The sequence below is a fragment of the Cupressus sempervirens genome, chromosome 9 (genome assembly GCF_028749045.1).
Source record: "Cupressus sempervirens isolate cs-2001-9-10 chromosome 9, ASM2874904v1, whole genome shotgun sequence".
Classification (NCBI taxonomy): Eukaryota; Viridiplantae; Streptophyta; class Pinopsida; order Cupressales; family Cupressaceae; genus Cupressus; species Cupressus sempervirens.
The window spans coordinates 96,989,960-97,062,048 of NC_143126.1; positions in this window are offsets into that span (position 1 = coordinate 96,989,960).

Consider the following 72,089-nt stretch of genomic DNA (forward strand, 5'->3'; position numbering starts at 1 on the left):
ACTCATGAGCTTAGTGAGCTAAAGGCTCAGTTGGAGGAACTCTTAGAGAAGGGGCATATTTGACCTAGTGTGTCACCTTGGGGTGCACCAGTGATCTTCGTCAAGAAGAAAGATGGATCACTTAGGTTGTGTATCGATTATCAACAATTGAACAAAGTGACCATCAAGAACCGATATCCTCTTCCCAGATTCAATGATCTTTTTGATCAATTTCAGGGTGCTCGAGTATTTTCAAAGATTGACCTAAAGTCGGGTTACCATCAGTTGAGGATTGTGGATAGTGATATCCCCAAAATAGCTTTTCGTACTAGGTATGACCACTGCAAGTTCACTATGGTACCTTTTGGCCTTACAAATGCTCCAGCTGTATTCATGAGCCTCATGAATGGAGTATTCCATACTTTTTTGGATAAGTTTTTGGTTGTGTTTCTTGATGACATTTTGATTTATTCTCATGATGAGAGAGAGCATGAAGAGCACTTGAGACAGGTATTGCAGAGGCTGAGAGAGAATCAGTTGTTTGGCAGCTTGTAGAAGTGTGCATTCTTCATACTCGAGATACATTATTTGGGTCATGTCATATCAGGTGATGGTGTCTCAGTAGACCCATCAAAGATCAGGGCTATCATGGATTGGCCAGCACCCACCAGTGTTACTGAAGTGAGGAGCTTTATGGGACTAGTAGGTTATTACCGATGCTTCATTTCAGGATTCTATAGATTGGCACACCCCATCACTTCTATTTAGAGGAAGGGGAAGAATTAAGAGTGGATAGAGAAGTGTGGTAGAGCTTTTGAAGAGCTCAAGAGATCCCTCACGAGTGCACCAATTCTTGCAGTACCAGATCCTGTTGCAAATTTTGTGGTGTGCATCGATGCATCTTTAGATGGTTTAGGGGCTGTCCTTATGCAGGAAGGATGACCTATTTCCTTTGAGTCTAAAAATTTGAAGACTCATGAACTCAATTATCCTACTCATGACCTAGAACAAGTGGTAGTGGTTCATGCCTTGGTGAGATGGTGACATTTCCTTCTGGGTCATAGATTCGAGCTTCATTCTGACCACCAGAGCTTGCAGTACATATTTTCTCAGCCAAACCTTAATGCTAGGCAAAGAAGGTGGATGGAGTTCCTATGTGAGTATGATTTTGATGTACATTACATCAAGGGAAAGGAGAATGTGGTTGCAGATGCCTTAAGGAGAAGGCACCATGAGCTTTCATCTATGACTACTTGCACTGACTTGAGAGAGCAGATCTTGCAGCACTTACTAGCTGATGAGCTTTATGCAGAAGTTAGTCAGTTAGTACATTCTCAGAGACCCTTGGAAGGGAAGTTTGTAGAGTATTCTTTGGAGTTTGATGGACTTTTGCGGAATAGGGGATGTATGTATGTAACTTCCATTGGGGGTTTGCGCGAGCTCATTGTACTTGAGGCTCACAGAGCACCTTATGCAATGCACCTTGGTGTTAAGAAGTTACATGCAGATTTGAGGCAATTGTACCATTGGCTAGGCATGAGAGTGCAGATTGCTAGCATAGTTGCGAGATGCCTCGAGTGCCAGAGGGTGAAGGCGGAGCACCGTCATCCTGGCGGGCTTCTCCAACCACATGAGATTGCAGTGTGGAAATGGGACACTATATCTATGGATTTTATTGTTGGTCTTCCTATGTCATCTCGTCGCCATGATGCCATTTTGGTGATAGTTGACACATTGACCAAGCTTGCCCATTTCTCACCCGTGCATACTACATTCACAACATGAGACATAGCTCAGGTGTTCTTGCGGGACATTGTTAGACTTCATGGTGTTCCCCATAATATCATCTTTGATAGAGACTCTTTGTTCACTTCTTCATTTTGGAGAGAGTTGCAGTTAGCTTTGGGCACTAGGTTCAATTTTAGTACAGCGTACCATCCTCAGACCGATGGCCAGACTGAGCGAGTGAATCAGGTTTTGGAGGACATGCTACATATGTACGTGATGGATCATCAGGTCAAATGGGAGGAATACCTACATCTTGTCAAGTTTGCTTATAACAATGGGCATCATTTTTCCATAGGTATGCCACCTTATGAGGCCTTATATAGGAGACCGTGTAGGACACCCTTGAGTTGGGATAGGATCGAGGATCGAGTATCTATTGGTCCCCAGTTAGTAAAAGAGATGGAGCAGCAAGTGACCCTAATTAGACAGCGCCTGTGAGAGGCACAGGATAGGCAGAAGAAGTATGCAGATGCGAAGAGGACACATCGAGAGTATCAGGTTGGTGATAGAGTGTTCTTGAGGGTATGACCACACAAGAGTCTAATTCATTTCAGAAAGGGCTCTAAGTTGGCACCCCGATTTGTTGGGCCGTTCGAGATCCTTGAGAGGATAGGACGTATTTCTTACCATTTAGCTTTGCCACCTAGCCTGTCACGCATCCACGATGTGTTTCATATTTCAGTACTTAGAGGATACATTTATGATGAGTCTCATATTATAGATTGGGATGCTTTATAGGTGGAGTCAGAAGGACAGCTAGCACTGGAGCCTATCCACAGACCCTAGAACTTCGACGCCAAGAGCTGGACCAGGTTAGGGTTCAATGGGATTGTTACGATGAGGTTACAACTTCGTGGGAGGATGCAGCACAGATGTGATCTCAGTACCCATACCTTTTTGATGAACTCCAGGAGGAAGTTCATGCCTAGTGGGGGAGGATGTGAGGCCTCGCCCTGACCCATCGTAGCATAGTGATGCATTACTATTTTTTTTGATATTCACGACTCGATATGTCGAGACATTATCTGATGCTTAGAACATATTTTATTATTTCATGTTGTGTGATGTTACTTTCAGATATATTTGATGATTGTCATTTAATGTTTCATGTATATGTATGTTGATGAAATCGGTAAATGTAGGATTGAGACTTTGATTTAAGAGATTTTAAATGATTAAGAATTAAGTAGGATAAAGAAACCCTTATTGATGTATGTTTAATTTATGTGAATTTTTGAATACGTATACATTTATGTACATGTGATTTTACGGGACTACTGATATGTGCAATGAGTGTGCAGATATTTAGCCAAGAAACTCTACTGAGGAACATAACTGATCTCTATGTGTTAATTTTGGAAACATTGTTGTTCGTAATTATGTTCTTTCAGTGTCGCTTGACACTCGTAAAATATTTATGTGCTTCGGTGTGCTGATTAGGGTTAGTTGTTTAACCTTTGGACCAAGTTGGGTTAAGATAGTGGTAGTTTGCTAAGTGGGTTCTTAATCGGGGTTAGTCATCCCTAATCCGGATTAGTGCTTAATTTGCAAGTTAGAGTAGTTAGATGGACCTATTTTATTTCTAGATTTTATTTGACTCTAAACCTCTTTCCTAAGGCTTTTAAACATGTTATTATTCTAACCAAAGGGTATGGGTATGGGTTAGGAGTCTTTTCCGACCCTTAAGCCCCTTTTTTTGACTTTTGAGGCCCTTCTTGGACTTGTGGAGGTTGTTACCCAATCTCTACATTTAGAGAGGAATTCTTGAAAGTTGAAGGAAGGAAAGGGATACTCTACTCAAACTTGTTCATTGCCATTACCTCTTTGTGAAGGTAGGAAATTCTCATCTCCCTTATTTGGTTTTTATGTTTTGTTTCATGTTCATGTTACCTTGTTGTTGTTTCACTGTTGTATGGTTGTGGGTATGTTGGGAAGATTTGAAAACCATGTCATTTTGGTTGTTTTCCTTTCTTGTTTATGTTTGCAATTTTGAGTTCTTTTTCCTTGCATGGGTATTTTGGTATTACTCACCCTTGGAGAGGGCAGAAGGGACCAATTTTGGGAGAGGTCTATTTAGTTGAACTCCAACTAGTGTAGAGTCTCTTCTCAGGATGAGAAGAGGGATAAAGGGTAGGTTGTTATGGCCCCCTACCCGTCAGCACAAACCTGGTATGAGTATGGCATGTTTAAATGAAAGAACGGGAGTTCTTGGTTATTAGCCCCAATTGGGCATCTAAATTAGTGTTGTGCTTGACTTCTCCTGTTGGAAGAATCCACCTTTCGCTAGTCTTGATTCATTGTGAATCCTATTGTGTAAACCATGTATGATTATGCATGTTTGATTTTCTTTTGGTTCTGCTTGGTTGTCACCTGATCAGATATTGGTTTCCTCCATGGTTCTTGAAATGAGATTCAGAAAACATTACAAATTCCTTGATTTTGATCATGAGAAAAAAAATTTGATTTAATTGTTGAAATTTGGGATTGAGATCCTATTGTAAATTGTATTTTAAACCTTATTGTAAATGGCAACGAAGCCGGGTTTTCTTCCTGATTCTTTCCCGGCTGAGCCTTTGAATTAGGTTTGCCAATAAAATTGGTGTTTGAGTAAATTGCTTGCCATGTGATTTAATTGTAAACTTTAATCGGGATGGATGCACATCAAATAGGATGGAAAATGATGTTTCAATTAGGCAAATTTTAAGTTGTATTATATGTTGCAAACAAAAAAAAAACCTGTTATGAATGAAGGTTCAGTTTTAGTGATGGTTGAAATTAATTCAATTCTTGCATTATGATTTAAATGGGCAATTAAATCTCTTGGTTTATTTAGTTGCAAGAAGTCCTATTAAATTAATAAATAGATGAATAAATATTCCCTCTTGGTAATATATCAACTTGAAATCTATACTTAGCAAAAATGTAGACCTTTTTAAGAAAAAGAAAAAAAAAGAGATCTATCCTAGACCCAAAAAGGCCTCTGGATTTTGTATGGAGGAATGTTTTATCCTTTCCTTGCAACAGAGAATCTTTAAAGATTCTCTTAACTATACTTTTTAATACAGTTAAATAAATATGAAGAAATAAGAAAACATAAAACTAAAATCTAATATCTTTCTCTACCAAATAAACTTTAAAACATAACTCCTTAGCCCTTAACCTAGCCGTAGTAGCTGGAGGCAAAGTCAACAATGGACATCGTGGCGGGGGAGTGATGTCACCCTATCCCCATGCCACATCCCCCCTTTTTTTTCTCCTCTCAAAGTGTGCGCTCATCTTTTCCTTGGATGGGAAGTTCAGTGGTTTGTTTTAAAAAGAAATTTTTTATGCTTGCCTCACATCAACTAGGGTTTCATTATGGGAGGAGGACGAGACAAGACTGACGCAGACCGTCAGTCACGTGGATCAATGTACAGGGAAGATTGGGAGGTCGATTTGATAGGTGCGAGGGGGTAGGTGTTTTAGGATGGTTAGTAGGTAGTTAGTGGTTAGGTTAGAGGTTAATTAACTCAGTTGTTAGTATGTTAGCTAGTATTACTTTTAGTTTAGGATTAGTTAATTTAGTTTATGTTTTTTTTATAAATGTTTTAAATTAAGTAAGAATGTTAAGGGGTTAGTAGAGGTTAGTTAGATTAGTTTAGTTTAAGTAAAGTTTTGTATATATTAGTTACATCTGTAGGTTAGCTGATTAATTATTTTAAAGCTTTGTTTTGTTTTGTTTAAAAGTTATTTAAACAAAGTTATTTAATTAAATGAGAAGCCATTCCTAATTAATTAAATGAATTTATTTAATTAAATAAGAAAAGTGTCTCTAATTAATTAAATATTACTTAATTAAATAGAAAAAGTAATTATGAGAGCATATCTCAAAAAAATTTCTCTTCAGTTCAAAAAAGAAAATTTCTAGTTCATTCTTGATCAAAAATTGGTTAAATCAGTTAACTCCTTTTTCTACTCAAATTGAATCAGTTAACTCCTTATTTTACTCAAATTAAATATGTTAACTCCCTTTAATTTAGAAATATCCCTTTATGACTGAACTTCACCTTTAATCCTGACCATTGATTGAAATCAATCTCAACCGTTGATGAATTCCAGGAAAGTCTATTTAAGAGACCCTCATCTCTTCATTTTGAAAGGTTGAATGAGAATTTGCATCGAATTGTTGCTAGAATTCATACTCAAATTTGCTCATATTCACATACGCAAAGATCAAGTTTGACCAAAAGTTGACCTGATTTAACCACGGTTGACATGAGTTGAATAGTTTCAAAAAGAATTTTGAAATAATTAATCGAAATTATTTAATTAAATGGAGTACTTACATCAAATTAACTAAAAAAAGTTATTTAATTAAATGAGAAGCCAATCCTAATTAACTAAATGAAGTTATTTATTTAAATAAGAAAAGTGTCTCTAATTAATTTAAGATTACTTAATTAAATAGAAAAAGTAATTATGAGAGCATATCCCATTTTATTAAATTAAATATCTCAACAAAATCTCTCTTCAGTTCAAAAAGGGAAATTTCCAGTTCACTATTGATCCAAAATGAGTTAAATCAGTTGACTCCTTTTTCTACTCAAATTGAATCAGTTAACTCCTTATTTTATGGAAATTAAATCTGTTAACTCCCTTTAATTTGGAAATCTCCCTTTATGACTGAACCTCACCTTTAATCCTGACCGTTGATTGAAATCAATCTCAACCATTGATGAATTCCAGAAAAGTCTATTTAAGAGACTCTCATCTCTTCATTTTGAAAGGTTGAATGAGAATTTGCATCGAATTGTTGCTAGAATTCTTACTCACATTTGCTCATATATACACAAAAATCAAGTTTGACCAAAAGTTGACCAGATTTAACTACGGTTGACTTGAGTAGACTAGTTTCAAAATTTTTTTTGAAATTATTAAACAATTTTTTTTAATTAAATGGAGTAATTACTTCTAATTAATTAGACAAAGTTATTTAACTAAATGAGAAGGGATTCCTAATTAATTAAATGAAGTTATTTAATTAAATAAGAAAAGTGTCTCTAATGAATTAAAGATTACTTAATTAAATAAAAAAAGTAATTATGAGAGCATATCTCATTTTTTTAAATTAAATATCTCAACAAAATCTCTCTTCAGTTCAAAAAGGGAAATTTTCAGTTCACTATTGACCAAAAATGAGTTAAATCAGTTAACTCCTTTTTCTACTCATATTGAATCAGTTAACTCCTTATTTTACTCAAATTAAATCTGTTAACTCCCTTTAATTTGGAAATATTCCTTTATGACTGAACTTCACCTTTAATACTGACCGTTGATTGAAATTGATTTCAACCGTTGATGAATTCCAAGAAAGTCTATTTAAGAGATCCTCATCTCTTCATTTTGAAAGGTTGAATGAGAATTTGCATCAAATTGTTGTTGGAATTCATACTCACATTTGCTCATATTCACATATGCAAAGATCAGGTTTGACCAAAAGTTGACCAGATTTAACCTTGGTTGACTTGAGTTGATTAGTTTTGAAAAGAATTTTGAAATAATTAAACAAAATTATTTAATTAGATGGAGTACTTACTTCGAATTAATTAAACAAAGTTGTTTAATTAAATGAGAAGCCATTCCTAATTAAATCAATGAAGTTATTTAATTAAATAAGAAAATTGTGTCTAATTAATTAAAGATTACTTAATTAAATAGAAAAATTAATTATGAGAGCATATCTCATTTTATTAAATTAAATATCTCAACAAAATCTCTCGTCAGTTCAAAAAGAGAAATTTTCAGTTCACTATTGATCAAAAATGAGTTAAATCAGTTAACTCCTTTTTCTACTCAAATTGAATCTGTTAACTTCTTATTTTACTCAAATTAAATCTGTTAACTCCCTTTAATTTGGAAATCTCCCTTTATGATTGAACTTCACCTTTAATCCTGACTGTTGATTGAAATCGATTTTAACTGTTGATGAATTTCAGGAAAGTCTATTTAAGAGACTCTCATCTCTTCATTTTGAAAGGTTGAATGAGAATTTGCATCGAATTTTTGATGGAGTTCATACTCACATTTGCTCATATTCATATACGCAAAGATCAAGTTTGACCAAAAGATGACCAGATTTAACCACGGTTGACTTGAGTTGACTAGTTTCGAAAAGAATTTTGAAATAATTTTTAAAAATTAATTAATTAAATGGAGTACTTACTTCTAATTAATTAAACAAAGTTATTTAATTAAATTAGAAGCCATTCCTAATTAATTAAATGAAGTTATTTAATTAAATAAGAAAAGTGTCTCTAATTAATTAAAGATTACTTAATTAAATATAAAAAGTAATTATGAGAGCATATCTCATTTTATTAAATTAAATATCTTAACAAAATCTCTCTTCAGTTCAAAAAGAGAAATTTCGAGATCACTATTGATCAAAAATGAGTTAAATCAGTTAACTCCTTTTTCTACTCAAATTGAATCAGTTAACTCCTTATTTTACTCAAATTAAATCTGTTAATTCCCTTTAATTTAAAAATCTCTCTTTATGACTGGACTTCACCTTTATTCCCGACCCTTGATTGAAATTGATCTCAACCGTTGATGAATTCCAAGAAAGTCTATTTAAGAGACCCTCATCTCTTCATTTTGAAAGGTTGAATGAGAATTTGCATCGAATTGTTGCTGGAATTCATACTCACATTTGCTCATATTCACATACGCAAAGATCAAGTTTGACCAAAAGTAGACCAGATTTAACTACGGTTGACTTGAGTTGACTAGTTTCAAATTTTTTTTTGAAATAATTAAACGAAACTATTTTGTTAAATGGAGTACTTACTTTTAATTAACTAAATAAAGTTATTTAATTAAATGAGAAGCCATTTCTGATTAATTAAATAAAATGAGATATTTAATTTAATAAAATGAGATATGCTCTCATAATTACTTTTTCTATTTAATTAAATAATATTTAATAAATTAGAGACTCTATTCTTATTTAATTAAATAACATCATTTAATTAATTAGGAATAAATTCTCATTTAATTAAAGAACTTTGTTTAATTAATTAGAAGTACTCCATTTAATTAAACAATTTCGTTTAATTATTTCAAAATTCTTTTCGAAACTAGTTAACTCAAGTCAACTGTGGTTAAATCTGCTCAACTTTTGGTCAAACTTGATCTTTGTGTATGTGAATATGAGAAAATTTGAGTATGAATTCCAAAACCAATTCAATGCAAATTCTCATTCAACCTTTCAAAATGAAGAGATGAGTCTCTGTTAAATAGACTTTCTTGGAATTCATCAACGGTTGAGATCGATTTCAATCAACGGTTAGGATTAAAGGTGAAATTCAGTCATAAAGGGAGATTCCAAATTAAAGGGAGTTAACGGATTTAGTTTGAGTAAAATAAGGAGTTAACTAATTCAATTTGAGTAGAAAAAGGAGTTAACTGATTTAACTCATTTTTGATCAACAGTGAACTAAAAATTTCCTTTTTTGAACTGAAGAGAGACTTTGTTGAGATATTTAATTTAATAAAATGAGATATGCTCTCATAATTACTTTTTCTATTTAATTAAATAACTTCTTTTAATTAATTACCGATGGCTTCCCATTTAATTAAATAAATTTGATTAATTAATTAAAAGTAGGTACTCCCTTTAATTAAATAATTTCGTTTAATTATTTCAAAATTCTTTTCAAAACTAGTCAATATAAGTCAATCGTGGTTAAATCTGATCATCTTTTGGTCAAACTTGATCTTTGCGTATGTGAATATGAGCAAATGTGAGTATTAATTTCAGCAACAATTTGATGCAAATTCTCATTTAACCTTTCAAAATGAAGAGATGAGCATCTCTTAAATAGACTTTCCAGGAATTCATCAATGGTTGAGATCGATTTCAATCGACGCTCAGGATTAAAGGTGAAGTTCAGTCATAAAGGGAGATTTTCAAATTAAAGCAAGTTAACAGATTTAATTTGAGTAAAATAAGGAGTTAACTAATTCAATTTGAGTAGAAAAAGGAGTTAACTGATTTAACACCTTTTTTATCAATAGTGAACTAGAAAATTCTCTTTTTGACCTGAAGAGAGATTTTGTTGAGATATTTAATTTAATAAAATGAGATATGCTCTCATAATTACTTTTTCTATTTAATTAAATAATCTTTAATTAATTAGAGACACTTTTCTTATTTAATTAAATAATTTCATTTAATTAACTAGGAATGGCTTCTCATTTAATTAAATAACTTTGTTTAATTAATTAGAAGTAAGTACTCCATTTAATTAAATAATTTCATTTAATTATTTCAAAATTCTTTTCAAAACTAGTCAACTCAAGTCAACCATGGTTAAATTTGGTCAATTTTTGGTCAAACTTGATCTTTGCGTATGTGAATATGAGGAAATGTGAGTATGAATTTCAGCAACAATTCGATGCAGATCCTCATTCATCCTTTCAAAATGAAAAGATGAGGGTCTCTTAAATAGACATTCCTTGAATTCATCAACGGTTGAGATCGATTTCAATCAACGGTCAGGATTAAAGGTGAAGTTCAGTCATAAAGGGAGATTACCTAATTAAAAGGAGCTAACAGATTTAATTTGAGTAAAATGAGTTAACTGATTCAATTTGAGTAGAAAAAGGAGTGAACTGATTTAACTCATTTTTGATCAATAGTGAACTGGAAATTTCCCTTTTTGAACTGAAGAGAGATTTTGTTGATATATTTAATTTAATAAAATGAGATATGCTCTCATAATTACTTTTTCTATTTAATTATATAATCATTAATTAATTAGAGGCACTTTACTTATTTAATTAAATAACTCCATTTAATTAATTAGGAATGGATTCTCATTTAGTTAAATAACTTTGTCTAATTAATTAGAAGTATGTACTCCATTTAATTAAATAATTTCGTTTAAAGATTTAAAAGTTCTCTTCAAAACTAGTCAACTCAAGTCAACTATGGTTAAATCTGGTCAACTTTTTGTCAAACTTGATCTTTGCGTATGTGAATATGAGGAAATGTGAGTATGAATTCTAGCAACAATTCGATGCAAATTCTCATTCAACTTTTCAAAATGAAGAGATGAGGGTCTCTTAAATAGACTTTCCTGGAATTCATCAACGGTTGAGATCGATTTCAATCAACGGTCAGGATTAAAGGTGAAGTTTAGTCATAAAGGGATATTTCCAAATTTAAGAGAGTTAGCAGATTTAATTTGAGTAAAATAAGGAGATAACTGATTCAATTTGAGTAGAAAAAGGAGTTAACTGATTTAACTCATTTTTGATCAATAGTGAATTAAAAATTTCCCTTTTTGAACTGAAGAGAGATTTTGGTGAGATATTTAATTTAATAAAATGAGATATGCTCTCATAATTACTTTTTCTATTTAATTAAATAATCTTTAATTAATCAGATGCACTTTTCTTATTTAATTAAATAACTTCATTTAATTAATTAGGAATGGGTTCTCATTTAGTTAAATAACTTTGTTTAATTAATTTGAAGTAAGTACTGCATTTAATGAAATAATTTTGTTTAATTATTTCAAAATTATTTTTGAAACTATTAAACTCAAGTCAACCGTGGTTAAATCTAGTCAACTTTTGGTCAAACTTAATCTTTGCGTGTGTGAATATGAGCAAATGTTAGTATGAATTTCACCAACAATTCGATGGAAATTCTCATTCAACCTTTTAAAATGAAGAGAAAAGGGTCTCTTAAATAGACTTTCCTGGAATTCATCAATAGTTGAGATCGATTTCAATCAACGGTCAGGATGAAAGGTGACGTTGAGTCACAAAGTGAGATTTCCAAATTAAAAGGAGTTAACAGATTTAATTTGAGTAAAATAAGGAGTTAGTTGATTCAATTTGAGTAGAAAAAGTAGTTAAATGATTTAACTTATTTTTGATAAATAATGAACTGGAAATTTCCCTTTTTGAAGTGAAGAGAGATTTTGTTGAGATATTTAATTTAATAAAATGAGATATGCTCTCATAATTACTTTTTCTATTTAATTAAATAATCTTTAATTAATTAGAGACACTTTTCTTATTTAATTAAATAACTTCATTTAATTAATTAGAAATGGCTTCATTTTGTTTCATTATTTCAAAATTTTTATCGAAACTAGTCAACTCATGTCAACTGTGGTTAAATCAGGTCAACCTTTTGTCAAACTTGATTTTTGCGTATGTGAATATGGGCAGATGTGAGTATGAATTCCAACAACAAATCGATGCAAACTCTCATTCAACCTTTCAAAATGAAGAGATGAGGTACTCTTAAATAGACTTTCTTGAAATTCATCAAAGGATGAGATCGATTTCAATCAATGGTCAGAATTAAAGGTGAAGTTCAGTCATAAAGGGAGATTTTCAAATTAAAGGGAGTTAAAAGATTTAATTTGAGTAAAATAAGGAGTTAACTGATTCAATTTGAGTAAAAAAAGGAGTTAACTGATTTAAGTTATTTTCGATTACTAGTGAACTGGAAATTTCCCTTTTTGAACTGAAAAGAGATTTTGTTGAGATATTTAATTTCATAAAATGAGATATGCTCTCATAATTACTTTTTCTATTTAATTAAATAATCTTTAATTAATTAGTCACTTTTCTTATTTAATTAAATAACTACATTAAATTAATTAGAAATGGCTTCTCATTTAATTAGATAACATTGTATAATTAATTAGAAGTAAGTAATCCATTTAATTAAATAATTTTGTTTAATTATATAAAAAAATTTATCGAAACTAGTCAACTCAAGTCAACTGCGGTTAAATCAGGTCAACTAATGGTCAAACATGATCTTTGCATATGTGAATATGGGCAAATGTAAGTATGAATTCTAGCAACAATTCGATGAAATTTCTCATTCAACCTTTCAAAATGAAGAGATGAGGGTCTCTTAAATAGACTTTCCTAGAATTCATCAATGGTTCAGATCGATTTCAATAAACGGTCAAGATTAAAGTTGAAGTTCAGTCATAAAGGGAGATTTCCAAATTAAAGGGAGTTCACAGATTTAATTTGAGTAAAATAAGGAGTTAACTGATTCAATTTGAGTAGAAAAATGAGTTAACTAATTTAAATCATTTTTGATCACTAGTGAACTAGAAATTTCCCTTTTTGAACTGAAGAGAGATTTTTTTTGAGATATTTAATTTAATAAAATGACATATGCTCTCATAATTACTTTTTCTATTTAATTAAATAATCTGTAATTAATTAGAGACACTTTTCTTATTTAATTAAATAACTTCATTTAATTAATTATGAATGACTTCTCATTTAATTAAATAACTTTGTTTAATTAATTAGAACTAAGTGCTCCATTTAATTAAATAATTTTGTTTAATTATTTCAAAATTCTTTTCGAAACTACTCAACTCAAGTCAATCATGGTTAAATCTGGTCAACTTTTGGTCAAACTTGATGTTTGCGTATGTGAATATGAGCAAATGTGAGTATGAATTCCAGCAACAATTCGATGCAAATTCTCATTCAACTTTTCAAAATGAAGAGATGAGGGTCTCTTAAATAGACTTTTTTAGAATTCATCGATGGTTGAGATCGATTTCAATCAATGGTTAGGATTAATGGTGAAGTTCAGTCATAAAGGCAGATTTCCAAATTAAAGGGAGTTAACAGATTTAATTTGAGTAAAATAAGGAGTTATTTGATTCAATTTGAGTAGAAAAAGGAGTCAAATTGTTTAACTCATTTTTTATCAATAGTGAACTGGAAATTTCTTTTTTTTGAACTGAAGAGAGATTTTGTTGAGATATTTAATTTATTAAAATGAGATATGCTCTCATAATTATTTTTTCTATTTAATTAAACAATCTTTAATTAATTAGAGACACTTTTCTTATTTAATTAAATAACTTCATTTTATTAATTAGGAATGGCTTCTCATTTAATAAAATAAATTTGTTTAATTAATTAGAAGTAAGTACTCCATTTAATTAAATAATTTCGTTTAATTATTTCAAAATTCTTTTCGAAACTAGTCAGCTCAAGTCAACCGTGGTTAAATTTGGTCAACTTTTGGTCAAACTTGATCTTTGCGTATGTGAATATGAGGAAATGTGAGTATGAATTCCAGCAACAATTCGACGCAAATTCTCATTCAACCTTTCAAAATGAAGAGATGAGGGTCTCTTAAATACACTTTCCTGGAATTCATCAACAGTTGAGATCGATTTCAATCAACGGTCAGGATTAAAGGTGAAGTTCAATCATAAAGGGAGATTTCCAAATTAAAAGGAGTTAACAGATTTAATTTGAGTAAAATAAGGAGTTAACTGATTCAATTTTAGTAGAAAAAGGAGTTAACTCATTTAACTCATTTTTGATCAATAGTGAACTGGAAATTTCCCTTTTTCAAATGAAGAGAGATTTTCTTCAGATATTTAATTTAATAAAATGAGGTATGCTCTCATAATTACTTTTTCTATTTAATTAAACATTCTTTAATTAATTAGAGACACTTTTTTTATTTAATTAAATAACTTCATTTAATTAATTAGGAATGGCTTCTTATTTAATTAAATAAATTTTTTTAATTAATTAGAAATAAGTACTCCAGTTAATTAAATAATTTTGTTTAATTATTTCAAAATTCTTTTCAAAACTAGTCAACTCAAGTCAATCGTGGTTAAATTTGGTCAACTTTTGGTCAAACTTGATCTTTGCGTATGTGAATATGAGCAAATGTGAGTATGAATTCTAGCAACAATTTGATGCAAATTTTCATTCAAACTTTCAAAATGAAGAGATGAGGGTCTCTTAAATAGACTTTCTTAGAATTCATCAACGATTGAGATTGATTTCAATCAACGGTTAGGATTAAAGTTGAAGTTCAGTCATAAAGGTAGATTTCCAAATTAAAGGGAGTTAACAGATTTAATTTGAGTAAAATAAGGAGTTAACTTATTCAATTTGAGTAGAAAAAGGAGTTAACTGATTTAACTCATTTTTTATCAATACTGAACTTCAAATTACCCTTTTTGAACTGAAGAGAGATTTTGTTGGGATATTTAATTTAATAAAATGAGATATGCTCTCATAATTACTTTTTTTATTTAATTAAACAATCTTTAATTAATTAGAGACACTTTTTTTATTTAATTGAATAACTTCATTTAATTAATTAGGAATGGCTCCTCATTTAATTAAATAACTTTGTTTAATTAATTAGAAGTAAGTACTCCATTCAATTAAATAATTTCATTTAATTATTTCAAAATTCTTTTCGAAACTAGTCAACTCAAGTCAACCGTGGTTAAATCTGGTCAACTTTTGGTCAAACTTTATCTTTGCGTATGTGAATATGAGCAAATGTGAGTATGAATTCCAACACCAATTCGATACAAATTCTCATTCAACCTTTCAAAATGAAGAGATGAGGGTCTCTTAAATAGACTTTCCTGGAATTCATCAACGATTGAGATTGATTTCAGTCAACGGTCAGGATTAAAGGTGAAGTTTAGTCATAAAGGGAGATTTCAAAATTAAAGGGAGTTAATAGATTTAATTTGAGTAAAATAAGGAGTTAACTGATTCAATTTGAGTAGAAAAAGGAGTTAACTGATTTAACTCATTTTTGAACAATAGTGAACTGGAAATTTCCCTTTTTGAACTGAAGAGAGATTTTGTTGAGATATTTAATTTAATAAAATGAGATATGCTCTCATAATTACTTTTTTTATTTAATTAAACAATCTTTAATTAATTAGAGACACTTTTGTTATTTAATTAAATAACTTCATTTAATTAATTAGGAATGGCTTCTCATTTAATTAAATAACTTTGTTTAATTAATTAGAAGTAAGTACTCCATTTAATTAAAAAATTTGTTTAATTATTTCAAAATTCTTTTCGAAACTAGTCAAATCAAGTCAACCATGGTTAAATCTGGTCAACTTTTGGTCAAACTTGATCTTTGCGTATGTGAATATGAGCAAATGTGAGTATGAATTCTAGCAACAATTCGATGCAAATTCTCTTTCAACCTTTAAAAATGTAGAGATGAGGGTCTCTTAAATAGACTTTCTTGGAATTCATCAACGTTTGAGATCGATTTCAATCATCGATCAGGATTAAAGCTAAAGTTCAGTCATAAAGGGAGATTTCCAAATTAAAGGGAGTTAACAGATTTAATTTGAGTAAAATAACGAGTTAACTGATTCAATTTGAGTAGAAAAAAGAGTTAACTCATTTAACTCATTTTTGATCAATAGTGAAATTGAAATTTCTCTTTTTGAACTAAAGAGAGATTTTGTTGAGATAGTTAATTTAATAAAATGAGATATGCTCTCATAATTACTATTTCTATTTGATTAAACAATCTTTAATTAATTAGAGAGACTTTTCTTATTTAATTAAATAACTTCTTTTAATTAATTAGGAATGGATTCTCATTTAATTAAATAACTTTGTTTAATTAATTAGAAGTAAGTACTCCATTCAATTAAATAATTTTGTTTAATTATTTCAAAATTTTTTTCGAAACTAGTCAACTCAAGTGAACCGTGGTTAAATCTGGTCAACTTTTTGTCAAACTTGATCTTTGCGTATGTGAATATGAGCAAATGTGAGTATGAATTCCAGCAACAATTTGATGTAAATTCTCATTCAAGCTTTCAAAATGAAGAGATGAGGGTCTCTTAAATAGACTTTCTTGAAATTCATCAACGGTTGAGATCGATTTCAATCAACGGTCAGGATTAAAGGTGAAGTTCAGTCATAAAGTGAGATTTCCAAATTAAAGGGAGTTAACAAATTTAATTTGAGTAAAATAAGGAGTTAACTGATTCAATTTGAGTAGAAAAAGGAGTTAATAGATTTAACTCATTTTTGAACAATAGTGAACTGGAAATTTCCCTTTTTGAACGGAAGAGAGATTTTGTTGAGATATTTAATTTAATAAAATGAGATATGCTCTCATAATTACTTTTTCTATTTAATTAAATAATTTTTAATTAAATAGAGACACTTTTTTTATTTAATTAAATAATGTACTGCCTACCCTCATTCACATCTTTTTTGGACATTGTTGTTATTATCAGACTTTAATAGACTAGTTTTATGTTGATAGATTAGTGGTATTGTTTTGACACTATCAGACATTATGTTATGGATTCAGTGGTTATATGATGAGATCATTGAGATTTTACATTTCATGCATACATGATGATCATTATACTGTTTTCAGTTATTATTGATGATTAGATGGTTGGTTTATTATCTTATGTGTTTTATTATGGATACTTACCCCATACTTGCATGTGTATGGTGTGCGTATTTTCATATTGTATGGCATTTCTAATGTGGTTAAGGAAGGAAGTCATAGTCACCTACTTAGTCGGGATCTACATGATGCACCACTTCCTGCCATTGTCTGTTTAGCTTAGCATTATATATATATATATATATATATATATATATATATATATATATATATATATATATATATATATATATATATATATATATATAATGTACATGCATAGTTTTTTTGCACATTGCAGGTACTGGGTATCGACTTTCCTGAATTGCCAAGATGAGCGTACCCTATTATACTATCTCAATGATAAGAGAAGGGAGATAAATTCTCAAGTCCAAATCCCAAACCTTTAAGCCAATTGTCCTAGTGAGGTAGGACAAGTATCTGGATATTTTACCCACCAAATGTGTCGGATGACATAATTCGTGATTTTTAACCCTTTAGACTGATTTTGAGTGATTTGCTCTATGATGGGTTTTCATATTTTATCTTGGAGGTCTATGGTGAATTGTCTATTAATTAAGTCTTAATAAATGGATTTAATTAATAAATTAATTATTTGAGAAAATTAATATAAAATATCATGTTATTTGATATTATGATTGTAATAAATTAAATGTGAATTATTGAGGAAAAATGAATTAAATAAAAGAAAATTAGAAAATTAAAATTAATAATAATAATAAAATAATAATAAAGTAATAAATAAATAATAATAATAAAAGTTATAAAAATTAAAATGAAAGTTATAAATATTTAAATGGAAATTATATAAAAAGTGAATTGGAGTTATAAGCTTACATGGGAGTTAGCGCACTTCTCTATTTCTCATGTGTCAACAACATGGAGGTTAATGCATCAATTAAGCACATGGTGTCTACAACCCTATGGCTCATCAAAAAGGTTGAAAAAGACCCATTCTTAGTTGGTGACACCTTCTAACTGTTTCTAGAAGCATTCTAGATGTTTCCTGAAAGCTCTTTATATTCAGGCATTCCTAGAAGCTTAGTGAGAGCGTTTGGAGTGCAATTGGAGCATTGGAGGATTCAAAAATTCTGAAGAAGGGAGCTTGCTTTACAGGTTTTTTGAGGAAGAGTGATTTAGCATCAGAATTCGAGTAGATTCTTGTGTTTTTACTTATGCTATTTCTGCATCATGCATTTCCTGTCTTCTTTGTGTCTTCCATATGTCTTCTGAAGAATTTCATAATTTACTGTGCATTCTCAATATGGGTAGATTAATTTATTTGAGAGTTTTTATATGCATGGATCTAAAAAAAAACATGGGGCTAGGGTTGAAATTTATAGTCAAACCCATTAAACTAATTATTTGAAATTTTTGGAGATTAAAAGTCTGAGGAATTTTGAAAATTGAAGTTTGTATTTATATATTGTCAATTTGTTTATACATACATACATACATACATACATACATATATATATATATATATATATACACTCATATGCTGTGATATTTTAATTCTGTATATATATATACATACATATATACACACATACTTTTATATATATAGATATATACATACATATGTATATAATATATATATATGTTTGTTAACAAAATCATATGACATACCCGTGGGCAAAAATGTTTTAATAAACATTTTTCGCAAATGAAAAATTGCGTAGCGATTGTTAAAAGAATAAACATTTTTAAGCATTGAGTCGGGGTGGGATGAGACCCACACCCCACTACGGACGCAGCGTACCCCATCGCAGGTACTGCGACGGCAGTGGTACGCAGTACCACTGACGTTGCGGTCCCTGCAACCGTAGGGTCCAGCGTACCGGTGGTTATATTAATAATGTGTGTGTTATTTTTTTTTTTAAAATGTTTGCCATATTCGATTTGGCATTAATCAAATTTGATTAAATTGATTTTGTTAAATGATAAATAATTTATATATTCATATATGTATTTATATGTATATATTTATATATATTATAAGTATGTATATAATATGTAAATATAATTATATGTTTTATAATTATGGATTTTTTAATTGGTGTATATCAAGGGCTCATGATTAAAATTAATTGTTTTATTACAAATGGATTTGGAATGGGAACGTTTGGATTGAAATTATAAGTAAAGAATGGATTTGTATTCATATATAAATGTTCCTTCAAATTCTTTCTCTTAACTTAAAAACATAAATTGAGATCTCTACATTTAAATTCAAGTTGTAAACTTAGCCAAACCAAAATGTGTGTTTACATCGTGTATTCTTAATGCTACTATTTTGGGTTTTTGGTTGACTAGTGTTGACCAGTATAAGACATTTACCAGAGGCTTGGGAGTTATGTGATTGTGGTGACATGATGATGTTTTCATCTCGATCTTTATAAAACCAACCATGGTTGTGTGATGGAATGCTCTATGTATTGGTTGTGATTACTGATTGTTATAGTTGAGATTCTTATGTATGAGACACTTGACTTAACCATTATTTTGGTCATCGATCAGTTATCCTTGGTTATTTTCTAGTCGCCATGATGGGACTGTAATGTGGATTTATTTTGATGATGTCATGATGTGACATGTTTAGCTCAACCATTTTTGGAGTCTTCGACCAGTATGATTGAGATATATATATTTTGGGTATTGAGAACCATTGGATATTTGATTATCAGTGATACTTCAGTTGCCAATAGAGAGTTGTTGTGTTCAAGATTTTCTATGGATGTTAGCTCATGGAGATTTGATGCTTTTATGCATATTTGATGATTTTATGGATTATCTTTTGTAATTTCGAGATTTATGAGTCCATGAGCATTAGGGTAGGATATTTGCGTGTAGTGACGGGAAGTGGCTTGCAATGGGGGTCGGGGCCCTAAGAGGCTACTAGGGTAACTCATTGTAAGTTGGATTAATAAGTGATAATATTCACACCTAATACTAACTGAATGAACCTAAAAAGATAAGTGTTTTGTTCTCGCCCATGCCTTGAGTGCTTGTACAGGCTAGGATGGGAGTAGTGAGATGCATGGCTGTGACTTTGCATTTTGTAGTATGACTCATCTATATGAGAGGATACTAGTGGACACATGAAATCAGTATGGACCCGTGGAGTTTAGCTAACTGCCAGGGTAACTTGTACGTGATAATTGCGATGACACTTTCCCACTTGCATAGTAGGTTTCTATATGTCATTGTGTGCCTCTCGGATTAGATGTCAGATTTTGTGTTTGGAACCTTTGAGTTAGTATACTTTTAGGATTCCTGGACTTATAGAGATATGTGCTATGTGATTTTGATAGCTTGTTTGAGACTTGAGATTATCTCCTCAGCACGGTGGGAGTGGACCACTTAGGTACCACGCGGTCGGGTGGTAGTGTATTTTCCACTCTTATCATTTTGAGATTCATTGAGACATCGTGGCTGATGCCTCCTTCATGATGGTGGATATGTATCCTTTTTCATTGATGATTAGCATATGTTAGATGATGTTATCTTATTCTTTTATTTGCATGTTAGATTACTTCTACATATGATGATGTATTTATTAGGAGTGACATTCTTACTATGTAATACCGATGATCTCTTTGGTGATTTGGAATGTTACACACGGAGGGATGGCTAAGATCCACGATGGTCTAATGATGCTATTGATGGTTGGGAGGAATCATGCACTTAGTTTATTATGTTTGATCTTTATGATGGATGTATATGTTCTCTATGATGTTGTATCATGTGATTATCTCTATTTTGATGTATCATGGATTAGAATAGGATGATGTACCTTATTCTATGTATGAATATTTTTGAGCTTGTCATACCCTGTGACATGTAGAGTGGATGAATGAGAATTTGAAATGTAATGTATAAACATTGGACTTATCATTTCATGAGGATGTTGTACTAGATGGATTCATGTATGTAATTCAACGTTAAGGGATCTTAAAGAATGTAATATTTTTTTTATGTTATGTTTACTTTCAGATGGACAATGGTATTGCTTTCGTTATTATGCATAAGTTATATGTGATGTTTACTATCATGAAAAAGAAAATTGTTTCTAAACATAGTAAAAATTCTAGGTTAATTCTTTGGATCCCTTGGTGGGGCATTACATTTGGTATCAAAGCCCGATTTTTTACATTGAGAGCTCTGGGTATTTTGGAACAACTAGGACTATGAACTATTAAGTACAACTTTCCAAACTTGATTTAGGTGAACTGAAACAAAACAGGGGTCAAACTGTTACTTGAGTATTTTTTTTTTTACTTCAACACTTAGTTTCAAAACTGGAAATTTTACTTAAACCTAGACATAGAACTGAACTTAGTACCTTGTACTATTGTAGGATGGTATCTGGGACTAGGTCTTTTATTAGAGGCCATGGTCATGGCAGAACTATTGGTGTCCATGAGTCTGACCATAAGGTATTGGCTCATGTAGAGAGCAGGGAAGAGCACTCTAGTAGGCAGCAGGAAGAGAGCCATAGAGAGGACCAAGCTGAGTTTGAAGAGGTCAGTTTGAGATAGATGATGCAGACTATTCTAGAACGTCTACCTCCTATTCAAGAACAACCTAAAGTGCATTAGATAGAACAAGAGCATAGACCCAAATCTAGAAGTCCTCGGAAGGATCGTCAGAGGTCCATTGTGTCCACTCAGATGAAGGATCTTTCAAGATCAAAGGTTAAGCCATTCAATGGGCAAGGTTCTGGTTATCTGGCCGAGTAGTGGCTTATTTCTCTCGACAGGATTTTTGCCATGCAAGAGTTTGACAGCAATGTTAAGGCAAGGTTTGCGATCACTAATCTAGAGAATTTTGGGGCCACTTGGTGGACGATAGAGGAGAAGTTGGGAATCGATATGAGCAGTGTTACATGGGAGTTATTCCTAGAGAGTTTTCGTGAATGATTCCTACCAGAGGAATGGAAATAGAAAAGGGCTAATGAATTTCATAATCTCAGACAGTACACTTTGTCAGTGACTGAGTATGAGCGTAAGTTTTATGAGCTTATGCCTTTTTCAGGGTATAGTGAAAATTCAGCTTAGTTGACACAACATTTTATTAGGGGTTTGAATAACTGTATTATTGGGGGAGTTAAGGTATTTGAGCCAAAAATCCTCAAGGATGCGATGCATCGAGCTATCCTTGTTGAGAAAAGTGTCAACCTTGGTCAAGGTGGTTTTGTAGGAGTGCCAGCAGCATCAAGATCTAAAAGCAACTACAATTCAGGTGGTAACAAAAAGTTTTCTTTCTCTAAGGGGAAACAATATCAGTAGCAGTCTCAACAAACACAGCAAAAAAATGGCTCAAATTATCAAGCTCAAGGTGGTGGAAAAGGTTCTAACACCAAGAACAACTGCAATGCTCAACGCAATAAACATAATCAAACCAATCAGCCAGCTCAGAGTAGCCAATCTTTTGTAAGCAGGAACAGTCATCAGCAATCAAATGTACCACCTATGAGAAGAGGTTCTGGCAGAAATACGGAATGCTTTTCATCTGGTTAGATTGGATATTATGCAGCCTAGTGTCCTCAGCGAGCACCTCAGTTTTCAGGTCCTAGACCTATAGTTTCAGAGCCTACAGTTGGTGATGCAGGTAGAGCTCATAGAGTTTTTGCAGCAGTTGAGCAACGTTAGGCAGATCACCAAGGAATAGTGGTTGAGACTACAGGAGCTATTAGAGGTATATCTCTTGTAGTATTGTTTGATTTAGGAGCTACATATTCATTTATTTCACCATCTATAGTTTCTAAGTGTAAGTTGGATGCGGTGAAGCAAGATCGTGGTTGGCAAGTGGAATTAGGCTCAAGCAATAAGGTTTCCACAGATTTTGTAGTTCATAAGTGCGGGCTTAGTTTTGGAAGCTTTGATATGGAAGTGGATCTTCGAGTCATATCCCTTGGTTCCTATGATGTGGTTTTAGGCATGGACTAGCTTGGATCTCATAGAGCTAGTATAGATTGCAGGAAGAAGATTATTATGTGCCAGGATGACCAAGGGAATGATGTGCAAATAGTTGGGATACCGAGGCCTATATCTCTATGGATGATTTCTACTATGCAATTGAAGAAAAATTTTCGTAAGGGATGTCAGATATTTGTTGTTATGGTAAATGATCTTGATGAGGAAGATTCCATGAGGAAGACTTTGGATCACCCAATTTTGCAGGAGTACGCAGATGTTTTTCCAAGTGAGATTCCAGGCATGCCTCCGAAGAGGGACATTGACTTTAATATTGATCTAATTCCTAGAGCGAAAGTGGCTTGCAATGGGGGCTGAGGCCCTAAGAGGCTACTAGGGTAACTCATTGTAAGTTGGATTAATAAGTGATAACATTCACACCTAATACTAACTGAATGAACCTAAAAAGATAAGTGTTTTGTTCTAGCCCATGCCTTGAGTGCTTGTACAGGCTAGGATGTGAGTAGTGAGATGCATGGTTGAGACTTTGCATTCCTTAGTATGCCTCGTCAGTATGAGAGGATACTAGTGGCTGCATAAAATTAGTATAGACCCATGGAGTTTAGCTAATAGCCAGGGTAACTTGTACGTGATAATTGCGATAACACTTTCCTGCTTGCATAGTAGGTTCCTACATATTATTGTGTGCCTCTCAGATTAGATGTCAAATTTTGTGTTTGGAACCTTTGAGTTAGTATACTTTTAGGATTCCTGGACTTATAGAGATATGTGCTCTGTGATTTTGATAGCTTTCTTGGCACTTGAGATTATCTCCTCAGCACGGTGGGAGTGGACCACTTAGGTACCACACGGTCGGGTAGTACTGTATTTTCCACTCTTATCATTTTGAGATTCATTGAGACATCGTGGCTGATGCATCCTTCATGATGGTGGATATGTATCCTTTTTCATTGATGATTAGCATATGTTAGATGATGTTATCTTATGCTTTTATTTGCATGTTAGATTACTTCTACATATGATGATGTATTTATTAGGAGTGAAATTCCTACTATGTAATACCGATGATCTCTTCGGTGATTTGGAATGTTACGTACGGAGGGATGGCTAGGATCCACGATGGTTTAATGATGCTATTGATGGTTGGGAGGAACCATGCACTTAGTTTATTATGTTTGATCTTTATGATGGATGTATATGTTCTCTATGATGTTGTATCATGTGATTATCTCTATTTTGATGTATCATGGATTAGAATAGGATGATGTACCTTATTCTATGTATGAATATTTTTGAGCTTGTCATACATAGTGACATGTACAGTGGATGAATGAGCATTTGAAATGTAATATATGAACATTGGACTTATCATTTCATGAGGATGTTGTACTAGATGGATTCATGTATGTAATTCAATGTTAAGGGATCTTAAAGAATGTAATTTTTTGTTTATGTTATGTTTACATTCAGATGGACAATGTTATTGCTTTCGTTATTATGCATAAGTTATATGTGATGTTTAATATCATGAAAAAAAAATTATTTCTAAACTTAGTGAAAATTCTAGGTTAATTCTTTGGATCCCTTGGCAGGGCATTACAAATAACTTCATTTAATTAATTAGGAATATCTTCTCATTTAATTGAATAACTTTGTTTAATTAATTAGAAGTAAGTACTCCATTTAATTAAATAATTTTATTTAATTCTTTTAAAATTCTTTTCAAAACTAGTCAACTCAAGTCAACCGTGGTTAAATCTGGTCAAATTTTGGTCAAACTTGATCTATGCGTATGTGAATATGAGTAAATGTGAGTATGAATCCCAGCAACAATTCGATGCAAATTCTCATTCAACCTTTCAAAATGAAGAGATGAGGATCTCTTAAATAGACTTTCTTGAAATTCATCAACGGTTGAGATCTATTTCAATCAACGGTCAGGATTAAAGGTGAAGTTCAGTCATAAAGGGAGATTTCCAAATTAAAGGGAGTTAACAGATTTAATTTGAGTAAAATAAAGAGTTAACTGATTCAATTTGAGTAGAGAACGGAGTTAACTGATTTAACTCATCTTTTATCAATAGTGAACTAGAAATTTCCCTTTTTGAACTAAAAAGAGATTTTGTTGAGATATTTAATTTAATAAAATGAGATATGCTCTCATAATTACTTTTTCTATTTAATTAAATAATCTTTAATTAATTAGAGACACTTTTCTTTTTTAATTAAATAACTTCATTTAATTAATTAGGAATGACTTCTCATTTAATTAAATAAATTTGTTTAATTAATTAGAAGTAAGTACTCCATTTAATTAAATAATTTCATTTAATTATTTAAAAATTCTTTTCGAAACTAGTCATCTCAATTTAACCGTGGTTAAATCTGGTCAACTTTTAGTCAAACTTGATCTTTGCGTATGTGAATATGAGCAAATGTGATTATGAATTCGTACAACAATTTGATGCAAATTCTCATTCAACCTTTAAAAATGAAGAGTTGAGGGTCTCTTAAATAGACTTTCTTTGAATTCATCAATGGTTGAGATCAATTTCAATAAACGGTCAAGATTAAAGGTGAAGTTCATTCATAAAGGGAGATTTCCAAATTGAAGGGAGTTAACAGATTTAATTTGAGTAAAATAAGGAATTAACTGATTCAATTTGAGTAGAAAAAGGAGTTAAATCATTTAACTCATTTTTTAACAATAGTGAATTAGAAATTTCCATTTTTGAACTGAAGAGAGATTTTGGTGAGATATTTAATTTAATAAAATGAGATATGCTCTCATAATTACTTTTTCTATTTAATTAAACAATGTTTAATTAATTAGAGACACTTTTCCTATTTAATTAAATAACTTCATGTAATTAATTAGGAATGGCTTCTCATTTAATTAAATAACTTTGTTTAATTAATTAGAAGTAAGTACTTCATTTAATTAAATAATTTTGTTTAATTATTTCAATTTTTTTTCCGAAATTAGTCAACTCAAGTTAACTGTGGTTAAATTTGGTCAACTTTTGGTGAAACTTGATCTTTGCATATGTTGATATGAGCAAATGTGAGTGTGAATTCTAGCAACAATTCGATGCAAATTCTCATTCAACCTTTCAAAATGAAGAGATGAGGGTCTCTTAAATAGACTTTCCTAAAATTCATCAACGGTTGAGATCGATTTCAATCAACGGTCAAGATTAAAGGTGAAGTTCAGTCATAAAGGGAGATTTCCAAATTAAAGGCAGTTAACAGATTTAATTTGAGTAAAATAAGGAGTTAACTGATTGAATTTGAGTAGTAAAAGCAGTTACCTGATTTAACTCATTTATTATCAATAGTGAACTGGAAATTTCTCTTTTTGAACTGAAGAGAGATTTTGTTGAGATATTTAATTTAATAAAATGAGATATGCTCTAATAATTACTTTTTCTATTTAATTAAATAGTCTTTAATTAATTCGAGACACTTTTCTTATTTATTTAAATAACTTCATTTAATTAATTAGGAATGTCTTGTCATTTAATTAAATAACTTTGTTTAATTAATTAGAAATAAGTACTCCATTTAATTAAATGACTTTGTTTAATTATTTCAAAAAAAAATTGAAACTAGTCAACTCAAGTCAACGATGGTTAAATATGGTCAACTTTTGGTCTAACTTGATATTTGCGAATGTGAATATGAGCAAATGTGAGTATGAATTCTAGCAACAATTCGATGCAAATTCTCATTCAACCTTTCAAAATGAAGAGATGAGGGTCTCTTAAATAGACTTTCTTGAAAATCATCAACAGTTGAGATCAATTTCAATCAACGGTTAGAATTAAAAGTGAAGTTCAGTCATAAAGAGAGATTTTCAAATTAAAGGGAGTTAAAAGATTTAATTTGAGTAAAATAATGAGTTAAATCATTCAATTTGAGTAGAAAAAGGAGTTAACTAATTTAACTCATTTTTTATCAATAATGAACTGGAAATTTCCATTTTTGAACTGAAGAGAGATTTTGTTTAGATATTTCATTTAATAAAATGAGATATGCTCTCATAATTACCTTTTCTATTTAATTAAACAATCTTTAATAAATTAGAGACACTTTTCCTATTTAATTAAATAACTTCATTTAATTAATTAGGAATGGCTTCTCATTTAATTAAATAACTTTGTTTAATTAATTAGAAGTAAGTACTCCATTTAATTATATAATTTTGTTTAATTATTTCAAAATTCTTTTCGAAACCAATCAATTCAAATCAACCGTAGTTAAATTTGTTCAACTTTTGGTCAAACTTGATCTTTGCATATGTGAATATGAGCAAATGTGAGTATGAATTCCAACAACAATTCGATGCAAATTCTCATTCAACCTTTCAAAATGAAGAGATGAGGGTCTCTTAAATAGACTTTCCTAGAATTCATCAATGGTTGAGATCGATTTCAGTCAACGGTCAAGATTAAAGGAGAAGTTCAGTCATAAAGGGAGATTTCCAAATTAAATGAAGTTATCAGATTTAATTTGAGTAAAATAAGGAGTTAACTGATTCAATTTGAGTACAAAAAAGGAGTTAACTGATTTAACTCATTTTTTATTAATAGTGAACTGAAAATTTCCCTTTTTGAACTAAAGAGAGATTTTGTTGAGATATTTAATTTAATAAAATGAGATATGCTCTCATAATTACTTTTTCTATTTAATTAAACAATCTTTTATTAATTAGAGATACTTTTCTTATTTAATTAAATAACTTCATTTAATTAATTGGGAATGGCTTCTCATTTAATTAAATAACTTTGTTTCATTAATTAGAAGTAAGTACTCTATTTAGTTAAATAATTTCGTTTAATTATTTCAATTTTTTTTCGAAACCAGTCAACTCAAGTCAACCGTGGTTGAATCTGGTCAACTTTTGGTCAAACTTGATCTTTGTGTATGTGAACACATTTAAGAAAATGTGAGTATGAATTCCAACAACAATTCGATGCAAATTCTCATTCAACCTTTCAAAATGAAGAGATGAGGGTCTCTTAAATAGACTTTCCTAGAATTCATCAACAGTTGAGATCGATTTCAATCAACAGTCAGGATTAAAGGTGAAGTTCAGTCATAAAGGGAGATTTCCAAATTAAATGGAGTTAACAGATTTAATTTGAGTAAAATAAGGAATTAACTGATTCAATTTGAGCAGAAAAAGGAGTTAACTGATTTAACTCATTTTTAATAAAAAATGAACTGAAAATTTCGCTTTAATTAAATAACTTTGTTTCATTAATTAGAAGTAAGTACTCCATTTAATTAAATAATTTCGTTTAATTATTTCAAAATTCTTTTCGAAACTAGTCAACTCAAGTCAACTATGGTTCAATCTTGTCAACTTTTGGTCACACTTCATCTTTGCGTATGTGAATATGAGCAAATGTGAGTATGAATTCGAGCAACACTTTGATACAAATTCTCATTCAACCTTTCAAAATGAAGAGATGAGGGTCTCTTAAATAGAATTTCCTGAAATTCATCAACGATTGAGATCGATTTCTATCGACGGTCAGGATTAAAGGTGAAGTTCAGTCATAAAGGAAGATTTCCAAATTAAAGGGAGTTAACATATTTAATTTGAGTAAAATAAGGAGTTAACTGATTCAATTTGAGTAGAAAAAAGAGTTAACTCATTTAACTCATTTTTGATACAGAGTGAACTGAAAATTTCGCTTTTTCAACTAAAGAGAGATTTTGTTGAGATATTTAGTTTAATAAAATGAGATATGCTCTCATAATTACTTTTTGTATTTAATGAAACAATTTTTAATTAATTAGAGACACTTTTCTTATTTAATTAAATAACTTCATTTAATTAATTAGGAATGGCTTCTCATTTAATTAAATAACTTTGTTTAATTAATTAGAAGTAAGTACTCCATTTAATAAAATAATTTCATTTAATTATTTCAAAATTCTTTTCGAAATTAGTTGACTCAAGTCAACCGTGGTTAAATCTTGTCAACTTTTGGTCAAACTTGATCTTTGCGTATGTGAAAATGAACAAATGTGAGTATGAATTCTAGCAACAATTCGACGCAAATTCTCATTCAATCTGGCAAAATGAAGAGATGAGGGTCTCTTAAATAGACTTTCCCAAAATTCATCAACGGTGTACATCGATATCAATTAACGGTCAGGATTAAAGATAAAGTTCAGTCATAAAGGGAGATTTCTAAATTAAATGGAGTTAACATATTTAATTTGAGTAAAATAAGTAGTTAACTGATTCAATTTGAGTAGAAAAAGGAGTTAACTGATTTTACTTATTTTTGATCAATAGTGAATTGGAAATTTCCCAAGACAGATTTTGTTAAGATATTTAATTGAAAAAAATGAGATATGCTCTCAGAACAATCTTTAATTAATTAGAGACACTTTTCTTATTTAATTAAATAATATCATTTAATTAATTAGGAATGGCTTCTCATTTAATTAAATAACTTTGTTTAATTAATTAGAAGTAAGTACTCTATTTAATTAAATAATTTTGTTTAATTATTTCAGAATTCTTTTTGAAACTAGTCAATTGAAGTCAACCGTGGTTAAATCTGATGAACTTTTGGTCAAACTTGATCTTTGCGTATGTGAATATGAGCAAATGTGAGTATGAATTCCAACAACAATTCGATGCAAATTCTCATTCAACCTTTCAAAATGAAGAGATGAGGGTCTCTTAAATAGAGTTTCCTAGAATTCATCAACGGTTGAGATCGATTTCAATCAACGCTCAGGATTAAAGGTGAAGTTCAGTCATAAAAGGAGATTTCCAAATTAAAGGGAGTTAACAGATTTAATTTGAGTAAAATAAGGAATTAACTGATTCAATTTGAGTAGAAAAAAAGAGTTAACTGATTTAACTCATTTTTTATCAATAGTGAACTGAAAATTTCTATTTTTGAACTGAAGAGATATTTTTTTGAGATATTTAATTTAATAAAATGAGATATGCTCTCATAATTACTTTTTCTATTTAATTAAACAATCTTTAATTAATTAGAGACAATTATTTTATTTAATAAAATAACTTCATTTAATTAATTAAGAATGGCTTCTCATTTAATTAAATAACTTTGTTTCATTAATTAGAAGTAAGTACTCCATTTAATTAAATAATTTCGTTTAATTATTTCAAAATTCTTTTCGAAACTAGTCAACTCAAGTCAACTGTGGTTCAATCTTGTCAACTTTTGGTCACACTTCATCTTTGCGTATGTGAATATGAGCAAATGTGAGTATGAATTCGAGCAACACTTCGATGCAAATTCTCATTCAACCTTTCAAAATGAAGAGATGAGGGTCTCTTAAATAGACTTTCCTGAAATTCATCAACGATTGAGATCGATTTCTATCGACGGTCAAGATTAAAGGTGAAGTTCAGTCATAAAGGAAGATTTCCAAATTAAAGGGAGTTAACATATTTAATTTGAGTAAAATAAGGAGTTAACTGATTCAATTTGAGTAGAAAAAAGAGTTAACTCATTTAATTCATTTTTGATACAGAGTGAACTGGAAATTTTGCTTTTTGGACTAAAGAGAGATTTTGTTGAGATATTTAGTTTAATAAAATGAGATATGCTCTCATAATTACTTTTTGTATTTAATGAAACAATCTTTAATTAATTAGAGACACTTTTTTTATTTAATTAAATAACTTCATTTAATTAATTAGGAATGGCTTCTCATTTAATTAAATAACTTTGTTTAATTAATTAGAAGTAAGTACTCCATTTAATAAAATAATTTCATTTAATTATTTCAAAATTCTTTTCGAAATTAGTTGATTCAAGTCAACCGTGGTTAAATCTTGTCAACTTTTGGTCAAACTTGATCTTTGCGTATGTGAAAATGAACAAATGTGAGTATGAATTCTAGCAACAATTCGACGCAAATTCTCATTCAATCTGGCAAAATGAAGAGATGAGGGTCTCTTAAATAGACTTTTCCAAAATTCATCAACCGTGTACATCGATATCAATTAACGGTCAGGATTAAAGATAAAGTTCAGTCATAAAGGGAGATTTCTAAATTAAATGGAGTTAACATATTTAATTTGAGTAAAATAAGGAGTTAACAGATTCAATTTGAGTAGAAAAAGGAGTTAACTGATTTTACTCATTTTTGATCAATAGTGAATTGGAAATTTCCCAAGACAGATTTTGTTAAGATATTTAATTGAAAAAAATGAGATATGCTCTCAGAATAATCTTTAATTAATTAGAGACACTTTTCTCATTTAATTAAATAAAATCATTTAATTCATTAGGAATGGCTTCTCATTTAATTAAATAACTTTGTTTAATTAATTAGAAGTAAGTACTCTATTTAATTAAATAATTTTGTTTAATTATTTCAGAATTCTTTTCAAAACTAGTCAATTGAAGTCAACCGTGGTTAAATCTGGTGAACTTTTGGTCAAACTTGATCTTTGTGTATGTGAATATGAGCAAATGTGAGTATGAATTCGAATAACAATTCGATGCAAATTCTCATTCAACCTTTCAAAATGAAGAGATGAGGGTCTCTTAAATAGAGTTTCCTAGAATTCATCAACGGTTGAGATCGATTTCAATCAACGCTCAGGATTAAAGGTGAAGTTCAGTCATAAAGGGAGATTTCCAAATTAAAGGGAGTTAACAGATTTAATTTGAGTAAAATAAGGAATTAACTGATTCAATTTGAGTAGAAAAAAAGAGTTAACTGATTTAACTCATTTTTTATCAATAGTGAACTGAAAATTTCTATTTTTCAACTAAAGAGATATTTTTTTGAGATATTTAATTTAATAAAATGATATATGCTCTCATAATTACTTTTTCTATTTAATTAAGTAATATTTAATTAATTAGAGACATTTTCTTATTTAATTAAATAACTTCATTTAATTAATTAGGAATGGCTTCTCATTTAATTAAATAACTTTGTTTCATTAATTAGAAGTAAGTACTACATTTAATTAAATAATTTCATTTAATTGTTTCAAAATTCTTTTCGAAAATACTCGACTCAAGTCAATTGTGGTTAAATTTGGTCAACTTTTGGTCAAACTTGATCTTTGCGTATGTTAATATGAGCAAATGTGAGTGTGAATTCCAACAACAATTCGATGCAAATTCTCATTCAACCTTTTAAAATAAAGAGATGAGGGTCTCTTAAATAGACTTTCCTGAAATTCATCAACAGTTGAGATTGATTTCAATCAACGGTCAGGATTAAAGGTGAAGTTAAGTCATAAAGGGAGATTTCCAAATTAAAGGGAGATAACATATTTAATTTGAGTAAAATAAGGAGTTAACTAATTCAATTTGTGTAGAAAAAGGAGTTAACTGATTTAAGTCATTTTTTTATCAATAGTGAACTAGAAATTTCCCTTTTTGAACTTAAGGGAGATTTTGTTGAGATATTTAATTTAATAAAATGAGATTTGCTCTTATAATTACTTTTTCTATTTAATTAAATAATCTTTAATTAATTAGAGAGACTTTTCTTATTTAATTAAATAACTTAATTTAATTAATTAGGAATGGCTTCTCATTTCATTAAATAACTTTGTTTAGTTTATTAGAAGTAAGTACCCCATTTAATTAAATAATTTTGTTTAATTATTTCAAAATTCTTTTCAAAACTAGTCAACTCAAGGCAATCGTGGTTAAATCTGGTCAACTTTTGGTGAAACTTGATCTTTGCTTATGTGAATATGAGCAAATGTGAGTATGAATTCCAACAACAACTCGATGCAAATTCTCATTCAACCTTTCAAAATGAGGAGATGAGGGTCTCTTAAATAGACTTTCCTGGAATTCATCAACGGTTGAGATCGATTTCAATCAACAGTCAGGATTAAAGGTGAAGTTTAGTCATAAAGGAAGATTTTCAAATTAAATGGAGTTAACAGATTTAATTTGAGTAAAATAAGGAGTTAACTGATTCAATTTGAGTAGAAGAAGGAGTTAACTGATTTAACTTATTTTTGATCAATAGTGAACTGGAAATTTCTCTTTTTGAACTGAAGAGAGATTTTGTTCAGATATTTAATTTAATAAAGTGAGATATGCTCTGATAATTAGTTTTTCTATTTAATTAAACAATTTTTAATTAATTAGAGACACTTTTCTTATTTAATTAAATAAGTTCATTTAATTAATTAGCAATGGCTTCTCATTTAATTAAATAACTTTTTTTAATTAATTAGAAGTAAGTACTCCATTTAATTAAATAATTTCATTTAATTATTTCAAAATTCTTTTCGAAACTAGTCAACTCAAGTCAACCGTGGTTAAATTTGGTCAACTTTTGGTCAAACTTGATCTTTGCGTATGTGAATATGAGCAAATGTGAGTATGAATTCCAGTAATAATTCGATGCAAATTCTCATTCAACCATCTAAAATGAAGAGATGAGGGTCTCTTAAATAGACTTTCTTGGAATTCATCAACAGTTGAGATCGATTTCAATCAACGGTCAGGATTAAAGGTGAAGTTCAGTCATAAAGGAAGAGTTCCAAATTAAAGGGAGTTAACAGATTTAATATCAATAATATAAGGAGTTAACTGTTTCAATTTGAGTTAAAAAAGGAGTTAACTGATTTAACTCATTTTTTATCAATAGTGAACTAGAAATTTCCCTTTTTGAACTGAAGAGAGATTTTGTTGAGATATTTAATTTAATAAATTGAGATATGCTCTCATAATTACTTTTTCTATTTAATTAAATAATCTTTATTTAATTAGAGACACTTTTCTTATTTAACTAAATAACTTCATTTAATTAAATAACTTTGTTTAATTAATTAGAAGTAAGTACTCCATTTAATTAAATAATTTTGCTTAATTGTTTCAACATTCTTTTAGAGACTAGTCAACTCAAGTCAACTGTGGTTAAATCTAGGCAACTTTTGGTCAAACTTTATCTTTGCGTATGTGAATATGAGCAAATGTTAGTATGAATTTCAGCAACAATTTGATGCAAATTATCATTCACCCTTTGAAAATGAAGAGATGATGGTCTCTTAAATAGACTTTCCTGGAATTCATCGAAGGTTGAGATTGATTTCAATCAACAGTCAGGATTAAATGTGAAGTTTAGTCAGAAAGGGAGATTTTCAAATTAAAGGGAGTTAACAAATTTAATTTGAGTAAAATAAGGAGTTAACTGATTCAGTTTGAGTAGAAAAAGTAGTTAACTCATTTAAGTCATTTTTGATCAATAGTGAACTGAAAATTTCCCTTTTTGAAAATAAGAGACATTTTGTTGACATATTTAATTTAATAAAAAGAGATATTCTCTCATAATTATATAATTTCGTTTAATTGTTTCAAATTCTTTTCGAGACTAGTCAACTCAAATCAACCGTGGTAAAATGTGGTCAACTTTTGGTCAAATTTGATCTTTGCGTATGTGAATATGAGCAAATGTGAGTATGAATTCCAGCAACAATTCGATGCAAATTCTCATTCAACCTTTTAAAATGAAGAGATGAGGGTCTCTTAAATAGACTTTCCTAGAATTCATCAACGGTTGAGGTCAATTTCAATCAACGGTCAGGATTAAAGGTGAAGTTCAGTCATAAAGGGAGATTTCCAAATTAAAGGGAGTTAACAGATTTAATTTGAGTAAAATAAGGAGTTAACTGATTCAATTTGAGTAGAAAAAGGAGTTAACTGATTTAACTCATTTTTTATCAATAGTGAACTGGAAATTTCTCTTTTTGAACTGAAGATAGATTTTGTTGAGATATTTAATTTAATAAAGTGAGATATGCTCTCATAATTACTTTTTCTATTTAATTAAATAATGTTTAATTAATTTGAGACACTTTTCTTATTTAATTAAATAACTTTATTTAATTAATTAGGAATGGCTTCTCATTTAATTAAATAACTTTGTTTAAAATAATTAGAAGTAAGTACTCCATTTAATTAAATAATTTTATTTAATTATTTTAAAATTCTTTTCGAAATTAGTCAACTCAAGTCAACTGTGGTTAAATCTGGTTAACTTTTGGTCAAACTTGATCTTTGTGTATGCGAATATGAGCAAATGTGAGTATGAATTCCAACAACAATTCGATGCAAATTCTCATTCAACCTTTCAAAATGAAGAGATGAGGGTCTCTTAAATAGACTTTCCTAGAATTCATCAATGGTTGAGATCGATTTCAATCAACGGTCAGGATTAAAGGTGAAGTTCAGTCATAAAAGGAGATTTCCAAATTAAAGGGAGTTAACAGATTTAATTTGAGTAAAATAAGGAGTTAACTGATTCAATTTAAGTAGAAAAAGGAGTTAACTCATTTAACTCATTTTTTATTAATACTGAACTAAAAATTTCCCTTTTTGAACTGAAGAGAGATTTTGTTGAGATATTTAATTTAATAAAAAGAGATATGCTCTCATAATTACTTTTTCTATTTAATTAAATAATTTTTAATTAATTAGAGACACTTTTCTTATTTACTTAAATAACTTGATTTAATTAATTAGGAATGGATTCTCATTTAATTAAATAACTTTGTTTAATTAATTAGAAGTAAGTACTCCTTTTAATTAAATAATTTCGTTTAATTATTTCAAATTTTTTTTCGAAACTAGTCAACTCAAGTCAACTGTGGTTAAATCTGGTCAAGTTTTGGTCAAACTTGATCTTTGCGTATGTGAATATGAGCAAATGTGAGTATGAATTCCAGCAACAATTCGATACAAATTCTCATTCAACCTTTCAAAATGAATAGATGAGGGTCTCTTAAATAGACTTTCCTGGAATTCATCAACGGTTAGGATCAATTTCAATAAATGGTCAACATTAAAGGTGAAGTTCAGTCATGAAGGGAGATTTCCAAATTAAAGGGAGTTAATAGATTTAATTTGAGTAAAATAAGGAGTTATTTGATTCAATTTGAGTAAAAAAAGGAGTTAACTGATTTAACTCATTTTTGATCAATAGTGAAATGTAAATTTTTCTTTTTGAACTGAAGAGAGATTTTCTTGAGATATTTAATTTAGTTAAATCAGATATGCTCTTATAATTACTTTTTCTATTTAATTAAATAATCATTAATTAATTAGAGACAATTTTCTTATTTAATTAAATAGGAATGACTTCTCATTTAATTAAATAACTTTGTTGAATTAATTAGAAGTAAGTACTCCATTTAATTAAATAATTTTGTTTAATTATTTCAAAAAAAAATTCGAATCTAGTCAACTCAAGTCAACCGTGGTTAAATCTGATGAACTTTTGGTCAAACTTGATCTTTGCGTATGTGAATACGAGCAAATGTGAGTATGAATTCCAGCAACAATTTGATGCAAATTCTCATTCAACCTTTCAAAATGAAGAGATGAGGGTCTCTTAAATAGACTTTCCTGGAACTCATCAATGGTTGAGATCGATTTCAATCAACGGTCAGGATTAAAGGTGAAGTTTAGTCATAAAAAGGGATTTTCAAATTAAAGGGAGTTAACAGATTTAATTTGAGTAAAATAAGGAGTCAACAGATTCAATTTGAGTAGAAAAAGGAGTTAACTGATTTAACTCATTTTTTATCAATAGTGAACTGGAAATTTTTCTTTTTCACTGAACTTCACCTTTAATCCTGACCGTTGATTGAAATCGATCTCAACCGTTGATGAATTCCAGGAAAGTCTATTTAAGAGACCCTAATCTCTTCATTTGGAAAGGTTGAATGAGAATTTGCATCAAATTGTTGCTGGAATTCATACTTGTGTATGTGAAAATGTGGTCTATGCTAATACACGCACTTCAACATGGTCCTTATTTGCGGATTCATCACAGAATGAACATTGAATTGTTCATCCAAAATTTGCCCTGTAAAGTGTCCTATTGGCTTCTATCTAAAGGGATTTTGCCTGTTAATATCCTCAAAATCGAGGTGTAGGCAACCAGAACCTCTAAGAATGAAGGATTTGACAATGGAATTAAGCTAAGAATGAGTATATAGATTAATCTAAAAAAAATGAAAGATGCAATGTAATCTAAGAACAAATGAAGCAAACTAGATTAAGCATATGCATGATTAAACTTAAAATGAGATTAAACTAAGAATGAGAATGTATGCAAGAAATGTAAGTAAACATGAGCATGAATTTCAACAACAATTCGATAGCAAATCAATTCATCCTCTTAAAATGAAGAGATGAGGGTCTCTTAAATAGAGTCTCCTGGAATCCATCAAAGGTTGAGATCGATTCAGATCAACGGTCAGGATTGAAGATGTGTTTCAGTCATAAAGGGAGATTCCCAAATTAAAGGGAGTTAACAGACTTAATTTGAGTAAAATAAGAAGTTAACTGTTTTAATTTGAGTAGAAAAAGGAGTTAACTCATTTTTGATCGATAGTGAACTGGAAATTCCCCTTTTTTGAACTAAAGAGAGATTTTGTTGAGTTATTTAATTTAATAAAATGATATATGCTCTCATAATTACTTTTTCTATTTAATTAAATAATTTTTAATTAATTAGAGACACTTTTGTTTAATTAAATAACTTCATTTAATTAATTGAGAATGGCTTCCCATTTAATTAAATAACTTTGTTTAATTATTTAGAAGTAAGTACTCCATTTAATTAAATAATTTCTTTTAATTAATTAGAAATACGTTTCTCATTTAATTAAATAATTACATTTAATTAATTAAGATAGGTGTATTTATTAAATTAAATAAATTTAATTCCATAGTACATTAGCCGTAGGATATAATTTAATTTAATTAAAGTATAAATACTTTAATAATTAAATTAAATTTTAATTAATAAGTTTAATGTGACTAATATGAGTAAATACTATAGGAATTAAATAATAAGCATGATGAATGTAGATTTAGGTTTTCTGCATTTGACAATTAAGTCAAGTAGCGAATAGCAGAATGAGAATTGCCTATTAGAATAAGACTTTGAAATTATCAGGAATAGACCAGAATTGGTATAATGGCAATGATCCAATTTTGGGGTATTACATTTTGCCCCTCTTTGAATGAATGTGCAAGCAGCATGTTGTATTCAAAGATAATCAGAAAGCATGATGCGAACATGAGATTGGTTCCAAAGGTGATGATATGGAGACCAATTGATAAGCTTTTTAAAGACTATCTCTAGAACAGAGCTTAATTCTAAGGAATCCAAGCAGAGCACTTAGATACCTAAGATTGATAGCATTTAAAAGACTACCTCCAGAATGAAGCGTAATCTTTAAGGATCTAGATAGAACGTCTAGATACCTAAAATTGATAAGCATTTAAAAAGTTTCTTCAGAACGAAGTTTAACCTTTAAGGATCCAGATAGAACACCTGGATACCCGAGAGTGATAGAGCATTTTGAAGACTATCTCCAAAACAGAGCTTAATCTTCAAGGATCCAGATAGAACACCTAGATACCTAGAATTGAAAGCATTTAAAAGATTATCTCCAGAATAGAGCTTAATCTTCAAGGAGACAGATAGAACACCTAGATATCGAGAATTGAAAGCATTTAGAAGATTATCTCCAGCACAAAGGTTAACCTTCAAGGATCCAAATAGAACACGTAGATACCCAAAATTGATAAAAGAAAGATAACAAGGTTCAATCATGAGTCATAGAATCATCCTCAGAATGAGGCTTGATCCTCAAGGGAAGGGGTTTAGACTCTCCCAATACCTGTCTATTGAACTCTGAGAAGAGTTGTTATAAGGTTGATGAATTGATGAAAAGGTAAGATAGATGGCAGAGATGCCAGATAGAAGGGAACAATATGCCCAAAGTGATGTGATGCCCCAAGTGACTAGGACATAAGATGGGAACTAGATGCCCCGAGCAATAAGTATTTAATGATGTAATCATCCTACCCCCTCGGGAGTGAAATTGAAAGATGACACACCAGAAATATGATTGAAGTAGTATATCATGTCAGCAGAATCTAGAAGAGATCAGAATGATCTAAAGATTGGGTTGATTTGAAATGATTGTGAAGTCGCAATGAGTTTGACCAAAAGTTGACCAAAGTTAGCCACAGTTGACATAAGTTGACTATTTTCAAAATGAATTTTGAAAATATGGAGAATGCAAAGTTGAAAGGATTCCAAGAATCATAAAGTATCAGAAAGATTTGGGTTGCACAAGCGTTCAATCACGTCGGTCCCCAAAATTTTAAAATGCATTTTTAAGGCTCTTAGGTGTGTCAGATTTCAAATTTGATCCCAAAAATGGATCCAGAACGGTCCAATTAGCTAGGGGTGCAATTTTTGCGCAAATCCGAGCACTTTGAAAAATTTGGTCAACACCTATATAAGGGCTTGAAGGGTCATTTTCAATTCATTTGTGCTTTTTGTCTTGTAGTGATTTTGAGCTCTGATAGAGACATGGCAGTGAACATGAGATATCATCATTTTGAGCACTCTAAACGACATAGCCGGCCAATAGACTATGGACCACCGGTGAGTCATCGATCTTTCATCTTCGTACTTTTGTTTTCATGCATTTCGAGTTCATTTATGCACATTTTTAGCATATTTTAGGTTTTGAAATCTTTCTTCGCGTGAGATCAATCTCTTCTCGCGCGAAGATATTTTTTCTTCGCACAAAGAAATAGAATATGTTGTTTCTTCGTGCGAGGCTAAAGGATCTTCGCGTGGGGCAATTTTGGTTTCGCGTGAAGGTGGGGATTCTTCGCATGATGCAATTCCTGTTTCATGCAAGAGCCTCTTTTCTTGTGCGACAAGATCTATCTTCACGCAAGGAGATCTTTTTTTGCATGGAAGCTAGATTCTTCGCACGAAGAAAGAACTATTTTACATGAAACTGTATGTCTTCGCGCAAGATTTTAAGCATCTCGCACGAAATTTCGTGACAGTTTTGTGATTTTCGCATTTAGAAATTGCATTTTATTTCATTTTGATGCTTCGATTCGACTTGATACTGATCGTTTGTTTGTCATTTTTTTGTTGTGCGTGCAGGAGGTCTTTAGAGACGTATCATTTAGATCTCATTATCCTCCTTATGGAGAGTTATTGTGGAGTTTGGATGGCGTAGATCGAGCACACATTGTCCAATTGGGTTTGTCTTCACTATGTCGAATTCCAGCCGTGATGATGAATCACTGTTTACTGACTGCATTGGTAGAGCATTTCCATTCGGAGATGAACACATTTCATTTGCCGATGGGTGAGATGACGATTACCCCGGAGGATATTTGGAGGATACTGAGGATCCCATTTCATGGTGCTCGAGTCATCTATGATACAATGCCTCGATTAGGGATAGAGGCACTTTCCATTGTATTCGGGAGAGAGCTACTGAGAGGCAGAGCCATCAGCTAGGATGAGCTAATGCATACTTATGGACCCACACACAGGTTGGCATCCGTGCTGGGTATTTGCTTGAGCTGCTTCCTATGTCCTGACAAGGGATAGCATGGATTGGAGTGTGGATGGGGTGTCATGCTCCGTAGGATGGTTGAGGCATCTGAGATCTTTGGGTGGGGTCAGTGCATGTTGGCCCATCTTTTTCATGAGATGCATGAGGTCGTCTTCCACGAGAAGAAGACCATGGCAGCAGGTGTTTATGTGCTACAGATCTGGGCCTGAGAGCATCTCCCTATATGTAGGCCAATTTTTGAAGATTCTTGGGAGCCCATGGAGCCCTATATCTATAGATATCGAAGGCATATTACCCAAGCCCACCTGGGTAAGACTGAGGACTGGCGAACTCATCTTGATGACCTGGTGTCTGTTATATGGTGACCCTGGAGAGAGACAAAGGACTGGGATGATGCCCCGAGAAAGTTACCTTGGATTTTTAGTTCTCGACCGCTGGTAGGCAAGACAAAATCCGTCATAGAGAGATTTGTGATCTCACGAGTGTGGCAGCAGTACGGCCAACCACAGGACATTTTAGCTAAGTACTATGCCTATGCCAGGGTGCAGAAGGATATAGAGCGGGGATGGCCTCCATGGATGGATCCAGGATGATCCATGATAGATATCCACAGCTTAGTTGCAGTTCAGTGGGACTACTTTCCAAAGGTAGTAGATGTTGGGATGATGCCTGCATATTAGGCATTTTTTATGAGCCATCCATTCCCATGCATCACAGATCCACTAGGGATGGCAGGGCAGGTACAAGGACAGAGACAGGTGCCCCAACAGAAGTAAACACAGCCACAGATGCCACCACAGGTCTAGCACCGAGTACAGCAGATACCTATTCCTCCACTTTAGATGGGATCAGACCTAGGTGCTAGGGGTAGTGGGGTAGGACATAGTCGGTGGAGGAGGTAGAGGACAGAGGAGCAGGCCCCTCAGTAGGAGGTCCCATAGCAGCAGGTGCCTCCACAGCCACAGGTACCTCCACCAGAGATGATTGATGAGGATATGTCGAATCAGCTGGTGAGTGGGGTACAGGATACGGTATGGCGGTACTAAGAGCGGGTTTGTGCGGCCTCTCGACAGTTGGGAGAGTTGCAGATTGCATTGGCAGTCAAAAATGCACAGCTGGTAGAGTGATAGCGAGAGATAGATTGTCAGAGAGAGCGCACGGAGGCTGCAAAGAATAGGCTGGAGCTGGCACAGGATGAGATCTACTTCCAGTCTGCTCGAGCTGCATATTATTATGCTGCATACACCAGCGCCGTACCTGATGAGACATTGCAGGTGCAGCAATTCTCTTAGTATGCACGAGAGTCTAGAGGTGCACGACCTCCTGTCAGGCCAGATATGCCACCACTACCTCTGCCACCTGCTGCCCCTGCTCCTCTTGGAGGCAAGAGTTCAGGACAGAGTTACACACTCTGTGCCTGATTTTTTATTTTGATCTTTGGCTATGTATTGATTGGTGTGCCAGCACCACATGTATCATTTTTGATCGATTGCGCTCGAGTAGCACCCATTTTTTTACTGACCCATTCTTTGATAGATATATACGAGATTTTGAGCTGACTATTATTGTGTACATGTCATTGTCTATTTTGTTTTGCTCTGATGTACATGAGATGTATGTTTAGATAGAACACATATGTATGAACTGACATCTGACGTAGTGTTGTGTGTTTTTGTTTGACAGTCATAGGTATTCCATTGAGGAGTGAGAATCGATGAACCAAACACTTGTGCAATCATGGAAGAATCTGATGCATGTGGAGTATGAATAGGATTACCATCAAATTGCGTGCTAATGCAAATGAAGTATGCAAGACTATGTTAAATGCAACCCTAGGTCTAGTTACCAAGCCTCGATGATTTATCATCATTGGATATAAAATAAAGCTCGTATGTTATACAATTTCCACTGACATTGCAATCATGAAAATATGAATATAACATACGTTATTGGGATGTCGGGATTAAATGTAAGCATTCGAGGCACAAGAAGCCATAATGACCAGAACACTTGTCCCTTTTAATGTAGCAAGTTAACATAAGCATCAAAGCATGAATGCTAGGATGACCTGAATGTTGCTTGCATGACAGGCACACCAAACACATGGGGGATTCCTCTTATGCTAAGTATTCAGTATTCATTATGTCCGCAACGACCCTTGTGTTTGTAACCTGAGACAAAAGTGTGCTAGATATACTTGCAGTGACCCGTGCGTTCACTTAATAGGACGAGTATCAATATTTACTGTAGCATGAAGAGTTCACTCCAACAAACAAGGAGAAGAACCAATGTCATTGATGTATCTCTACAAAGGAGTCAAGGTACACATGGCCATCCAATACGAGATGGAGGCTCTTATAGTGGACACCCCTCTTATAGTAATAGATCAACTTATTAGAACTAAACCGCAAATAGAAAGCAAAGAAAAAAAAGATCATACCCCCAGTAATTACTTCTCTAGTTGAAGATGACATCATCGAGTCACTCGAGGAGATATGATAAAGCAAAAGAAAGAAAACAAAGAAAATGCTTAGCATATCCAAACAAGTATATCATTGAGTTTAATGTTTTCGGGATTGATGTCAAGTGTCAATGTCCATAATATGTAAGAAAGAAATCTCTTCAATAGGGTGACAATAGTAGGAAGACATGGTCAGAACGACTGGTGACTGAGGTCAAAGAGGAATCTTCACAATGAAGAACCTAAGAAGGACTAAGCAACAGTAGACAGACATAGCCAGGACGACTGGTGACTGACGCAAAAGAGATCTTCCATAAAGGAATCTTGAGACATGACCTGAGCAACGGTAGGTAGACACAGCTGAAACAACTGGTGACCGTTGCAAAAGAGATTCTATGAGGAGAATCTCGAAAAAAGTGACACTGGCAACAGTAGGCAGATGCAGTTAGAAGGATTGGTGACTGTCGCGTAGGAGATTCTATGAGGAGAATCTCGAAAAGAGTGACACTGGCGACAGTAGGCAGACACAGTCAGAATGATTGCTGACTATCACGTAGGAGATTTTATGAGGAGAATCTCAAAAAGAGTGACACTGACAACAGTAGGCAGACACAATCAGAACAATTGGTGACTATCACGTAGGATATTCTATGAGGAGAATCTCGAAAAAGAGTGACACTGGCGACAGTAGGCAGACACAGTCAGAATGACTAGGACTGTCGCGTAGGAGATTCTATGAGGAGAATCTCAAAAAAGAGTGACACTAAGGGGGGAATGCCCCTGAGCTATGAAGAGACTCAATCCATGGATACATGAGTAGGAAAAGTAGGAAAGCAAAAGCATGAAAGTCACTAACAAGAGGCGCCTGTTTACCAAGTTTTCACCTTCTTGGCAGGTTTTTTTTTTTGTTTTTTTTTTTTCAGGACATTTTATGATTTTTAGGATTTTTTTCAAGACATTTAGATATGTGCAAAGAGCTTGCTGAAATTGAATGAACTGTAAAACCACCTCAGGTGGAGAGTGTTCATAGGCTCTTTAAGCACTTCTCCTTCAGTTGTGGAAAGTTGATAGGCGCCAGATCCATATACTGCAGAAATGATGTAAGGACCTAGCCAGTTTGGTTCAAACTTTCCCTTTTGCATTCATTTTTGTTGATTCTTAGGATTCTCCCTTAGGACGAGATCACCCAACTGGAAGTCACATGGTCTAATTCTCCTATTGTAGCTTCATGCCATTCTTTGTTGATATGCTTGTAGATGATCACAGGCCACTTGTCGTCGTTCATCTAGCAACACAAGCTCTTGAAGCCGAGCTATCCTATAGTCATCATCTGTGATAAGACCTTTCATAGAGATTCTCAAGGTAGGAATCTCGACCTCTATCGGAAGCACAACATCCGCCCCATATACCAATACAAAAGGAGTCGTGCCCGTTGGAGTTCTAATGCTTGTTCTATATGCCCACAAGGCTGGATTGATCTGAAGATGCCAGTCTCGCCTTGACTTACTGACTGTGCGATGAAGAATTTTGAGGATCGCCTTATTGGATGCCTCAGCTTGGCCATTACCCTAGGGGTAATAAATGGAAGACCAATGTTGTGTAATTTTGAATTTCTTGCACAGTTCCTTAAGGTCTTTATTTTTTAATTGTCCTCCATTATCAGTAATGATTAAGAACAGTATACCATATCTACAGATGATGTAGTTTGTGACAAAAAGTGCTACAATTTTGCTATCAACAATTGTGAGAGGGACTGCCTCTACCCATTTCGTGAAATCATCTGTAGCGGTGATAATGAACTTATGTCCATTAGAAGAGGTTGGGTGAATCTGTCCCACCAAGTCAAAGACCCATTGTTGAAATTCCCATGTTGTAGTAGAGGGAATCAACTCTCTAGCTAGAGCGTGAATGAGATTCTCGTGTAGTTGAAATTGTTTGCAGGACCTAGCATATTTAATGGCTTCTTTCTCCATTTTAGGCCAGTAGTAACCAGCATGAAGGAGTTTGCGAGCTAGTGTTAGGCCATTGGAATGAGATTCGCAAATGCCTTCGTGAACATAAATTAGTGCACGTTTGGACTCATCAGGTTCTAAACACCTAATCAGTGTTCTGTCAAGACCTCTCCTATACAGATCGTCAGCAATAATGACATAATGTGAAGCGTTACGAATTAGGTAACGTTTCTCATTCCAGTTCAGACCTTCTGGAATGGTTTGATTACGAAGGTAGGAATAGATGTGATGGTATCAGGATGATTCTTGTCCTATAATAGAATAGATTATCTTGGAATCAGGTGTGTCATAGGCTGGGTAGTGTAACACTTCCACCAAGAAGTCATGTTGGAGATCATTTTCTGGCATTTGTAGAAGGGAGGCCAGAGTGGCCATGGCATCAGCCACTTTATTATCTACATGTGGAACCTGTTGGAAGGTGATGTGTGCAAAATATTTCGTCAAGTCATCAACCATGCATTTGTAAGAAATCAATTTTTCATCCTTTGTTTGATACACATCATTTACTTGGTTGATGACAAGCTGAGAGTCACCAAAGATATCCAATTGATCTACTCTCCATTCAGCTGCAATTTTCATACCATTGATCAAAGCTTCATATTCAGTAATGTTATTTGTACAAGGAAATAGAATCTTGTATGCTTTGAGCAATGAGTATTTCTGTGGTGTGATGAAAAGTAATCCAGCACCTGATCCTTGTTGTGTGAAGGATCCATCGAAGAACATAACCCATGTATGGTGAGTGAGTGTTAGAATTGACTCAACTGGAAAATCAATGATTATTGGTAGAAGACTCTGTATGGGTGCCTCGGCCAGCTGATCTGCAATTGCTTGTCCCTTTATGGCTTTGCGTTCAACATATTGGATGTCAAATTCACTTAGTATCATGACCCATTTAGCTAGTCTTCCTATGAGAGCTGCCTTACTGAGCAAGTACTTTAATGGATCTATTTTAGCCACAAGCTATGTAGTGTGGGCAAGTATGTAGTGTCTCAACTTTTGGGAAGCAAAGAAAACTACCAAGCAAGCTTTCTCAATAATACTGTAATTTTTCTCATAAGATACCAATGTTCGGCTTAAGTAATAAATAGCTCTTTCTTTGTTATCATTGTCTTCCTGAGCCAACATGATTCCCAAAGATGTTTCAGTGGCTGAAATGTATAAAAGCAAAGGCTTCCCATGCATAGGAGGCATCAAGATTGGTGGATTGACAAGATATTTTTTAATTTGTGTTAATCTTTGCTCACAATCCTGGCTCCAATTGAATTTCACACCCTTATGTAAGGTCTTTGTGAAGGGTTGTGATTTATCCGCTAATTGTGAAATAAATCTGCGAATAGATTGAAGCCTTCCCTGTAGTCCTCTCATCTGACTGATGTTTCAAGGTGGTGGCATGTCCATTATTGCTTGTACTTTTTTTGGATCTACTTTGATTCCCTTTGCAGAAATAATATATCCTAACAATTTTCCTGATGTGACACTAAATGCGCATTTCTTAGGATTGAGCCAAAGACTAAACTTTTCCATACGATCTAGGATTGGTCCCAAATCTTGCAAATGAGTATTGCGTTTAGCGCTTTTGACCAAAGTATCATCAACATAGTCCTCCATAGTTCTATGCATTATGTCATGGAAAATTGTAGTAACAGCCCGCTGATACGTAGCTCCAGCATTCTTTAAACCAAATGGCATCACATTCCAACAAAAGGTTCCCCATGCACATGTGAAAGCTATTTTCTCTTGATCTTCTGGCACAATTTTTATCTGATTGTATGCAAAAAAACCATCCATAACTGAGTGCATCTCATAACCAGCCATCATGTCCATGATCATATCAATATTAGGGAGCAAAAAATCATCTTTAGGACATGCCAAGTTAAGATCAGGGAAGTCTGTACAAACTCTGATAGACTTATCATGCTTGGACACAGGGACAATATTGGATATCCATTCAGCATAATCAATTGCACGAATGAAACCAGCCTTCAAAAGTTTCTCCAATTTGGCTTTGACTAGTAATGCAACATGAGGATGCATTTTTTGAAGCTTCTGTTTAACTGGTTTTATGCCTGGTGTTATGGACAAGTGATGCATAATAAGATCAAGATCCAATCCTGGCATATCAGAATATGTCCAAGAAAAATTTATTTTCTTTCTGTTGAAAAAGGCAATGAATTGTTCCTTTTCTTCAGTTGACAATGACTGAGCCAGATGTATCACATGAGGGTGTTCTTGTGTGCCCAGGTTAATCGGCTATGTTGGCTCTATTAACACTGATGATCTCTCCTGAAAGTGACTGGGAAGGACATCAAATATCTCATCCGTGGGCGCCTCAGAGAGGTTTTCACCCTTGGATACATCTTTTGTTTTTACTTTTTTTGGATCCGACGCTGCCACAATGTGGTTTTCACCATCAGACCTCTTGCATTTTTTCTTTTTAATTATGTGACTGAGATATTTGATGTCGGCCTCAGTCATGTTGACGCTATGCTCATTGGTGGAAGACGTTATAGGTTTGATAGTGTTTAGGTAACAGGCAAGAGTATAGTCATTCTGGAATGTGGGGACTTCGTTAGATGCATTGGGGTTCCAGTCTATAAGCTTGGGATGTGCGAGTGAGAGAGTAGTGGCTGGTTCAATTGTGTTCATAGTATAATTATTAAATGCATGAACCAGCAATTCGAGACCTACGGCGACCTCACCCACAAGTGTATTCAAACATCTTAGAGTATGAAAATTAGCAATTGATGACTCTGAGACACTAGTTGGATCAGACCCCTGTGACCTATCCCTAGACGTTTCACTCACTTCAATTTGATTTTCATAGACATGCACTTGGTCAATGTCTTTATCAATAGTCGCTTCTAAAAGATTGTCAAATTCATATTCATGAGAATCGGTGCTACATGGTGAGAGACTATAGAACTCCCCAATAGTGATAGGGACATACTCTCCTTCAGCCTCTGGATTCTTACACAAATACTCAATATGGCATGACTGACTAGATTCCCCCTTTTCTGAATGATATTTGAGTTTCTCAGTATTGTCCTCAAAAGAATCACTAGTATCATCCACAGTGCTAACATGTGGCACAAAGTCATTTGGCTCAGCAAAGAATTTAGCAAGATCATAAGGAATAGGATGAGGGTAAGAATCCTCATCATTAGATTCTTCCTCTCGAGTACCTGATTCAGATTGTGACTCATTTTCAAATGAACTCTCAAGTACGGGTATGAATTTATTGCATCCCAAATGGAAAGGGACCTTCTTGAACCCTAGGCCAATTGTGCCACTATTGCTTTGAGCTATTGCTTTGACAAGATCTATTAAACCATTGTTATTGCACCCGATAGGGCCAGTTCCCTTGTAGCCAAAATGCTTCATAAGCTTAAGACCAGGTCCATACTTCTTAGGAGTGATTTCTCGAGCTTCTTTTGTTAGGTCTACTAGAGACACTTCTTTGTAAAGCCATGCAACAATGGCTTTGTTTTCACTTTCATCTTCTAATTGAACTATAGCTTTGACAAAAGAGCCATTAAACTTGGTATGAGGTGTCAACACGAATGACTTCTTTGCTATTGAGGGTCTCCCAAAATGTCGAGGGGACTCTAGAATTGATGTTAATGATAATATTGGTTCCATGTGGTACTCTCCCATACTAGTTTCTTTCAATTTAAATGACTACTCAATTTGTTTTAACTTATTGTTGTGACAATCAGTAGACTCACAGTTAGCAGGGATGAAAGAATCAGTAGCTTTGAGCATATTGCAAGTGTAGTTGGTAGTTGTAGGAATAGTAACTTCAGGGCCATGAAATGGGAATTTAATGCATTGGTGGTATGTGGATGGCACAGCACGCATCTCATGTATCCATGGCTATCCCAATAGAATGTTGTAGGCTAAGGGAATGTCAAGCACCTAACAGGTGACATCCCTTTCGACAGGACCGACACGAATTGGTAAAGTCACAAGACCTAGTGACTTTCGTTCTACTTCATCGTATGCTTTAATAGTGATATTTCATCGAGGATCAACAGAGTCCTCAGAATAATCCAATTGTCTAAGCAGAGCTGCAGAAACAATATTTAGGCCACTGCCATTGTCAATGAGTACCCGACGAACACGTGTCTGGTGGATCATAACCTCAATGTGTAGAGGTTGATTGTGTGGGTGATTCAATGAGTTGTCATCTTCCTCGGAGAAGGTCATAAGATGAGGTAAGGTCAGGTGACCTACGATGGATTGAAATCATTCAATATCAAGATCTTGAGGAACATTTGCCTCAGTGAGGGCTTTGTCCAAAATTTTCCTATGAGCAGGCGAGATTTTAAGTAGCTCAAATATAGAAATATGAGCATTGGTTTGTTTCAATTGATCTAGAACACTATAACTGGTTGCAGTCAAGTTCGTCGTGTGTTTTGCACCTTTACCGAATGGACCAGTAAGGGCTTTGTCCTTGTGTTTTTCAAGATTTGAAGTAGGAGGTGTAGGGCCTATGAGCACCAATTTTGCATGAGAGCAAGTAACAGCGTTAACACAGTGTTGCGAAGATGCATTATCCATGTTATTGGAAGTAGGGCCTCTCAAGACAAATGGTGTCTTGGGTTTATCGTTATCTTGCTTCCCCTTTATGGTAATAATGTTGCAGTATTCAAAATCTACAGGTTCAACCATGTGAATGACATTGTCATCATTGGAATATGTATAGTTGACCTTATTGTAGGGTTCTAGTTTCGAAGTCTCTCCTTTTTCATAAGCTAGGAAAGCCTCTTTGAACGCCTTGTGGTCTAAGTTTTTTTTATGTCCATCTACCACAAGTTCACCAGCATCAATCATGTCTTAGACTTTATGATGTAAGTTTATACAATTGATGGTTTTATGTCCCTTGTTTTGGTGATACTCACAAAATGAGGTCTCATTCCACCATGGTGGATGTGGTTGTGGATCATAGGGATGAGGGTTATCCATTGGTGAGATAAGCTTGTGTTGTAGCAATGTTTTGTAAACCACATCCAAAGGTTCTCCTAAAGGCATATACTCTCGCTTGGGTCATGCTGCCCATGAGTTTCTTAGTTTGTTCCCAGATGTTTTATTGTCAGGAGGAGGCTTCTCAGCAAATTTGGCCACTTTGAAGCAGTCTGTGAGATTAAATATTGCTTCAGCAAGTTTTGGTGTGACATTATCAACAACCCCATCATGTACAATTTCTTAGTTCTTGTTGACATGTTCAGTTTTATCCCCATTGGAAGTGGAACCTTGTTTTGAGTCTCTCTGAAGAGTGAGCTCACCTTTCTTGACCATAAATTCTTTGATACGGATAGCCTGTATAATCATGTCTTCAAAGGTACGTGGACCTTGTAGTTGGACTCTATACCCGAAATCAAATAAGAGGTTATCAGTGAAAATGTTGAGCTTCTCCATTTCTGGGATTTTACGGGAGTACTTAGTATAAAGCTGTCTCCACCGTTGGAGGAAAGTGAAAAAAGGCTCACCAACCTTCTGTTTAAGGTTGCATAGATCACGAATATTTACAAGATGTTGAATGTTATGAGAATATTGCTAAACAAATGAATTAGCAATTTCGTTAGACGTCTTGATACCAGGAGGTAAATGTGAGAACCACTCCAAAGCTTGACCACCTAGGCTTCTATGGAATAAATGAATGAGGTACATTTGATTATGTATAAACTCCATAGACAAAGCACCAATTTCTCGCAAGTGATCTTGGGGATCAGTAGTACCAAAGTACTTGTCATATTTGGGTAGTTCTACACCTCTTGGGAAAGGCGGCATGTTTATGCTTTTGTCAAATGGAAATGAACAAAGAGTGTCCAATGTGTATGTCTTTTTGAGTTTCTCTTTCTCATGCATCATATAAGCCAATTGGTCTTGCATAATTTTCAGTTGTCTTTGGAGTATAGTGATCTCAGTTTCTTCTTCACGTGTGATAATGGTCTCCACACTAAAATATGTGGGCAGTTTAGCTCCCTTTTGGGTGAGTTTGAGAAAGTACATTTCTTTCTCTTCATTGATTAGGATTCCCATAACCTTCTAAAAGTTATTTAATTAAATGAGAAGCCATTCCTAATTAATTAAATGAAGTTATTTAATTAAATAAGAAAAGTGTCTCTAATTAATTAAAGATTATTTAATTAAATACAAAAAGTAATTATAAGAGCATATCTCATTTTATTAAATTAAATATCTCAACAAAATCTCTCTTCAGTTCAAAAAGGGAAATTTTCAGTTCACTATTGCTTAAAAATGAGTTAAATGAGTTAACTCCTTTTTCTACTCAAATTGAATTAGTTAACTCGTTATTTTACTCAAATTAAATCTGTTAACTCCATTTAATTTGAAAATCTCCCTTTATGACTGAACTTCACCTTTAATCCTGACCGTTGATTGAAATCGATCTCAACCATTGATGAATTCTAGAAAAGTCTATTTAAGAGACCTTCATCTCTTCATTTTGAAAGGTTGAATGAGAATTTGCATCGAATTGTTGCTAGAATTCATACTAACATTTGCTCATATTCACATACGCAAAGATCAACTTTGACCAAAAGTTGACTAGATTTAACCATGATTGACTTGAGTTGACTAGTTTCGAAAAAAATTTTGAAATAACTAAATGAAATTATTTAATTAAATGGAGTACTTAATTCTAATTAATTAAAAAAATTTATTTAATTAAATGACAAGCCATTCCTAATTAATTAAATGACGTTGTTTAATTAATTAAATAAATTGCCTCTCATTAATTAAAGATTATTTAATTAAATAGAAAAAGTAATTATGAGAGCATATCTCATTTTATTAAATTAAATATCTCAATAAAATCTCTCTTCAATTCAAAAAGGGAAATTTCTAGTTCACTATTGATAAAAAATGAGTCAAATGAGTAGACTCCTTTTTCTACTCAAATTGAATCAGTTAACCCCTTATTTTACTCAAATTAAGTATGTTAACACCCTTTAATTTAGAAATATCCCTTTATCACTGAACTTCACCTTTAATCATGACTGTTGATTGAAATCGATCTCAACCGTTGATGAATTCTAAAAAAGTCTATTTAAGAGACCCTCATCTCTTCATTTTGAAAGGTTGAATGAGAATTTGCATTGAATTGTTGTTGGAATTCATACTCACATTTGCTCATATTCACATACTCAAAGATCAAGTTTGACCAAAAGTTGACCAAATTTAACCACGGTTGACTTGAGTTGACTACTTTCGAAAAGAATTTTGAAATAATTAAACAAAATTATTTAATTAAATGGAGTACTTACTTCTAATTAATTAAACAAAGTTATTTAATTAAATGAGAAGCCATTCATAATTAATTAAATGAAGTTATTTAACTAAATAAGAAAAGTGTCTCTAATTAATTAAAGATTATTTAATTAAATAGAAAACGTAATTATGAGAGCATATCTCATTTTATTAAATTAAATATCTCAAGAAAATCTCTCTTTAGTTCAAAAAGGGAAATTTCCAGTTCACTATTGATAAAAAATGAGTTAAATCAGTTGACTCCTTTTTCTACTCAAATTGAATCAGTTAACTCCTTATTTTACTCAAATTAAATCTGTTAACTCCATTTAATTTGGAAATCTCCCTTTATGACTGAACTTCACCTTTAATCCCGACCGTTGATTGAAATCGATCTCAACCATTGATGAATTCAAAAAAAATCTATTTAAGAGACCCTCATCTCTTCATTTTGAAAGGTTGAATGAGAATTTGCATCGAATTGTTGTTGAAATTCATACTCACATTTGCTCATATTCACATATGCAAAGATCAAGTTTGATCAAAAGTTGACCAGATTTAACCATGGTTGACTTGAGTTGACTAGTTTCGAAAAGAATTTTAAAATAATTAAACAAAATTATTTAATTACATGCAGTACTTACTTCTAATTAATCAAACAAAGTTATTTAATTAAAAGAGAAGTCATTCCTAATTAATTAAATGAAGTTATTTAATTAAATAAGAAAAGTGTCTCTAATTAATTAAAGATTACTTAATTAAATAAAAATAATAATTATAAGAGCATATCTCATTTTATTAAATTAAATATCTCAAGAAAATCTCTCTTCAATTCAAAAAGGAAAATTTCCAGTTCACTATTAATAAAAAAGGAGTTAAATGAGTTAACTCCTTTTTCTACTCAAACTGAATCAGTTAACTCCTTATTTTACTCAAATTAAATCTATTAACTAACTTTAATTTAGAAATCTCCCTTTATGACCGGACTTCACCTTTAATCGTGACCGTTGATTGAAATCGATCTCAACGGTTGATGAATTTTAGGAAAGTCTATTTAAGAGACCCTCATCTCTTCATTTTGAAAGATTGAATGAGAATTTACATCGAATTGTTGCTGGAATTTATACTCACATTCGGTCATATTCACATACACAAAGATCAAGTTTGACCAAAAGTTGACCAGATTTAACCACAATTGACTTGAGTTGACTAATTTTGTAAAGAATTTTGAAATAATTAAATAAAATTATTTAATTAAATGGAGTACTTACATCTAATTAACTAAACAAAGTTATTTACTTAAATGAGAAGCCACTCGTAATTAATTAAATGAAGTTATTTAATTAAATAAGAAATGTGTCTCTAATTAGTTAAAGATTATTTAAATAAATAGAAAAATTAATTATGAGAGCATATCTCATTTTATTAAATTAAATATCTCAACAAAATCTCTCTTCAGTTCAAAAAGGGAAATTTTCAGTTAACTATTGATCAAAAATGAGTTAAATCAGTTAACTCCCTTTTCTACTCAAATTGACTCAGTTAACTCCTTATTTTACTCAAATTAAATCTGTTAACTCCCTTTAATTTGGAAATCTCCCTTTATGACTGAACTTCAGCTTTAATCTTGACCGTTGATTGAAATCGATCTCAACCGTTGATGAATTCTAGGAAAGTCTATTTAAGAGACCCTCATCTCTTCATTTTGAAAGGTTGAATTAGAATTTGCATCGAATTGTTGCTAGAATTCATACTCAAATTTGCTTATATTCACAGATGCAAAAATCAAGTTTGACCAAAAATTTACTATATTTAACCACGGTTGACTTGAGTTGACTAGTATCGAAGAAAAATATTGAAATAATTAAACGAAATTATTTAATTAAATGGAGTACTTACTTCTAATTAATTAAAAAAAATTATTTAATTAAATGAGAAGTCATTCCTAATTAATTAAATGAAATTATTTAATTATATAAGAAAAATGTCTTTAATTAATTAAAGATTATTTAATTAAATAGAAAAAGAAATTATGAGAGCATATCTCATTTTATTAAATTAAATATCTTAACAAAATCTCTCTTCAGTTCAAAAAGGGAAATTTCCAGTTCACTATTGATAAAAAATGAGTTAAATAAATTAACTCCTTTTTCTACTCAAATTGTATCAGTTAACTCCTTATTGTACTCAAATTATATCTATTAACTCTCTTTAATTTTAAAATCTCCCTTTATGACTGAACTTCACCTTTAATCTTGACTGTTGATTGAAATTGATTTCAACTGTTGATGAATTCAAGGCAAGTCTATTTAAGAAACCCTCATCTCTTCATTTTGAAAGGTTGAATGAGAATTTGCATTGAATTGTTGCTGGAATTCATACTCACATTTGCTCATATTCACATATGCAAAGATCAAGTTTGACAAAAAGTTGACCAAATTTAACCACAGTTGATTTGAGTTGACTAGTTGCGAAAAGAATTTTAAAATAAATAAATAAAATTATTTAATTAAATGGAGTACTTACTTCTAATTAATTAAACAAAGTTATTTAATTAAATGAGAAATCATTCCTAATTAATTAAATGAAGTTATTTAATTAAATAAGAAAAGTGTCTCTAATTAATTAAAGATTATTTAATTAAATAGAAAAAGTAATTATGAGAGCATATTTCGTTTTATTAAATTAAATATCCCAATAAAATCTCTCTTCAGTTCAAAAAGTGAAATTTCTAGTTCACTATTGATAAAAAATGAGCTCAATCAGTTAACTCTTTTTTCTACTCATATAAAATCAGGTAACTCCTTATTTTACTCAAATTAAATATGTTAACTCCCTTTAATTTAGAAATCTCCTTTTATGACTGAACTTTACCTTTAATCCTGATCGTTGATTGAAATCGATCTCAACCGTTGATGAATTCTAGGAAAGTCTATTTAAGAGACCCTCATCTCTTCATTTTGAAAGGTTGAATGAGAATTTGCATCGAATTGTTGTTGGAATTCATTCTCACACTTGCACATATTAACATACGCAAAGATAAAGTTTGACAAAAAGTTGACTAGATTTAACCATGGTTGACTTGAGTTGACTAGTTTCGAAAACAATTTTGAAATAATTAAACAAAATTGTTTAATTAAATGGAGAACTTACTTCTAATTAATTAAACAAAGTTATTTAATTAAATGAGAAGTCATTCCTAATTAATTAAATGAAGTTATTTAATTAAATAAGAAAAGTGTCTCTGATTAATTAAAGATTATTTAATTAAATAAAAAAAGTAATTATTAGAGCATATCTCATTTTATTAAATTAAATATCTCAGCAAAATCTCTCTTCAGTTCAAAAAAGGAAAATTTCAGTTCACTATTGACCAAAAATGAGTTAAATTAGTTAACTCCTTTTTCTACTCAAATTGAATTAGTTAAATCCTTATTTTACTCAAATTAAATCTGTTAATGCCCTTTAATTTGGAAATCTCCCTTTATGACTGAAATTCAACTTTAATCCTAACCATTGATTGAAATCGATCTCAATCGTTGATGAATTCCAGGAAAGTCTATTTAAGAGACCTTCATCTCTTCATTTTGAAAGGTTGAATGAGAATTTGCATTGAATTGTTATTGGAATTCATACTCATATTTGCTCATATTCACATATGCAAAGATCAAGTTTGACCAAAAGTTGACCAAATTTAATCATGGTTGGTGCAGGAGCACCTAGGTAGGCTAATTGTGAAACCTAGGTATTTCTTTATTTTTGGCTTGTAGTGATGCTAGCCACATCACTATTTTAATTATAGGTCCTATGTGGTCCTTAGGTGTGTTTAGGAGACTTGGCAAGACCCAAAGTGACCAAGTTGCTAGAAGTTGCCGACTATTGTCAACTAGGTGACTTAGGTCCGGAAAAGGCTAAAATGGTCTAGAAAGGTTACAATGGCTTTGAATTGTTTATTTGAAGTCATTTTATACATATTATATGTCTACTTTGTTTTTGTGCCAAATTTGGAGGTCTAACTCCATGTAGAACAAAAGTTGCTGAAATGTTGTCATGTTGTCATGACAACATTTTCTTGCAAAAAGCAACTTTTTGGCATTTGTGTGTTTAGAACATCCTAACTGTTTAGAACAGTTATGGAACTGATGGAGGAGCCTTTAAAAATGTGAGGACAGCCATTTTTAGGGGGTTGGACAAGTTGGTTTTGCATTTTGTACGAATTGAGAAAGTATTTTGTTGCCGATTTTATGCATTTGAAGGAATTTTTAATAGAGGAGGATTGAATGGCCTGATTTTTGTGTTGGAAAAGTTCTGAAATATTGTTTTTAATCTTTTTGTAGTGTTGGTTTGATCATTTTAATTCGTTTGCATTAGTGTAGAAAAATCTTTTTGTTCTTGGCAAGTTGCTGATCTGAACAGGGCTGCACTTAGAAAATGGGATCTTAGGGCCACTTCCCACCATTGGAAACCTCTGGTATTTTGGGATTTGGAACTAGGATCCATGTACATTATTTATCAAGAAGGAGGGCCCTTGAAAGCATCAGCAAGCATTTTTAAGGTGATGCCCTAGGCAAGCCAAATGCAACTTGGCTAGGAATCACAGTTGGAAAATGAGTTATGGAGAGGATTGAGTGTACAAATACCTTAATCCGGCTGCACAGCGAGTAATGAGAAGGTCTAACCTTGCTCCAGTCCAAAGGAGAGGTCTTGGAAAGGTGTCTAAGGTGGTTTTCCATCACAACAACGATAAAGCACTTGAAATCCTCATTTTTGGCCTAAAATTGTACTTTCATTGTACAAAAAGTTTGGAGGCTAGAAAATTATAGAATCTTGAAGTACTCTAAAAAGGGTATCCAAAAATATAATTTTTTTGTAGGGTTGTTAAGAAGTTTTTCAAGAAATCTTGTTTCCAGCTATTTAGGAGGGCTAATTCCTAGTAGCCTTTTTGGAGCAATTTGGTGTATCTTCCCTAGTAGATTGAATGCGCCTATGAAATCAGCAATGTTTATGGTCATGGATGTTAGAAGGAGTCTAAAAAAAAACCTAGATGAAGAACAGGTACCCTTGGAGCTATAGATGGACTTGAGGGTTAATAGCGGACTGGAGCCGGCTAGTAAGAAATTTGATGTTACTTTGTTGGTGTACCCCCAACTGAAGGATTAGGATCTCTTGAGCAAGGTCCTAGTAATTATAGGGTGTGAAGAAGCCCTAGTGGGTCTAGTGAATGACCTAAGGTAACCCTGAGAGAGAGCTTGGGGTTTGGAAGCAAGGTTGGGGTGTTACATCAGAGTGGTATCGGAGCCAGTTAAAGATTTGGGAAAGGTAGTTAATGTTGGAAGCCGCTGAAGAATCAGTAGGAGAATCCATGATAGTGAAAAATGTGGAGTTAGCTAAAGAAGTTGCTAAGCAAAGGCAAAGAAATCAGCTTCTTGAAGAAGCACTAGAAGAGGTGAAGCAAAAACTAGATGCAGTTGTAGAGGCAGCCAAGAAAAGAGATGAAGAAGAAGATGGGAATGGTAAAAAGGTAGCAGAGGAAGATATTGTACCTGAACCTGATCCTATCTTGCAAGAAGAGCCCTTCTTGAAGGCAATCAAAGCCTTAGGAGGTAAAGCTTTGGAAGGAGTGCCACTTTTTAGTGGTAAGATGGATATTGATGCAGTTATGGATTGGTTAGAGGGTATGGAGAACCACTTTGAGTGTGAGGGTATCTCAGAGGCACAGAAGGTTAAGGTTGCTAAGTCAAGGCTTAGAGGCTCAGCCTTAACATGGTGGAAGTATGTACAAGATGAAAGAGTCAGCATGGGCAAGAATCCAATTGCAAATTGGAGTGCTATGGCAAACAAAATCAAGGAGAACTTCCTACTTGAAGACTTTGAGATCCAACTCCATAAAAAGAGGCAAGGACTGAAGCAAAAAGATCTTGATGTGACCTCCTACATTGAAGAATTTCAGAGGTTGTGTTTGAGATCCAAGAAGCAAGAAGAGGAGTCACTCAAGGTGGCAAGGTATCTTGGTGGCTTGAAGTGGAACATTCAAGAGGAGCTTAGCTTATGGGCCCCTACCACTATCCAAAGATGTCATCAGCTAGCTTTGAAGGTAGAAGAAAAGAATAAGAGGAAAGGAGATTCTAACTTCAAAGATAGAGGCAAAGGCAGAAATTAGAAAAATCAAAGAGGAGGCTACCAAGGCAAAGGTAGTGATCAAAAGAGCCAAAGTGAAAGCAAACCCATGGAGCAAACTATTGACCACTCTTCAAGAGGTGGTTATAATAGAGGGAGAGGCAATCAAGGAGGATCAAGTAGGGGTAGAGGAGGTAGGAGCAGCTCTTACTTTGCAACAATGAAGTGTTACAATTGTGGTCAACTAGGCCATCCTGCCTATAGGTGCCCGGACAAACCCTCTTCCTCAAGCCAAGATAAAAGGCTAGCATATGCACAAGAAGATAATAGAAGTTGCAAGGATGTTGACATAGACCATATTGAGTCTGAAAAAGGTGAGAATCTTATGTTTAGGAGGGTGCTGATCAAGCAACCAGCTTCTAATGAGCCTAGACATAGAAGGGCATTGTTTAGGATCAAGTGCAAGATCCTAGGAAAAGTATGCAAGGTGGTGGTTGATTCTGGATCAACTGATAATGTAATATCAGAGGAGGCTGTTACAAAGCTCAAATTGAAGAAGATACCTTATGAAAACCCTTACAAGGTCACATGGCTTAACAAAGGGAAAAGCATCCTAGTGAATGAACAAGCATGGGTGGACTTCTCAATTGCAGGATATAAAGACCACTTATTATGTGATATTTTTCCAATGGATGCTTGTCATCTTTTGCTAGGGAGACCTTGGCAATTTGATAGGGAAGTGGTCTATGATGGCAAGGAAAATACCATAACATTTAAGAAAGGAAGCAAGACCTTCAAAATTCAGTCGTTGTTAGAAGGGGATGAACCACAGTCCAAGGTGCCTAATGTGCTGCTATGTGGAGAGAAAGAGTTTATTAGAGACTTCAAGCATGAGGAGAGCCAAGGATTTGCAGTCATACTAAAGGCTGCAAGTGAAGAAAAGCCAGTCCAAGAACCTTTACCAGCAGAGGTACAAGAGTTGCTTGTAAAGTATAAGGAGATTGTTAGTGATGGTACATCAGCTACCCTACCACCAAGAAGAGTTATCAGCCATCAAATTGACTTTGTTCTAGGTGCCTCACTACCTAATAAGGCAGCCTACAAGTTAACCCCAGATCAGAACCTTGAAGTGGCAAGACAAGTCCAAGAGTTGATGGACCAAGGTTTGATCGAAAAGAGCATAAGCCCTTGTGCAGTCCCAGTGGTTTTGGCATCCAAGAAGGGAGGAAAATGGAGGTTGTGTACTGACTCAAGGGCCATTAACCGCATTACAATCAGGTATAGGTTTCCTATTCCAAGAATTGAAGACCTTATGGATTGTCTAGGAGGTGCTATGTATTTCACTAAGCTGGACTTGAAAAGTGGGTATCACCAAATTAGAATAAAGGAGGGAGATGAATGGAAGACAACATTTAAGACTACTGATGGTCTTTATGAATGGCTTGTGATGCCATTTGGTCTTCCCAATGCCCCTAGCACCTTCATGAGGCTCATGAATGAAGTGCTCAAAGACTTCACAGGCAGATTTGTGGTGGTGTATTTGGATGATATCCTCATCTACAACAAGACCAAAGAGGAACATGTCAAGCATGTAGAAGCGGTTTTAAAGAGGCTTCATGAGGAGAAGCTATCTATCAACCTTGAGAAGTGTGACTTCTTCAAGCAAGAGTTGGTGTATCTAGGCTTTGTGGTGTCTAAAGGAACTTTGAAGATGGACAAGGAGAAAGTTGCTACTATCCTAAGTTGGCCTACACCTACCACATCTAGTGAGGTAAGAAGTTTCCACGGTTTGTCTCAATTTTATAGGAAGTTCATTAGGAACTTTAGTGGTATTTGTGCACCATTTCTTGATACCATAAAGGGGGGAGTCAAGTCCAAGTTTAGGTGGACTTTAGAGGCTGAAAAGTCATTTGATATGTTAAAAAAACAAGTAGCTACTCAACCCATCCTAAAATTGCCTAGCTTTGAAAAGTTGTTCACCTTAGAATGTGATGCAAGTGGCCTAGCAGTGGGTGGGGTGTTGAGTCAAGAAGGTAGACCAGTAGCCTTCTATAGTGAAAAGCTAAATGAGGCCAAGAAGAAATACTCATCCTATGATCTAGAATTGTATGCCTTAGTCCAGTGTCTTAGGAAGTGGAGACACTATTTGTTGCCAAAAGAATTTGTTGTGTTTATAGATAATCAAGCTCTTAGCTACATCAACACACAGGAGAAGTTGAGCAACAGGCACTTGAAGTGGATGGAATATTTGTAGGCCTTCACCTTTACAATCAAGCATAAGAAAGGACAAATGAACAAGGTTGCTGATGCATTAAGTAGAAGGGTTTTAACAGTCCAAGAGACTCAGCTCCATAGCATTGGAGTGGAGAGTTTTTAGAATCTTTACAAGAATGATGAGGACTTTGCTGAAGCCTATAAGGTATTCATGGATTTTGGAAACCACTTTCATAGCAGATTTTTCGAATACACTTTGCAAAATGGGTTGCTATTTAAGGGTACCCAGTTGTGTGTACCAAGAGGTTCCATGAGAGAGAACCTAATACAAGAGAAGCATAATGGCAGCTTGAGTGGGCATTTTGGTATCAACAAGAAAATAGAACTAGTGCAAAGGTTCTATTATTGGCCTAAATTGGTCAAAGATGTAACCAAGTATGTGGAGCAATGTATGGTTTGTATGAAGGAAAAAGAAGGAATGAACAATGCAGGTCTTTACCAGCCCTTACCAATTCCTAGCAGACCATGGGATTGTGTAAGTATGGATTTCATTGTTGGTTTGCCTAAAACTAAGCAAGGGTATGATAGCATTTATGTTGTTGTTGATAGATTCAGTAGAATGGGACATTTCATTCCATGTAAGACAAATAATGATGCAAGTCATATAGCTCATTTGTTTTTAAAAGAGGTTGTAAGGATTCATGGACTTCCATTAAGCATTGTGTCGGATCGAGATGTGAAATTCATGAGTCACTTTTGGAAGACTTTATGGAAGAAGCTTGGCACTAACATGTCTTTTGGTTCAGCTTACCATCCTCAAACTGATGGTCAAACTGAGGTGGTTAATAGAACTTTAGGTAACCTTCTTAGGTGCCTAACTAAGGAGTATGGTCAGACTTGGGATGTTATCATCTCACAAGAAGAATATGCCTACAATGATAGCAAGAATAGGACTATCGGAAAGAGTCCTTTTGAAATTGTTTATGGCATGCACCCAAGAGGTGTGTGTGAACTAAGGTGTCTTGGAAACATGGATCAGATTAGTGGTCAAGCTGAAGACTTTGTACAAACCATGAAGGAGATTCAGGAGCAGGTCAAGAAGACTATTCAAGACAACACTCTAAAACTCAAAGCCAAGGTGGATGAAAAGAAGAAGGATGTTCAGTTTGCTGTTGGGGACTATGTGATGGTCCATTTGAACAAAGCAAGGCTTCAAAAAGGCATTCCTACTAAGTTACAGATGAAGAGGGTAGGGCCTTGCAAAATATTGGCTAAATATGGAGCAAATGCCTATAAGGTAGATTTACCTTCCGATTTGGGCATATCCCCTATTTTTAATGTGCAAGACTTGGTGGCATACAAAGGTGACCCATCTTAGCTCAGTCCCGATGTTCATGAAGATCTTGAACTTGCTTCAACACCTACAAACAACAAGTTGGAGGTAGAAAAGGTGTTAGATTCAAGGGTAAAGAAGACTACAAGGCACAAGGTTTACATGGAACACCTCATCAAATGGAAGGAGAAACCAATTTCAGAGGCTACATGGGTTGCTGAGACAGAGTTCAAGAAGGTTGGCATACCTCTAGATTTGTTGCAAACTGATCCACCTTGAGTTCTTTGTTGGAGGGGGGAGTATGGTGTAGGAGCACCTAGGTAGGCTAAGTGTGAAACCTAGGTATTTCTTTATTTTTGGCTTGTAGTGATGCTAGCCACATCACTATTCTAATAATAGGTCCTATGTGGTCCTTAGGTGTGTTTAGGAGACTTGGCAAGACCCAAAGTGACCAAGTTGCTAGAAGTTACCGACTATTGTCAACTAGGTGACTTAGGTCCGGAAAAGGCTAAAATGGTCTAGAAAGGTTTCAATGGCTTTGAATTGTTTATTTGAAGTCATTTTATGCATATTATATGTCTATTTTGTTTTTGTGCCAAATTTGGAGGTCTAACTCCATGTAGAACAAAAGTTGTTGAAATGTTGTCATGTTGTCATGACAACATTTTCTTGCAAAAAGCAACTTTTTGGCATTTGTGTGTTTAGAATGTCCTAACTGTTTAGAACAGTTATGGAACTGATGGAGGAGCCTTTAAAAATGTGAGAACAACCATTTTTAGGGGGTTGGACAAGTTGGTTTTGCATTTTGTACGAATTGAGCAAGTATTTTGTTGTCGGTTTTATGCATTTGAAGGAATTTTTAATAGAGGAGGATTGAATGGCCTAATTTTTGTGTTGGAAAAGTTCTGAAATATTGTTTTTAATCTTTTTGTAGTGTTGATTTGATCATTTTAATTTGTTTGCATTAGTGTAGAAAAATCTTTTTGTTCTTGGCAAGTTGCTGATCTAAACAGGGCTGCACTTAGAAAATGGGATCTTAGGGCCACTTCCCACCATTGGAAACCTCTGGTATTTTGGGATTTGGAACTAGGATCCATGTACATTATGTATCAAGAAGGAGGGCCCTTGAAAGCATCAGCAAGCATTTTTAAGGTGATGCCCTAGGCAAGCCAAATGCAACTTGGCTAGGAATCACAGTTGGAAAATGAGTTATGGAGAGGATTGAGTGTACAAATACCTTAATCCGGCTGCACAGCGAGTAATGAGAAGGTCTAACCTTGCTCCAGTCCAAAGGAGAGGTCTTGGAAAGGTGTCTAAGGTGGTTTTCCATCACAACAGCGATAAAGCACTTGAAATCCTCATTTTTGGCCTTTCATTGTACGAAAAGTTTGGAGGCTAGAAAATTACAGAATCTTGAAGTACTCTAAAAAGGGTATCCAAAAATATAATTTTTTTGTAGGTTTGTTAAGAATTTTTTCAAGAAATCTTGTTTCCAGCTATTTAGGAGGGCTAATTCCTAGTAGCCTTTTTCGAGCAATTTGGTGTATCTTCCCTAGTAGATTGAATGCGCCTATGAAATCAGCAATGTTTACGATCATGGATGTTAGAAGGAGTCTAAAAAAAAACCTAGATGAAGAACTGGTACCCTTGGAGCTATAGATGGACTTGAGGGTTAATAGCGGACTGGAGCCAGCTAGTAAGAAATTTGATGTTACTTTGTTGATGTACCCCCAACTGAAGGATTAGGATCTCTTGAGCAAGGTCCTAGTAATTATAGGGTGTGAAGAAGCCCTAGTGGGTCTAGTGAATGACCTAAGGTAGCCCTGAGAGAGAGCTTGGGGTTTGGAAGCAAGGTTGGGGTGTTACATCAATGGTTGACTTGAGTTGACTAGTTTTGAAAAAAATTTAAAATAATTAAATAAAATTATTTAATTAAATGGAGTACTTACTTCTAATTAATTAAATAATTTATTTAATTAAATGAGAAGCCTTTCCTAATTAATTAAAAGAAGTTATTTAAGTAAATAAGAAAAGTGTCTCTAGTTAATTAAAGATTATTTAATTAAATAGAAAAATTAATTATGATTGCATATCTCATTTTATTAAATTAAATATCTCACCAAAATCTCTCTTCAGTTCAAAAAGGGAAATTTCAAGTTCACTATTGATTAAAAATGAGGTAAATCAGTTAACTCCTTTTTCTACTCAAATTGAATCAGTTAACTCCTTATTTTACTCAAATTAATTCTGTTAACTTTCTTTAATTTGGAAATCTCCTTTTATGACTAAACTTCACCTTTAATCCTGACCGTTGATTGAAATCGATCTCAGCCATTGATGAATTCCAAGAAAGTCTATTTAAGAGACCCTCATCTCTTCATTTTGAAAGGTTGAATGAGAATTTGCATCGAATTGTTGCTAGAATTCATACTCACATTTGCTCATATTCACATACGCAAAGATCAAGTTTGACGAAAAGTTAACCAGATTTAACCACGGTTGACTTGAGTTCACTAGTTTCAAAAAGAATTTTGAAATAATTAAACAAAATTATTTAATTAAATGGAGTACTAACTTCTAATTAATTAAACAAAGTTATTTAATTAAATGAGAAGCCATTCCTAATTAATTAAGTGAAGTTATTTAATTAAATAAGAAAAGTTCTTCTAATTAATTAAAGATTATTTAATTAAATACAAAAAGTAATTATGAGAGCATATCTCATTTTATTAAATTAAATATCTCAACAAAATCTCTCTTCCATTCAAAAAGGAAAATTTCCAGTTCACTATTGATAAAAAATGAGTTAAATCAGTTGACTCATTTTTCTACTTAAATTGAATCAGTTAACTCCTTATTTTACTCAAATTAAATTTGTTAACTTCCTTTAATTTAGAAATCTGTATTTATGACTGAACTTCACCTTTAATCCTGACCGTTGATTGAATTCGATTTCAACTGTTGATGAATTCCAGGATAGTCTATTTAAGAGACCCTCATCTCTTCATTTTGAAAGGTTCAATGACAATTTGCATCGAATTGTCGCTGAAATTCATACTCACATTTGCTCATATTCACATACGCAAAAATGAAGTTTGACCAAAAGTTGATCAGATTTAACCACGGTTGACTTGAGTTGACTAGTTTTGAAAATAATTTTAATATAATTAAACAAAATTATTTAATTAAATGGAGTACTTACTTCTAATTAATTAAACAAAGTTATTTAATTAAATGAGAAGCCATTCCTAATAAATTAAATGAAGTTATTTAATTAAATAAGAAAAGTGGCTCTAATTAATTAAGGATTATTTAATTAAATAGAAAAAGTAATTATGAGAGCATATCCCATTTTATTAAATTAAATATCTAAACAAAATCTCTCTTCAGTTCAAAAATTGAAATTTCCAGATCACTATTGACAAAAAATGAGTTAACTTAGTTAACTCCTTTTTCTACTCAAATTGAATCAGTTAAATCCTTATTTTACTCAAATTAAATCTGTTAACTCCCTTTAATTTGGAAATCTCCCTTTATGACTTAACTTCACATTTAATATTGACCGTTGATTGAAATCAATCTCAACAGTTGATGAATTCTAGGAAAGTCTATTTAAGAGACCCTCATCTCTTCATTTTGAAAGGTTGAATGTGAATTTGCATTGAATTGTTGTTCAAATTCATACTCACATTTGCTCATATTCACATACGCAAAGATCAAGTTTGACCAAAAGTTGACCAGATTTAACCACGGTTGACTTGAGTTGACTAGTTTTGAAAAGAATTTTAAAATAATTAAACAAAATTATTTAATTAAATGGAGTACTTACTTATAATTAATTAAACAAAGTTATTTAATTAAATGAGAAGCCATTCCTAATTAATTAAATGAAGTTATTTAATTAAATAAGAAAAGTGTCTCTAATTAATTAAATATTATTTAATTAAATAAAAAAAGTAATTATGAGAGCATATCTCATTTTTTAAAATTAAATATCTCAACAAAATCTCTCTTCAGTTTAAAAAGGGAAATTTCTAGTTCACAATTGATGAAAAATGAGTTAAATCAGTAGACTCCTTTTTCTACTCAAAATTGAATCAGTTAACTCCTTATTTTACTCAAATTAAATCTATTAACTCCCTTTAATTTGAAAATCTCCCTTTATGACTGAACTTCACCTTTAATACTGACCGTTGATTGAAATCAATCTCAACAGTTGATGAATTCTAGGAAAGTCTGTTTAAGAGACCCTCATCTCTTCATTTTGAAAGGTTGAATGAGAATTTGCATCGAATTGTTACTGAAATTCATACTCACATTTGCTTATATTCACGGACGAAAAGATCAAGTTTGACCAAAAATTGACCAGATTTAACCACGGTTGACTTGAGTTGACTAGTTTTGAAAAGAATTTTAAAATAATTAAACAAAATTATTTAATTAAATGGAATACTTATTTTTAATTAATTAAACAAAGTTATTTAATTAAATGAGAAGCCATTCCTAATTAATTAAATGAAGTTATTTAATTAAATAGGAAAATTGTCTCTAATTAATTAAAGATTATTTAATTAAATAGAAAAAGTAATTATGAGAGCATATCTCATTTTATTAAATTAAATATCTCAACAAAATCTCTCTTCAGTTCAAAAATGGAAATTTCTAGTTCACTATTGATCAAAAATGAGTTAAATTAGTTAACTCCTTTTTCTACTCAAATTCAATTAGTTAACTCCTTATTTTACTCAAATTAAATCTCTTAACTCCCTTTAATTTGAAAATGTCCCTTTATGACTGAACTTCACCTTTAAACCTGACCGTTGATTGAAATCAATCTCAACCGTTGATTTATTCCAAGAAAGTCTATTTAAGAGACCCTCATCTCTTCATTTTGAAAGGTTGAATGAGAATTTGAATCGAATTGTTGCTGAAACTCATACTCACATTTGCTCATATTCACATATGCAAAGATCAAGTTTGATCAACAGTTGACCAAATTTTACCATGGTTGACTCAAGTTGACTAGTTTCGAAATGAATTTTGAAATAATTAAACAAAATTATTTAATTAAATAGAGTACTTACTTCTAATTAATTAAATAAAGTTATTTAATTAAATGAAAAGCCATTCCTAATTAATTAAATGAAGTTATTTAATTAAATAAGAAAAGTGTCTCTAATTAATTAAAGATTATTTAATTAAATAGAAAAAGTACTTATGAGAGCATATCTCATTTTATTAAATTAAATATCTCAACAAAATCTCTCTTCAGTTCAAAAAGGAAAATTTTCCATTCACTATCGATAAAAAATGAGTTAAATCAGTTAACTATTTTTTTTACTCAAATTGAATCAGTTAACTCTTTATTTTACTCAAATTAAATCTGTTAACTCCCTTTAATTTAGAAATCTATCTTTATGATTGAGCTTCAATTTTAATCCTGATCGTTGATTGAAATCGATCTCAACCGTTGATGAATTCCAAGAAAGTCTATTTAAGAGACCCTCATCTCTTCATTTTGAAAGGTTGAAAGAGAATTTGAATTGAATTGTTTCTAGAATTCATACTCACATTTGCTCATATTCACATACGAAAAGATCAAATTTGACCAAAAGTTGACCAGATTTAACTACGGTTGACTTGAGTTGACTAGTTTCAAAAAGAATTTTGAAATAATTAATCGAAATTATTTAATTAAATGGAGTACTTACTTCTAATTAATTAAACAAATTTATTTAATTAAATGATAAGCCATTCCTAATTAATTAAGTGAAGTTATTTAATTAAGTAAGAAAAGTGTCTCTAATTAATAAAAGTTTATTTAATTAAATAGAAAAAGTAATTATGAGAGAATATCTCATTTTATTAAATTAAATATCTCAACAAAATTTCTCTTCAGTTGAAAAAGGAAAATTTTCTAGTTCACTATTGATATAAAATGAGTTAAATTAGTTGACTCCTTTTTCTACTCAAATTGAATTAGTTAACTCCTTATTTTACTCAAATTAAATCTATTAACTCCCTTTAATTTGGAAATGTGTCTTTATGACTGAACTTCACCTTTAAACCTGACCGTTAATTGAAATCGATCTCAACCGTTGATTAATTCCAAGAAAGTCTATTTAAGAGACCCTCATTTCTTCATTTTGAAAGGTTGAATGAGAATTTGAATCGAATTGTTGCTAGAATTCATACTCACATTTGCTCATATTCACATACGCAAATATCAAGTTTGATCAAAAGTTGACCAGATTTAACCACGGTTGACTTGAGTTGACTACTTTCGAATTTTTTTTAAAAATAATTAAATGAAATTATTTAATTAAATGGAGTACTTACTTCTAATTATTTAAACAAAGTTATTTAATTAAATGAGAAGCCATTCTTAGTTAATTAAATGAAGTTATTTAATTAAAAAAGAAAATTGTCTCCAATTAATTAAAGATTATTTAATTAAATAGAAAAAGTAATTATGAGAGCATATCTCATTTTATTAAATTAAATATCTCAAAAAAATCCCTCTTAAGTTCAAAAACGGAAATTTTCAGTTCACTATAGGTAAAAAATGAGTTAAATCACTTAACATATTTTTCTACTCAAATTGAATCAGTTAACTCCGTATTTTACTCAAATTAAATCTGTTAACCCCCTTTAATTTGGAAATTTACCTTTATCACTGAACTTCACCTTTAATCTTGACCGTTAATTGAAATCGATCTCAACCGTTGATTAATTCCAGAAAAGTCTATTTAAGAGACCCTCATCACTTCATTTCGAAAGGCTGAATGAGAATTTGCATCAAATTGTTGTTGGAATTCATACTCACATTTTCTCATATTCACATACGCAAATATCAAGTTTGACCAAAAGTTGACTAGATTTAACCACGGTTGACTTGAGTTGGCTAGTTTCGAAAAGAATTTTGAAATAATTAAATAAAATTATTTTATTAAATGGAGAACTTACTTCTAATCAATTAAACAAAGTTATTTAATTAAATGAGAAGCCATTCTTAATTAATTAAATGAAGTAATTTAAATAAATAAGAAAAGTGTCTCTAATTAATTAATAATTATTTAATTAAATAGAAAAAGTAATTATGAGAGCATATCTCATTTTATTAAATTAAATATCTCAACAAAATCTCTCTTCAGTTCAAAAAGGGAAATTTCCAGTTCACTATTGATAAAAAATGAGTTAAATCAGTTAACTCCTTTTTCTACTCAAATTGAATCAGTTAACTCTTTATTTTACTCAAATTAAATCTGTTAACTCCCTTTAATTTGTAAATCTCCTTTTATGACTGAACTTCACCTTTAATCCTGACCGTTGATTGAAATCGTTCTCAATCGTTGATGAATTCTAGGAAAGTCTATTTAAGAGACCCTCATCTCTTCATTTTGAAAGGTTGAATGAGAATTTGGATCGAATTGTTGCTGGAATTCATACTCACATTTGTTCATATTCACATATGCAAAGATCAAGTTTGGCCAAAATTTGACCAGATTCAACCACGGGTTACTTGAGTTGACTAGTTTCGAAAAGAATTTTGAAATAACTAAACAAAATTATTTAATTAAATGGAATACTTACTTCTAATTAATTAAACAAAGTTATTTAATTAAATGAGAAGCCATTCCTAATTAATTAAATGAAGTTATTTAATTAACTAAGAAAAGTGTCTCTAATTAATTAAAGATTATTTAATTAAATAGAAAAAGTAATTATGAGAGCATATCTCATTTTATTAAATTAAATATCTCAACAAAACTTCTCTTCAGTTTAAAAAGGGAAATTTCCAGTTCACTATTGATAAAAAATGAGTTAAATTAGTTAACTCCTTTTTCTACTCAAATTGAATTAGTTAACTCCTTATTTTACTCAAATTCAATTTGTTAACTCTATTTAATTTGGAAATGTCCCTTTATGACTGAACTTCACGTTTAATCCTGACCGTTGATTGAAATCGATCTCAACCGTTGATGAAATCCAGGAAAGTCTATTTAAGAGACCCTAATCTCTTCATTTTGAAAGGTTGAATTAAAATTTGCATCGAATTGTTACAAGAATTCATACTCACATTTGCTCATATTCACATACGCAAAGATCAAGTTTGACCAAAAGTTGACCAGATTTAACCACAGTTGACTTGAGTTGACTAGTTTCAAATTTTTTTAAAAATAATTAAACGAAATTATTTAATTAAATGGAGTACTTACTTTTAATTAATTAAACAAAGTTATTTAATTAAATGAGAAGCCATTCCTAATTAATTAAATGAAGTTATTTAATTAAATAAGAAAAGTGTCTCTAATTAATTAAAGATTATTTAACTAAATAGAAAATATAATTATGAGAGCATATCTCATTTTATTAAATTAAATATCTCAACAAAATCTCTCTTTAGTTCAAAAAGGGAAATTTCCAGCTCACTATTGGTAAAAAATGAGTTAAATCAGTTGACTCCTTTTTCTACTCAAATTGAATTAGTTAACTTCTTATTTTGTTCAAATTAAATCTATTAACACCCTTTAATTTGGAAATCTACCTTTATGACTGAACTTCACCTTTAATCTTGACCGTTGATTGATATCGATTTCAACCGTTGATGAATTCCAAGAAAGTCTATTTAAGGGACCCTCATCTCTTCCTTTTGAAAGGTTGAATGAGAATTTGCATCGAATTGTTGCTGGAATTCATACTCACATTTGCTCATATTCACATACGCAAAGATTAAGTTTGACCAAAAGTTAAACAGATTTAACCATGATTGACTTGAGTTGACTAGTTTCGAAAAGAATTTTGAAATAATTAAACGAAATTATTTAATTAAATAGAGTACTTAATTCTAATTAATTAAACAAAGTTATTTAATTAAATGAGAAGCCATTCCTAATTAATTAAATGAAGTTATTTAATTAAATAAGAAAAGTGTCTCTAATTAATTAAAGATTATTTAATTAAAATAGAAAAAGTAATTATGAGAGCATATCTCATTTTATTAAATTAAATATCTCAACAAAATATCTCTTTAATTCAAAAAGGGAAATTTCCAGTTCACTCTTGATCAAAAATGAATTAAATCAGTTAACTCCTTTTTCTACTCAAATTGAATCAGTTAACTCCTTATTTTACTCAAAGTAAATCCGTTAACTCCCTTTAATTTGGAAATCTCCCTTTATGACTTAACTTCACCTTTAATCCTGACCGTTGATTGAAATCAATCTCAACCGTTGATGAATTCCAGGAAAGTCTATTTAAGAGACCCTCATCTCTTCATTTTGAAAGGTTGAATGGGAATTTGCATCGAATTGTTGTTGAAATTCATACTCACATTTGCTCATATTCACATATGCAAAGAGCAAGTTTGACCAAAAGTTGACTAGATTTAACCACGCTTGACTTGAGTTGACTAGTTTCAAATTTTTTTTTTGAAATAATTAAACAAAATTATTTAATTAAATAGAGTACTTACTTCTATTTAATTAAACAAAGTTATTTAATTAAATGAGAAGCCATTCTTAATTAATTAAATGAAGTTATTTAATTAAATTAGAAAAGTGTCTCTAATTAATTAAAGATTATTTAATTAAATAGAAAAAGTAATTATGAGAGCATATCTCATTTAATTAAATTAAATATCTCAACAAAATCTCTCTTCAGTTCAAAAAGGGAAATTTCCTGTTCACTATTGATAAAAAATGAGTTAAATTAGTTAACTCCTTTTTCTACTCAAATTGAATCAGTTAACTCCTTATTTTACTCAAATTAAATCTGTTAACTCCCTTTAATTTGTAAATCTCCCTTTATGACAGAACTTCACCTTTAATTCCGACCATTGATTGAAATCGATCTCAACCGTTGATATATTTCAGGAAAGTCTATTTAAGAGACCCTCATCTCTTCATTTTGAAAGGTTGAATGAGAATTTGCATCGAATTGTTGCTGGAATTCATACTCACGTTAGCTCATATTCACATACGCAAAGATCAAGTTTGACCAAAAGTTTACTAGATTTAACCGCGCTTGACTTGAGTTGACTAGTTTCAAATTTTTTTTTTAAATAATTAAATGAAATTATTTAATTAAATGGAGTACTTACATCTAATTAATTCAACAAAATTATTTAATTAAATGAGAAGCCATTCTTAATTAATTAAATAAAGTTATTTAATTAAATAAGGAAAGTGTCTCTAGTTAATTAATGATTATTTAATTAAATAGAAAAAGTAATTATGAGAGCATATCACATTTAATTAAATTAAATATCTCAACAAAATCTCTCTTCAGTTCAAA